Source organism: Peromyscus leucopus, chromosome 17 (assembly GCF_004664715.2).
Source record: "Peromyscus leucopus breed LL Stock chromosome 17, UCI_PerLeu_2.1, whole genome shotgun sequence".
Lineage (NCBI taxonomy): Eukaryota > Metazoa > Chordata > Mammalia > Rodentia > Cricetidae > Peromyscus > Peromyscus leucopus.
This window is the reverse complement of record NC_051077.1, coordinates 39344175-39416263: the sequence shown is the minus strand read 5'-3', so window position 1 is coordinate 39416263 and position 72089 is coordinate 39344175.

The window sequence follows — 72089 nt, the reverse complement described above, 5'->3', positions numbered from 1 at the left end:
CCTCCCTCCATGCACCTACAGCTTTCTATTTTATTTCCCTTTCCTAGGATGAGCTATATATCCCTCTCTAGTCTCTTAATCTATACCTATCCTCTGTGGTTCTATGGATTGTTGCTTGGTTATTGTTACCTACCAGGTAATATTCACATAGAAGCAAATGCTATATTTGTCTTTCTGGGTCTGGGTTACCTCACTGAGAATGATTTCTTTCTAGTTCCATCCATTTACCTGTGAATTTTATGATTTAATTTTTTAAAAGACTGAATAGTACTCTGTTGTAAAAATGTGCCAGACTCTCCTTATCCCTTCATCCATTGATGGACATCTAGCTTGCTTCCAGTGTCTGTCTATTATGAATAGAGCAACAATGGACATGGTTCAGAAAGGGTCTCTGTGGCAAGATGAACATCCTTTGGATATCTGTCCAACAGTGGCATAGCTCGATCAATCTTCCTAGGAACTGCCACACTGATTCATAGTGGCTGTACAAGTTTGCACTCACACCAACAATGGATGAGTGTTCCTCTTACTCTACATCCTTTCCAGCATGAACTGTCACTTGTGTTATTGATCTTAACCATTCTAACTGGATTAAGATGAAATCTCAAAGTAATTTTGATTTGCATTTCTCTGATCATTAAGGATGTTGAAATTTTAAGTTTTTCAATCATTTGATTTTAATATTTTGAGAATTCTATGTTTAGATCTGTATCCTATTTCTGCTCTAGTTGCCAGCATGAACTTGGGAGAGTGGATCCTAAAGTGGACTTTAGGTGGACTAAAGTCTCATTCAATAGCCATTTTTTTGCCAGGGCATCAGACAATTTATATTCTGAGGTTTAGGTAAAGTCATATGAGCAAAGTTCACTTGAGTTCAAGCTGTATATAGTCACAAGGGCAAGATCACATACATTTAGGCTGCATACAGTTAGGAGTATAATTCCAGCTTGGAAACATCATTCTGAATAACAATGAGTTAGATGACAGGTAATCTAAAGTAAACCTACTCCTATTTATTACACCTCAGAGGAGCACAAAGCACATTCCAAGAACAAATCTATTTTATGAAGAAACAGAGGTTACGAGACTTTTGCCTTGTTTCCTCACAAGTTCTCAAAAATTCCTCATACGGCTTCATTCATTGACCATGTTCCAACAGTAACCCACATTTTTTTAACTTTATTTTTATTTATTCTTTGTGTCTTTCACATCATCCCTCCCCATCCCATCTATCTCCCCCACTCCCAGAAGAAAACAAGATAAAATTTAAGAGAAAAAAGGAAAAAAATAATTTGGAGGACAGAAAATCTCATCATGGAAGTTGCAATGTGACATAGTAAGTCATGCAGTAAACCCTTTTATCCACACATTTTTACATGCAGGTGTTCATCACAAAGAATCATTGGTCTGATTTGAGGACCCTGGTCTTTGCTACACCATCATTTTTAAATTGTTTTATGTGTTTTTTTCACATCTAGCTTTTTGAGTTCTTTACATATTTTGGATATTAGCCCTCTATTAGATGTGTAGCCATTCTGTAGGCTGCTACTTGGTCTAAGTTAACAGTGTCCTTTGCTGTGCAGAAGCTTCTCAGTTTCATGAGGTCCCTTTTATTAACTGTTGATCTTAGTGCCTGTGCTAATGATGTTCTGTTCAGAAAGTCTTCTCCTGTGCCAATAATTTGAAGGCTAGTCCCCATTTTCTCTTCTATCAGATTCAGTCTGTCTGATTTCATGCTGAAGTCTTTGCTCTATTTGGAGTTGAGTTTTATAGAGGATGATAAATATAGATCTATTTGAATTCTTCTACATTCATCCATCCAGTTTGACCAGCAATATTTGGTGAAGATACAGTTTTTCTTCAATGTGTACTTCTCATTTCTTTATCTTAAACCAGGCATCCATAGACATATAGATTTATGTTTAGATGTCACAAGTGACAGTTCATGTTGGAGAGGATGTAGAGTAAGGGGAGCACTCATCTATGGCTGGTAAGAGTGCAAATTTGTACAAGTACTATAAAAATCAGTGTGATTGTTCCTGGGAAAATGGATTCAGCTATACACTGTTGGGCAGATACCCAATGGATGCTTTATCCTACCACAGAGACTCTTTCTGAACCATGTTCAGTGCTGGTCTATTCACAATAGACAGATATTCAAAGCAACCTAGATGTCCAACAATGGATAAAGGAATAAGGAAAATTCAGTTTGATACCATTGATCAACATGTCTGCTTTGCGACAATACCATACTTTACTTTAATTCCTATAGCTCCATAGTACAATTTGAAATTGGGCATAGTGAGATATCTCCATCAGTTATTTTATTATTCAGAATTGTTTTAAATATTCTGCTCTGGGCTTATAATTGCTGTTGTTTCTGTGTGTGTTCATGTGTATGTGTGTCTGTGTGTAGTTTCATATAAAGCTGAAAACTCCTTAAAAGATCAATGAATAATTATGTTGGGATTTTGATGTGAATTGAGTTGTATCTCTAGATTCAACTTATTGATCCATGAGCAGGAAAGATCTTTTCATCTTCTAGAATCTTCTTCAATTTCTTTCTCCAATGTCTTAAAGTTTTTATCATACAAGTCTTTCACTTGCTTGGCTAAGATATTTTATATGATTTGAGGCTATTATAAAAGTGTTGTTTCCCTGATTTTATCCTCAGTCCATTTGTCATTTGTATATAGGTGGGCTACAGATTTTTGTGAAGTAGTTTGTATCCAACTACTTTGCTAAAAGTGTTCATTGATGGTAGGAGTTTCATGTTGGAAATTTGGGGTCACTTTTGTATACTAGCAAATCATCTGCAAATAAAGATGTTTTTCCTTACTGATTTGTACCCCTTGACCATCTGCACTTGTCTTATTGTTCTATCAAAGACTTCAAGGACTATATTGAACAGGTATGGAGAAAGTGGACAGCTTTGTCTTATTCCCAATTTTAGTGGATTTGCTTTGATTTTCTCTCCATTTAAGTTGATGTTGGCTATAAACTTACTGTAAACTGTCTTGATTATTTTCAGGTATGTCCCTTGTGTCTCTAACCTCTCTGTGGCCTTATCATTAAGGGGTGTTAAATTTTGTCAAAGACCTTTTCTGCATCTAATGAGATAATTATGTGTTTTTGTCTTTCAGTTTATTTATATGGTGCATGACATTCAATTATGTACATAGACTGAACCATCCCTGCATATATGGAGTGATCTTGATAGATGATCAAGCGTGTTCTTTGTTGGCAAGAGGTTTTCATTCTTAGTTTCTGTCAGGCTCTCTAGATCTTAGGAGTGTATGGTGGCTGTGTGTTGCCTGGTAGGAAACTCTTCTGAGATCCTGATAGGTGTGCACTGAGGGTACTGGATAAAATATGTTCTCAGGTATTGGGAGCTGATACTTAGGAATGGTGATGGCTAGAAGGGGGTGTTGAAGGGGGCCACAGTTAGGAGCAAAGCAGGTCTTCCATAAGGATCTGCTTAGTCCCTTGGGAATGGGGGCAAAGAGTGAGGAACAGTAACAGAAGGTAGTCTGTTACAGAGGTCTGGATGAGGCTGGGTGGTTGGATATGGAGGGAGTGTGAAGTTTGCTTACTTTTTTTTTTTTAAACTGGCCTGCTTGCTTCTCTGGCTGACTAAGTTGCTGGCCTCTCAGGGAATCCCTAATGAAGTTGGAGGTTAAGATAGCAGGGTGAGTAGGGAGGAAGTTTGGAGGAGAAGATGTGCATGATCCCTTACAGATGAGGGCAGAGGGGAGGAGGGGGAAGCCACAACAGGTGTTGCATTCCAGCAAGGGGGTGGAGGCTGAGACTGGGAGATTGAATTTGGAGAAAAGGAGGAAAAGGCGAAGATCTGCAATTAGGCTACATGCTTCTCTGGACAGAGTGGCCTATGTGTTCTCAGGGAATGCCGCTAGAGTTGCTGATTAGGATAAAGCAATGAGCTGGGGAAGGAAACTTGGAGGAAGTCTAAGTTGATTCATTAGAGATGGAGACAGAGAGAAAGCAAGGCTGCAACAGGTGGTCTACTACAGAGTTGAGGGTAAGATTGGAAGGTTGGACTTGGAAGAATGGAGGGAGAGATGAAGATCTACAGGTAGCTTTCATGCTTCCCTGGCCTGAGTATATAATTATTATTATTATTATTATTATTAATTACTATTATTATCAGATGCTTTGGGAACTGTTGTACTAAGTGAGTTCCTTGGCCTAGAACTACCTTTTTTTGTAATCTCAATAACTGACAAGCCAGTTGATATATCATATCAAACATAACCTTTCTTGAATTACTAAAGTGAGGATAGTCAGCATGGTGTTTGAACCCCAAATAGAGTTATTTATTAATGTTAAAATTGATAAATAATAATCATACATATTTGGGATGCTGTGTTGTGCTTCATACATGCACACCCTAATTAATGATTCAATATCTTCTTTGTAGTATGCAAATTCAAAATCCTCCCTTGTTTTCATGGAAAGATACATCCAACAGCTTTAAAGATATTTTTGATTGCTGAGCCATTTGGAAACATATAACATGGTTCATTATAATCACTGTCTGTGTAATATTCACAGAGCTTATTTCTCCTAACAAAATGTAAGTTTATACTCATTAGCCAGCTGATTTCATCCTTCTTACTTTCACCAGCCTTTGTTAAGCATGTTTCTACTTCCTGTTTCTAGGGATTTGGTTATTTAAGCTAGGGATGGAGGAGAAATCACATAATCTATGTCTCTGGGCCTAGTTTGTTTCAGCTTGCACTATGCTCTCCAGATTTCTGTATGTTTCAATGACTGACAGAATTTCAATGTTTTTATTATTGATGAATATCACTCCATTGTGAATTTGTACTGTATTTTCTCATTCATATGCAGATAGACACCTAGGCTGACTCTGTATTTGCCCACTGAGAATAGTGCTACAATGAATATGGAAACACAGATCCCTTTTCAACATGATTTCAAATCTTTTGGGTCTATTTCCAGCAGTGAAATTCCTGAATCATATAGTACTCTTTAAAAACACAAATAAAACAGACAAAAACCTCCACACTGTTTTTCACGGTTGCCCCACTAACTTCCATTCCCTCAAGCAGTGTAAAAGCCACAATTTTTCATATCCTTGCTTGTAGCTGAAACTTTTCCTGTGTCCCGCCCAGTTCACAGCCACTCAGACCCGAGTAAACACACAGGGGCTTATATTAATTAAAACTGCTCGGCCATTAGCTCAGGCTTACCACTGACCAAATTTTACACTTAAACTCAGCCCATTTCTGTTAATCTGTGTGTCACCACATGTTCTGTGGCTTTACCTATATGCCATTACATGCTGCTCCCTGGACTATGGGCTGGTGTCTCCTGACTCAGCCTTCCTCTTCTCAGAATTCTCCTTGTCTGCTTATCCCACCTATACTTCTTGCTTGGTTAGTGGCCAATCAGGATTTTATTTATCAACCAATCAGAGCAACATATTTTCACAGCATACAGAAAGACATTACCATCACTTGCTGATTCTGGTATCTTCTGCCTTTTTCTGAGAATGGTTTTAACCAAAGCACAATGACTTCTCACTGTGGTTTCCACTTAGAACTCTCCCATAATGAGTGACCCTGAGCACTTATCCTTACACATTGACTACTCTGCTTTTAAGAGGTTCCTATTAAGACATTGAGTAAGTTCTTTTAAATCCAATTATATTTATTGTTGAGTTGAATTCCTTGAATATTGTGGACATTAGCATCTTTTAAAATTTGTAGTTTGCAATTTTTTCCCAGTCTCCATGCTGTCTCTTTGTCTTGCTGCTTCTTTGTTATGCCACAACTATGTAGTTTGATGTAATCCCATTTGTCTGTTTTGTAATTTAGTTTCTTTTCTGAGAATTCCATACATGAATACTATATTTACATCATTACCAATTTTCCTGCTTTATCCTCCAACTCCCTTCATGTCTCTGCCTCTTGGATTCAGGGCCTCTTCTTCTTTAATAAATATTGATACATATATATTCACTTATATAAACACACACTCTATGAGTCTATTTATTGTTGTTCCTATGTGTGTGTGTTTAGTCTTGACCACTTGGAATGTTGTAATGTTTCCTTTGTTTCTTCTAACAGTTTCAAAGTTTGAAAATGTATTTAAGATTATTGTTCTGTACTTTTTTATTTGTTTTCCCCTCATATATTACATGCCAACTGCAGTTTCCCCTCCCTCTTCTCCTCCCAGTCTCTCCCTCAACCTTCACATCCCCTCTCCCCTAGATCCACGCCTCCTCTTTCTCTTCAGAAGAGGGCAGGCCTCCCAGGGATATCAACCAAACATAGCATATTAAGTTATAATAAAACTAGCACATCCCTCAGGTTTAGGCTGGAAAAGGCAACCCAGTAGGAAGAAAAGAGTCTCAAAAGTAGGCAAAAGAGTCAGAGACACCCCCCACTCCCATTGTTAGTAGTACCACAGAACTCTAAGATATACAACCATAACATATGCAGAGGAACTAGGTCAGACTCATACAGGCTTCCTGATTGTTGTTTTCAGTCTCTGTGAGCCACTATGGGCCTTAGTTGATTCTGTGAGTCATTTTCTTGTGATTTCTTGATCCCTCTGGATCCTACTCTCTTCTTCCTCCCAGTCTTCTGCAGGATTCCCCAAGATCTGCCTAATGATTTGTTGTGGTTTTCTGCATCTGTTCCCATCAGTTTCTGGGAGAAGCCTCTCTGGTCTGGTTTAATAAGATGGCTGCTTTAGACTCCATATCCTCCATTACTAGGAGTCTTCACTAGGGTCACCCTCATGGTGTCCTGGGAGTTTTCATTGCATTAGATTTCTACCTCATCTCCAAATGCCCTCCAATTCCAGTATTCTCTCTTCCAATTCCTCCCCCCACCCAACACCTAATCCCTCCTATTCTCAACCCCACCTGCTCCCAGTCTACTGGAGAAATCTATTCTTTTTCCCCTTCCCAGGGAGATCCATGCATCCTTCTTTGATCCCTTCTTGTTACTTAGCCTCTAATCCATTTTTATATGCTTTTGGTATATGAAGGGTTGTTGATATGCTCTGCATATGGACAGTATTTTCATAACATTTAGCAAAAAGTATTTGTTCAGATATAGATTCTTGTTTCTGCTGCCAAAAATTATTTGGTCTTAGGAATATACGTGTATTTATGTGTTTTCTATTCTGCTGCACTGATACAGGTGCTTTTTTTGAGCTAAATAATTGCCATACCAACTCCAGTGTCATCCGTGTGACATGAACAATTATGTCAATAATAGCGGACAGGAGATACGTGTCCCACGGGACTAAGCTCCCTGGAGGTCCCTGGCAGCGTGCCCGTGTTATGCCTCCTTCTTGAAGGAGACGTGCTTCACAGATCATGAGCTCTCTGGCTATGGGTTCTGTATAACTGCCTTTCTGATAATGTTCTAATTAATCTATAAAACACAGCCAAAATTAATGAATGCTTGGGTTGTGAACTGTGGAGGAAAGGGGAAGCTGGACATGGACCTTATTTAGATATAGCAGAATGAACTATTCCTTAAAGACCTCAAGCCTCAAGCTGCTAGATAATAGAAAGTATAATAGTTCAGGCACTTCTAGGGAATGAACACTCACCCACTAGGAATCCTTTAGGAATCCCAACTAAAGTGATTTATGGCAGAAAACATTATCTCATAGGAGGCAGATGGTGGGTCCCTCTGTTGAAGAAGTTCAGCATGGAAAACTTAAGGACTACAGCAGAACCCATTCCCTTTACAGGTGTAAAAGTACAAGAGTCCATATTCCAGCAGGTAAAAAGGTTTTTTATTAGAAGAGATATATGGTAAAGAACTGAAGAAAGACTTAGGGAGGATCTGCAGCATCCAAATTGGCTAAATGGGTCATGAGAACCAGAAAAGTAAAAATGAATAATAAACTAGCGAGCAGCTGAGATAAAGATGAAGGACACAGCTGCAAGAAGCCTACACAAGTCTAGGAACTGTACTAAGTTTAAAAAACACAGACTGCTCTTTGGGTCACAAAGTTCTTGTGAGTGAAAGGATATGTCTAGCGCCGATTAGTAACTGTGTGCTTGATGTTTTTTAAAGATGATGTAATTGAATTATTGCCAAGCTCTTGTTGTTCCTTGTATGACTTGATAGTTTTCTTTTCTGTATATAAACTACTGATTTGCATAAGTAAAATTACAGCAGATTCAAACCACTTTTGAGTGTGTTTGTTGTCTGTCTGTCAGTCGCCGAATCCTTGCCTTCCTGACTACCCAAGCCCTGATTCTCCTACGGTCATGGTACTCCCGGTGGGCCAGTCTGTGGCAAATAATATCTTCACACCATGCTGTATATTTTTATACATTGACATTATATTTTGAAATCATAGTGTGAAGCCTTCAGTTTTTTAAGATTTATTTATTTTTGTTTTTAATTATGTATGTGAGTGTCTATGTTGGGGGGGGGATGTACATGTGAGTATAGGTGTCTTCCAAGGCTAGAAGTGTCAAATCCCCTCAGAGTTGGAGTTACAGGTAGTTGTAAGCAAACAGATGTGCTAGGAACTCAGGTCTTCTGAAAGAGCAGTTAAGTGCTCTTGACCACTAAGCCATCTGTCCAGCCCCTAATGCCTTCAGTTTTACCTTTTGACTCTAGATGGCCTTGTTCTCCTATTGGTCACAATCATGTACAAATTATTCACATTTCAGTGAGAATTCTTTTTATATTTCAACCCTCAATTTCTAATCTAAGACACAGTATTTGGGTGTTGTTTTTATTCCTTAAGGTACAGGGAACACAAACCCTTATATAACAGCTAATTTGAGGAAACAGTCTTTTTAAAAGCTTTTTTTCATAATCAGAAATTATTAAAAATCTATTCAAATATAAAAATGCAGTAAGTAAATAACTAAATATCAAAATTTATTTGAGAAAATTTGAAAACCATACAACTTTTAAGATGATTTTATTAACAAAATAAATATTAAATTATTGATCTTCTATAGAACATTAAAAATCTGAACCCTGTAACAATCATGTATACAGCTCAGAGATACTGAGGAATTATAAGTAAATCAGAATACTTTCACTTTTACTCTACAAACTGAGAGAAAGAGAATTAACTCTGGTGTATTTGTGTGTGTGTGTGTGTGTGTGTGTGTGTGTCCCAAACTGAAACTCTTGTGCATTTTTATTATTACAAAATAACGGTTTATTTAGAAATTCATCTCTCTGCATTTTAAAATCATGTTGACAGACATACTCTATCAATAATTAATCTCATTAGTTTCAGAGTTACGCTTCTGTAAGGGTGCTAAACGAACACAAGACTATTGCTTTTGTATTTTTTATGTGCTTTTCTTCCTGTTTTATTGCCTCTTGATATTTCTCTCAAATCATAACATTTATTTTAGATGTTATATGTGTTTCTTTTATAGGTATTGAAAATATTGCATCTCAGATTACACTTTTTTCTATTATGAGTGATCTCTTGATATTGTTTAAAACTATTTTTCCACGCAAATATTTTTTTTTCTTTTTTAAAAAACATGTAGGCATTTCTTGTTCAGATTTTTCAGTGACACAGATGTTACCTGGGCCATGTTCATGTATAGGTTCACAGACTATTTCATAATATGTTTCTTCTAATACTTGCATTAACTTTTTTATTCACTTAAATCAATGATCCTGAAATTGTTTATTTTCTAAGCCAAAGATCAAATTTCAGGTATTTTAAATACATATATGTTTCACACTTTTTATCTAATTTTTATTTGATTAATACATAGTTAAGCAGTATTTCTGGAGAGCTATACTTATAAACATACTTACTAATATAGTTATTTCAATTCGTAACAATAGATAAGAAACACATGAAAATTTAGCAAAGATGTTGGTTTTATTTCTTTGCCTATACATCTAACAATGTCACCTAAAAATTCAAATCTGTAAAATTGTTCTATTTTAACACATTTTTATGATTATTATTATTAGATCTTTAATCTCTTCCGAAAGCTTCAATGTGTGGAGACAAAGTCCCCAGTGCAGCAACATACAAAGGTTGCAGAGAAGATCTTTGTTATGGAAAATCCCTCTCTCCTGTGCTTCCTTGAGAAAATGGGGTGAACACTTACTTACCTTTGCTCTGCCTTCTGCCATGATATTTTGCTTCACTACAGGCCCAAGAAAAATTAGAACAAGTTACCAAGGCCAGAAACCTGATGCCAAAATAAATCTTATAGCCTAAGTTGTTTATCTTAGATATATTACCATAGCAACAGAAGTAAAGCTGCCCAGGCTAACTGTTTATGATTTTTTAAATTCATATGCCAATATTTATAGTATTTAGACTTGTCTAAAGATATTTTAAAACACTAGTTTACAACTTAACACAAAGTACTCCTAGAATAAGAATAGATTTTTTTCCTTTGATTTCTTATTCCCAGTTTCACAAGATAATTATGTTCAATGACTTCAATAATTATATTCAATGACTTTCAGGAGTTTTTCATTGAATATAATATATGCTATTTCAAAATCATTCAGGCTGCATACTTTTCACCTTCTAGTTAATCTGACTTCAAAAAGTATTATAAAGTGTTACAAACTGTAAGAGTCTCTAAACTATATATACTACATTAAAGCAAAAAAGTAATATTAGATATTACAGTCATTCAAAAACAGTGTCAAATCAAACAAATAAGTATACAGAAAATTTACATTTTGGGAAGTCAGAAAAACAAAATAATGCATTCACTTAAAATAATTTTAGATAATGACTACTCTTCTTTCAGAGATGAAATAACATCTAGAAATTGTATTTCTTTTTACATACTACTTATACCTTTATTTTTAAATCATCTCAACTCAATCAAGAGAATACAGTTTAAAATCTGACAGTGACTTGAGAGAAACATTTTGTGAGCTATAACCATCAGTCAGAAAATGTTTGTATGGAAAGTTCTATTCAAACAGCTATACAACATTTGAATATTTTCTTTAATATGTTTCTTTTTAACATAGTTTAAGGGTATTGCTTTTAATATCAGCAAGGATAAAGAAGTTTGGATGTTGAAAAAATAGCAAAGATTAGAACAAACTTCTTATATTTTTATATTATAGTCTATTATATTTATAAGTCTGTATATTCCCCAAACCAATTTTCCTGTAATGTCATTCCATGAAACAATATTTGGATTGTTTCTTTATCATTTCACGATGTAATAATGTTTGCCTTAGACAATAACAGTCTGGATTAAATCTTAAACTTATCTCTAATTGCCACAAAAGACTATAGGAAGGGAATTTGATTCATAAAAGATATTTATATTGAACAACTCAGAGGGGATTTTCTAGGGTTTCTGACACCATGACTAATATGATTTGTGACTTAGAAATCCATGCAGCTTTATAGCTACTTGGGCAAATCTCATAGCATTGCTGATGATTTCACTTTCTCATATTGTTACCCTGAAGTATTAAATATTGAAAAAAAATTCAGAAAACCACAGCTTGCAATAAAATTTTGTTAGAAACATTATTCCTCTTTACCCTAAAGGATTTTTTTATATATTAAATAATGGAAAAAAACCTAAAGTGAAGAATGATTACTGACTTTTCACATAAGTAATCTTATATTGAGATAGTCTATTTATACATTTATTCACTTATTTAGTGGTTAGAGAGTGCCTCTCATATACTGAAAGCTTGACCTACCAAACAACTAAGAAGAAATGTCCTTGCTCTGTTGAGATTACCATCACCAATTCTTCAAACCTAATAAATAATGAAAACCTTAGATACAATCTAAGAAGAAACTTAAAATACAATAAAATGATGAAGTATAACTTAAATTAATAGTTCAGAAAAGTTTTATAAGTAAACAATTTTTACCCAAAGTATTTGTGTAAATACACAAAGCATATATACAGATACTAACAATACGGAGATCCACAAAGATACCCCCGCAAAAGACTGCTGGCAATGGTCGCGAGAGGGCAGGAACTGACCTACTCTGGTGATGGGATGGCCAGACACCCAGATAGTGGTGCCATAAACCCCATCCAAGGCTGGGCCCCTGGTGGAGCACTGGGAGTCTAATTAGTGAGAAAGAAGAGGGTTTATGTGAGCGAGAATTGTTGAAGCCAAGGTTGGATAAAGCACAGGGACAAATAACCAAATAAATGGAAGCACAAGATCTATGAACCAAAAGCTGAGGGGCCCCCAACTGGATCAGGCCCCCTGAATGCGTGAGACAGTCATTTGGCTTGATCTGTTTGGGAGGCAGCTGTGCATTGGTGCCAGGTCCTGGGCTCGTTGCATGAGTTGGCTGTTTGAATCCTGGGACTTATGCAGGGACACTTGGCTCGGTCTGGGAGGGGGGTAATGGACCTGCCTGGACTGAGTCTACCAGGTCGACCCCGGTCCTCGGGGAGACCTTGATCTGGAGGAGGTGGGAATGGGGGGTGGGCTGGGGGGAGGGGTGGGCGAGAGGGGGAGAACAGGGGAATCTGTGGCTATTATGTTGAACTGAATGGTGTTGTAAAATAATAATAATAAAAAAAGGAATTGAGCCGGGCAGTGGTGGCGCACGCCTTTAATCCCAGCACTCGGGAGGCAGAGCCAGGCGGATCTCTGTGAGTTCAAGGCCAGCCTGGGCTACCAAGTGAGTTCCAGGAAAGGCACAAAGCTACACAGAGAAACCCTGTCTCGAAAAACCAAAAAAAAAAAAAAAAAAAAAAAAAAAAAAAAGGAATTGAAAAAAAATATTATTTACACACACAAAAAGAACTTTTTTTTTTTTTTCAGGAAAAAAGGGTTTATTTGGCTTAGTCTGGAGGTTCCTGGCTATGAGTTGACAGAGCCATTGTCCTAGGGCCTGTGATGAAGCAGAGCATCATGGACAGGAAGATACAATAGGATGAGCTTTTCACTTTACAGCTGTCAAAATGCAAAGAGAAAGATCAGTGTCCCAAAGCCTCTTCAAGGAACCACCTAGTTCCTTCTAATAAAACCCCTCATAAATGTTCCACCATCTTCTGAATGGGCAGGAGGGCATAGTGCTGCCTCCATTCCTGTTGGGCCACTTTCCAGTCATGCAGGCTTATCCTGCTCCCAAGGACACAGCTCAGAGACCTGAAGGACAGAGTTAAGGACTAGCCTGAAATTAGTCATGATGAAGAAAAAGATGAGCAAGGAGAACCAAGGCTCTGCTTCAAATACCTGGGCCTGGTACATCACTTGGTGTATCCTCATTATCCCCCCTGCCAAGAGAAGTGACCCACTGTTTCTTCAGGATGTGAGGTTGAGCCAGGGAGATGCTGGAGCTAGTGACTGCTCACCTACAGGACATGACCATCCTTAGTCCCCATCCTGACCACCTGCTGAAGGGCCTTCTCCTCCTGATCTGTCAGGACAGTGTCCAGTGTGCCCTTGTCCAACACAACCTGGAATGTGACATCAGGAAACTCCATCTGAGTCATGGCCATCTTCAAGAAACTCATGTTCAGCCATCAGCTGACACTGCTCTTTCATTTGCTTGATGACAACCTCACTGATGTCAATATTCACTATATCCTGATAGCCTACACCATATAGCTGTTTGCTCAGCTTGGAGTTGCCCCATCCAATCACCAGCAGCATTTCCCTGGGAGAAGTGTGTATGGGGGAGGGGGTACATGAATGAATGTGTTTGCACATGTACATGTGTATATGTGCTCCTGTGACTGCGTGTGAAGGTTAGAGGTCAACTTTGTGTATCTTCTAGGCTTTCCACCTTATTTATTATGACAAGGTCTCTGTCTAAAGTTGAAGCTCATGCCTTCAGCCAGATTGGCTGGCCAGTAACCTACATGTCTCTACTCCTCTACTCACAAGTCTATTTCCCTATAAATGTCTGTACTCCCCAACTCTCCAGCATGTAAGTTACAAATGGTCACTGCTTCATCAAGTTTCTACACAGATGCTGGGAATACAAATCCAGATCTTCGTGATTCTGCAGTAAACAATGACTCGTTATGCAATCTCTTGATCCTACATACAGATATGCTATGGATTAGTGAAAAAAAGGTTGCAGACAGAAATGAAGGAAGGAAGGAAGGAAGGAAGGGAGGGAGGGAGGGAGGGAGGAAGGAAGGAAGGAAGGAAGGAAGGAAGGAAGGAAGGAAGGAAGGAAGGAAGGAAAATATGCATAATACAAAGTGCCTAAAGTCAAAGAACTGCCTGAGCGTCAGTGCAGCTGTAGAACAGTGAAGTTAAGCTAGGCCAGTAGGCATGAATACAAGGTAAGATGTCAATGATATAGAGCCTCATTGGCTACTTCAGGGATGTTTTGTTTCATGCTGATATAATACAATGGGAATACTTCAAAGCCTCTTAAACAGCGAGCAGTAGATATTCCTTCTAACCACAGTATGTTAAGTTGTTGGGGTAAGCATGAGAAATGATTATGAAAGCAGGGAGAAGACAGAAGGTTGCTGTGATATGACATGCAAAGATTGCCATAGCTTGGCCAGGAGGGAGTACTTTTTAACATAGAAAGGAAAAAGAGAAGCAAGAATACTGAAATAAAGACAAACTTTGATTATGGATAGGTGGGAGGCAACAAAAAAATGTTTTGGGAATGGATAGAGGTTGGAAAAGTCCATGGAGGATAATTTACAAGGAGCCATGATAAATATATTGCATACCTGCTTAATCTGAGGTTGTTGTGGGAAATCTGGTAGAGATGATGTGGAAGAAATAAAATGCCCAACTATTTTCTGTGGGGCATCTGATCAAGTACAGACCCAATTATAGTCCACAAAGAGAATTTAGGTAAGGAACCCCAAATCTATTTCTTTAAAAGGAATTCCTTATACTTCTTATGGATATTTCCTTGATCAATCATGAAATAAATAATTACAGATGACAGAAAAGGGATGTTTAATAGGTACACGTGGAATCATTTATTTCAAAACAAAGTTAAAAACTTAAGAATCAATAGGCACAAATGGTAAGCAATGAGACTAGAGAAACAAAATGGGCCAAACTATGTCATGCCTTTGAAACTGCAAAAAGAACTTGGAGCTTTTTTCTTTAAATCATAAGAATTTATTTGAGGGTCATATGAATATATAATAGACTTTCAGTATAAATGATATGAATATTGCAGAAGAGGGAGCGTAAAGATTATGAGTCAGTGCACCAGGGAATTGGCTGTGAGATTGTGTCTCCTAGTGAAGTCAGAAACTACACCAACAAAGTCTCATCAGCATTACTGCCAAAACATGAGCTGAATGAGGACAACACCAACATGCATGTAAAAATGGATGGGAGAAAGCCTGGGAAGCCTTAAGCATACCTAAAGAACTACAGGCAAATGAGGAAAGCTGAGAGCATAACAGATAGTCTTTCCTAATGAATAACACACCATTTTTGGCCATTGCTAAATGATCAGACCTCAAAACATATGTACAAGTAACATTATATAACAAGCAGGTTATGTTTAGGACTATACACATATACATATATGCATATGATAACAATGAAAGAAAAAGCCATGAATTTGAAGAAGAGTGGAGAGAGTCATTTGGGAGGTAAGAAAGAGAAGTCAGAAACATAATTATATTATAATCTCAGAAATTTAAAATGGTATTATTTGTCTATTTTAGAAAAACAATTGGTTGCATTCTAGATATGTGTTTTCAAAAATGGACAGAATATGGATGATTCAATTAATTGTTGAGTTGTCCTAGTGAGAAACTAGAGTAATAAGGAGTAGGATGGATATGGTAAAGATGAAAAGAAATAGTTTAACAAAATAAAGGAAACATTCAGGACTTGGTGATTAAGAGGTATATTAAAGAGGGGGAAATGTCAGGGTTCTCTTAGCAAGTCCTGTTCTGGAATGCCCAAACGTATCAGGTATGGAGATGGAACCCCTTAAAGAGAAAAGATACACTGCAGGAGAACCTGGCTGTGGGGCTCTTGTAGATAGGGAGGGGAATCAAGTGTATTGCCACTAACAGATGAGTTTAAAAGAGATATTAATGCTAAACAGGCCTGAATGAGATGAGCTGCTGATATACAAACATTATATACAAAGTAAGTTGTTCCCCAGGCTAAAAAAATACTTACTTGTGGATAATAACCTTTCTTTATATTAGGATGAGTAATGGAGTTTGGATCCCAATCACCCACATGAGCATGATGGCCGTTCTGTAATTCCAGCACTCACACACAGACCCCTGGAGTAAACTTACCATACAGATTAGCCTCATCAGCTAGTTTTGAGTTCAATTTAGAGACCTTGTCTCAGTGAACATGGTGGAAAATGAAGGGGACTCCTGACATCAACAGTGGATTTCTACACACACACACACACACACAGAGATACACGACCATGAGTTCACACCTGTGTACATATATGTAAACACACACATGCACATGAGAAAATAAATAAATAAGCATTTCTTTTATTAAGAAATGGGGTTGTTTATAGGATAAACACACATGTACATCCTATTTTAAACTGTTTTTCATATTTGGGTTAAAAGTATATATGTTAATAATATTTCCCAAGACGTCAATGTTGTGGAATAATCCTTTTGTACACTGTGAATATGTATCACTCTTATTGTTTTAATAAAGAGCCAACTTGCCAATAGTTAGGCAGGAAGAGATTAGGCTCAAGAGCCAAACTGAAAGAATGCTGGGAAAAAGAAAGGCAGAGTCACAAACTAGATGCAAAGGAACCAGGAGATGAACATGCCATACTGAAGAAAAGGCACTGTCATGTGGTAGAGCATTGAAAAGAAAGGTGAGTTAATTTAAGTTGTAAGCGCTAGTTAGTAAAAAGCCTAAGCTATCAGCAAAATATTTTTTAGTAATAATAAGTCTCTGTGTGGTTATTTGGGAGCTGACTGGTGGGACAGAAAAGTCTGCCTACACATCAAGGCATTTATAAAGGTGCAACAGGTTTTTCAGGATCTTGGAATTAATCACTTTTAATTGATTTAATTTGTTATTCAGAATTTATGAAAAATAAATTAAAATGAAAAAGTCAGAGTGATCTTCTGCCTCATGAGAATCCTGAGAAAAACCAAGGATGGAAAAAAGAAAGTAGGAAAACAAACTGGAAATTGGAAGGTAAGAAAGTTTTCTCCCATGGATCCTGCTATGCTTTAACAGAATGTCTTATGAGGAATCTTAGGGTAACATGGACCGATTCCTGTGTGAACAGCCAATAAATGTGCATTCCACTGAAAGAGCCAGTTTGAACCCACAGAACAGTCCATAAAGCTTAGGGAAAGGGATGCATGCTCCCTGTAAAGCTGACAGTGACCTAAATTGCAGATTTCAGAGATAAAGGAAAAGAATCTATTTTTTAAAGGTCAGTTCCAGAAGGAAAAAAATCGAAAGAGTATCTGTCTCTACTCTCCCTTTTAAGTCACAGAAAAGTTCCAGTGAGATTAAATGACAGACCTACAGACACAAACTGAACTGAGTACAGATTTAAATTCACACAATGAAAAACTTTTGAGGATTCTCAAGATAACTCTTCTACAGTGTCAGACCAATCCAAACCTAATAATATTTGAATACACATTACTAAGGAATTGAAGAACAGATTGTTATTAGCTTCTATCGTTATTACTGTGTCAATTGTTGGTTCAGGGAAATGACTGGAGAAAATATTTTTACTGTTCACTAGGTGGTTAAAGACAGATTTGGGATGGAGGAGGAATGGAAAGAGCACAAAAGCTATCAAAATGTGAACTGGTTATGATGGGTATCCTTGGTTGTCAACTTGACTACTTCTGTAATTAACTAAAACCCAAATGACTGGGCACATTTGTGAGCGATTGTTTTTAATTAAATCATTTGAAGTGGGAAGACCCACTTCTAACAGGGACCGTTGAGGTGGGAAGGTCTGCCTTTAATCTGGACCACACCTTCTTCTAGAAGCCTATGTAAAGGACATGGGTAAAGGAAGATCTCTCTCCCACTCTTTCTCTTTCTTTCTTCTTGGTTCTTCTTGCTCTCACTAGCAAGAAAAGTCCTTCAGTGGCATTAGAGCCTCCTTCTTTCTGAGTACAGTGTTCACTGAACACCAGCTGAGACATCCAGCCTCAGCAACTGAACAACTACTGGATTCTTGAAACTTCAGTTCATAGGCAGCCATTGTTGGGTTACCTAGACCACAGTCTGTAAGCCATCTTAATAAAACTCCTTTCTATATATATATAGAGAGATTCATTCCATAAGTACTGTTACTCGAGGGAACCTTGATTAATATCCTGTTTTCTTAATTGGGGAACTGAAAAGTTGACAATTTTAAAAAAATGAAAATTCAAAGAATTAGAAGAAATATCTTAGAGATTCTTTTCTGCAGCTTATATCAGACAGGACTGAAATGGTGTTTGGGATTGTCTTCAAAGAATGTACAAAATAAGATCACTCTCAGTCTGAAGTTGCAATGATTTTTAGGAACATGTCTTTATATCTTAGGAATGGCACAGATCTAGTTTTGTTTATTAAGTCTTAAATACTGACTGGTGTTCTTATCCATGGTGATAAAATGACAATGAAAAAGTGATTTCTGTAATTCTTATGCACACACATTTGTTTGAAATTTAGTAGAAAAGGGCATTTTTTCCATTTGTCTCTTTTTGCCATTCTTTTCTTTCCTCTCATTATTTCACAATCCTACAATATTACTAACCCCCAAGCAGCAGATGAAACTGTGCCATTGGCCTTTAGAAATTGTTTTATAAACACTTTCTATTCCTAAAGGCATCTTTAGAACTTGTTTCTGCAAACATCTCAGAAAGCTCATAAGGAAATGCAACCAATATGATAACTTGAGCTTTGTAAAACCATCCTTATTGCTTAACTTGATTCTGTACTCGATCATTTCAAAAATAAGGTATAAGTATAAAGGGCATGGACTTACCAACTTTGATGATGTTGAAACCAATCTACATTGGGTTCTGAACACAAATCTGTCTAAAGGACGCATGAAAGCAGAAGTCAAATTGCAATGCTCAAAAGAATATTAGGAAAGTAAATCCATGTAGCTCAAGGACTGCATCTTACCCATTTGGTAATCACTATTCTTCTCAAAGTGGAGGGACATATTAGCATTAAGTAAAGAATTATCAGTTTTAATATTATATGAGCATCTTAGAATTCACCAGAATCCTGTTAGTCTAAGAAGATAGGCATGGGAATTATTTTTCTCTTTGATCTTGTGATCCTCCATGCCCTTTCTCCACACCTAGCTGTTGTCATACACTGCCCACATCTTCCAAACTTCACCAAGACTAGAGGAGAGTGGGAGGATAGACCAAGGGAAGGTTGGAAAAGAAATGGCATAAGTCTCATTTCTTACTTCTGGTTCTGTGCTCTAGAAATCTCAAATTATCCATCTTGTAGTCAAATTTCTGTCATTTGCTTTAAAAATCATCACACTAACCTAACAAAACAATTGAGCTCTCATCATTCTGCATTCTTATTTTCTTTAAATATTCCATAATGGTTTATATCTGCACAAGTTCTTATTTGGAGAGCTTGGTCTCCAGGTCTGTGGAACCTTGGAGAAGGTGAGGCTGGTTTGAGTGAAGCAGATCTGAAGGGGTGGACCTCTGGAGTTTATAATTGCTGTGGTTCCAAGTTGATTCTCTCCTTCAAAGATAGCAGCAGTGTGAACGGCTTCACCATATCCTCTTCCTGCCTAAGAGCCATGCCAACTGCCATACCCACCAGGATGGATGGACATTCCTCTGAAATCTTGGGCCCAAATGAGCATTACATCTTCTAAGTGGTTTCTAGCAGATATTTTGGTCACAGTGATAGAAAAATAACTCATACATATGCTGAAATGTTGTTTGAGTCCTTCCTCCTCTTCCCCAAGTGTTTACAAACGTATATTTGCCAAAATTTTAGATGATAAAATGAAAGTGATTGGAATTACGTGGGATTTTTTAATGTCATTCCTATTTTATCTTTATCTTCAAATATTGTTTTTTCAATTAGATAGTGCTGCTTTTGCTTTCAATATTCTCTAGTTTAAATGACACATTAACAGACCAGGAAAACAACATTGCAGTAATTATAACACCACAAGATTAGAAACACTGTGAAAGAAGTAAGTCTGAGTAGCTAGTTGGGCAAATAAATAAGATTGTAATCGATACACTTACTTACCCTAGGCTTCCCAGCCGTGCTTTGCTTACAATGCGTGTCAGATGAGAGACTGTAGTCACAGTATTCTAACAAGCATCGTGACATTTCACATAAAATACACCTAAAGTTGATCCCAAATTAAGATTCAGTATAGATAGAAAAGAAGGGAGAGAGTGATTTTTTCCTCTCTCCACAGCTATCAGCTGACTGCGTCCCTCCTGTAAGTCGGGTCTCCTTGTCTGTGCGAGGATTTTAGCTGGGTTGATATTTGCAGGTTTGGGCAGCACTAATGGAATTAATGGCTTATCGATAGTAAAGAATAAAGGAGAAATGAAGTTGGGGGGATCATTTGGGGGACTGTGGAGGAATTAGAGGAGGAAAGTGAGTAGTGGAGCATGAACATATTTCATTGTGTGCATGTATGAAGTTCTCGAGACTGAAGATACTAATTTCATAGAGAAAGCACATTTGCAAGCTTGTGTTTTTAGATAACCAGCCATTTATCAACATAACTAGCTCCTTGTTTTAAAATTTGTTTTATTTATTTTTTCTTAATTTTCTTGCTTGCCTGCTTGGTTAGGCTAACATGAAAAACTAAAGAAATTATAGAGCAGAGACTAAAATCCATTTATATGCCCAAGAATATTTCCAGAATTTCTAAAGGATTGGAGTGTAAGTAAAGAAAATTGTATTTGTGCTCCTTGGAAGTATCTGCAGTGGTACAGTAAAAGAAAATGAGCCATCCTATTATACAAAGTCAAAAGAAATTAAATTTAAAAAGAATAAGTGCTTTGTGGACAGGAGTTTCTTCTCATTATTTTAGTAAGAGATCTCATTTTCCTGATAACAGCAATGGAAATGTGAGCATGGAGTTAGATACCATTTCATATATTTTTACCTAATAGGAACACAGGTAATTTCAGATGTGCTGCTAGGTGATTGCAAATGTGCTTATTTTCTGTGTCTCCTCTGAATTGTCAAGAGAACAGTATGTTCCATCATTTTGTTTGCTGCAGGGAGAAAATATATCTTGTGGATGTTTTGTTTGCAAAATTCTAAGGAAATGAGACAGCAAGATTTTATTAACAAAAGATCAGATTGTATCAAATGTACCCCCAAATTAATAAGCGTATAAGCCATTAACTAACATCCCACATGAAGTACATTAATACTTTCTTCCAGCTCCCAAATTCTGCAGGTATACTGTGATTGGTCTTAAATGTGATCCTACAGCTCAGGCTGTTTCCCTAGTAACCTGTCCACAAAATCCTTATTTTCCTACATTACTTTCTTAGAGTTTAACAGTCGCCTTTGAGAATTCACACCTTGTCCTATTTTTACAAATGTAAGACACATTTAGAGTATTAATATACCTGAAGTACTCTCTTTAGAATTTCCTTTATTTTCAAGGAAGACAATATTCCTTCTGATCATTGTTAGCTCTAAAATGAAAGGATGTTCTCTGATTCTTAGCACAATGGTTGCTTTTCTAGAATCTCCAAGAACTTCAGACTTAGAAATAACAGACCTGAAATCACTTATAGTTACTGCCTGTTGTGGTTTGACTCTGAATTTCTCCACAGGATCATGGTTTGGATGCATGCTCCTCAACTGGTAGAAATGTTTTGGAAAGTTGCAGATCCTTTATGTGGTACAAACTAGCTTGTAAGAAAGGCCATTAGTAGTAAAAGGTGGTACTTAGCCCCTGGTTCCATTGTTCTCTTCTTCCTGACCCACAGTGGTAAGAAGACACTTCCAAAATTCCCACCCCCTTGAACTCCTTCATGCTTTCCCTACCATGATGGACTGAACTTTCCAAAACCGTGAGCCAAAACAAATTCTTCCTTAAGTTGCTTTTTTTGTTGTTGTTGTTGAGCAACTGTAGTAATAGTAATGTAAATAACCAAGACACTGACCCATTTCCATCCCAGTGCAGACACTGGTTAATAAAAACATTCTTCAAACAGATAAACAAATAATCAAACAACAACAACAAAGTTCTCTTTTGCAATCCTGATGTGAAACACCAGGGAAAGTTTAAATGGGACAAAACAGTCTAGTAATCATTACATTCTGTATTAATCAGGGTATTCCATAGGAACAGAACTGATAGAATGAATATGCAAAAGGAGATGTACGACTTCAGCTTACACAATAGGAGCTGGATAGTCCAACAATGGTCACCACCATGCTGGAGAGGCTGGGGTTCTGATAGGTACTCAGTTCATGAAGTTGGGTGCCTCAGCTGTCCCAATCTGTCACTGAAGGCCTGTGTAATAACTGGAGAGTCACTGGTAAGAAGCAAAAAAGCAAAGCTGGACAGGCAAACAGCATTACTTTTTCAACGAATATCTTTATAACTGCTCTGCCTGTCCATTTTAAAAGGATCTTCATACATCAACTCATCTTTCTTCGAAATATCCTCACAAGACCTGCCCAGAAGCATGGTTTTTAGTTCATTCCAAACTCAATCAAGTTGAAAATCAAGATTAACCAGCACAAATATTAAAGAATATATTTGAACTGTAGGTCAAGACAAACCTAAAGAGAATATATCCTCAGAAAACTCTGTGATAGATACATTGAGATTTAACAACTCTTTTAAGCAAATTATGAACTTCAATCACTGTGATTTTTAATAAAAAGGCACTTCTATAAGCAATTGTTAACAACTGCCTTTTCAACAGAGCACTATAACTAAATTTCTTTTTTTACATTTTTTTAATTTTAATTTTTCATTTTACATACCAACAACAGATCCCTCTCTCATCCCTCCTCCTCCTCCTCCTCCACCACCACCACTACCACCACCACCCATCTCCCCCTACCCATCCCTCATCCCCACATCCAACAGGATAAGTTCTCCCATGAGGGGACACCTAAGCCAGGGACATTCAGTTGAGGCAGGACCAAGCCCCTCCACTCTGCATCAAGAGTAAGCAAGGTGTCCAACCATAAGTAATGGGATCCAGAAAGCCAGCTCATGCACCAGGGATAGACCCTGATCACATTGCCAGGGGCCACTCAAATAGACTCAGCTACACAACTGTCTCTCATATGCAGGTGGTCCAGTCCAGTTCCATACAGGTTCCACAACTGTCAGTCCAAAGTTCTTGAGTTCCTTTGAGTTTGGTTCAGTTGTCTCTGTAGATTTCCCCATCATAATCTTGACCCCCTCTTCCCTCTCTTCGACTGGACTCCTGGAGCTCGGCCTGGTGCTTGCTTGTGGATCTCTGCATTCCCCTCCATCTGTTACTCGATGAAGGCTCTATAATGACAGTTAGGGTATTCACCAATCTGATTACCAGGGTAGGCCAGTTCAGGCACCCTCACCACTGTTGCTAGTAGTCTAATCTGGGGTCATCCTTGTGGATTCCTGGGAATTTCCCTGGCACTCAGTTTCTCCTTTACCCCATAATGTCTCCCTCTATCAAGATATTTCTTTCATTGCTCTCCCACTCCACCCCTCTCCTAGCTTGACCATTCCATTCCCTCATGTTCTCATCCTTCATCCCCTCCCCTCTATTGCCCCCCAATCTTCAGTTTACTCATGGTGATATCCTCTGTTTCTTCTTCCCAAAGTGATCCATGCATCCCTCTTAGGGTCCTCCTTGTTTGTTTCCTAGCTTCCTTGGAGCCGTGGGTTGAAGTCTGATTATCCTCTGCTTTCCCTCTTGAAACTAAATTTCTTTTGAAGACTTTAGTTTTGAGTTGTACATAAAGTGTGTGTGTGTGTGTGTGTGTGTGTGTGTGTGTGTGTGTGTGTGTGTGTACTTATGAGCATAAGTGCCCACAAAGTCCAGAGAGGGCATCAGATCCCTTGGAGCTGGAGTTAAAGGCAGTTGTGGGCTGTCCAGTGAGGATAGTTAGAACTAAGCTCTGGTCCTCTATAAGAACAACAAACCCCCAAACTTCTCTGAGTCACCTCCCAGCTCTTAGATCTGTATTTTTATATGAAGTGTTTTTCTTACTTTCTATCTTTTCCTTTCCTCAAAGACATCCCTGCCCCCACCCCACCCTGTTCAAAAGTGACTGGTGAGACAGTGCTCATTCAGAAAAAGGACCACAGACCTTCTCATATGTCATAAACAATCTATCATATTGTTTTTCCCTTGACCTAATTGGAATGTGAGCATGGTTGCCTAGGAGTAGAGAGCAAGGCCATTCAAAATAAAATTTATGTTAGGTGGAAGCATTCTCTGGCTCTCTTTGAACAAAGCCATTTCATGGTTCCGGCCCTGAACTCATTCATTTGTTTTCTGTACTCGTTCTCAGGTTATTACTTTGTTCCTCAGTTCATGCATCACCCAGTCATATGTTTTATGTCTCAAAGTCTTGGCCAATTTATTTGAGTAAATTGAAGGCTCACAAATCTAAAGAGTTTTGAAGTTAATTACATTTTACATTGCTTTGTTGCAGAGGTTGAAATATGGTTGTCCTTCATGGCACAAGCCTCCCATTTAAAATAGGAAGTGGTTCTGTACTTTGGTTGCAGAGCAAGGAGGAAGCAGACTGTCAGCACAAATTGGTGGCAACATTTGTTTTTATCTAGCATTTTATGAGATTTGTAGGCTTCGATATCCCAAGTTTTCTAATACCAATGTACCAGCATTTATATATTTCATAATCCTCTATTCTATTCTTCTTCCTTCATTGTTTCGGTTAAGGCTCCTAGAGAGAAGGAGCATCTCGAATGTTCCATTTTCTGTAAAGTTCCTGGCCATGTAAACATGAGGATTTGAGTTCAGATACTCAGAACCAGCTTAAAAGCCCAACCGTGGAAGAATGTGTGTACAATTCCAGCACTGGGTGGGGGATGATGCAGGCACAGACAGACAGATCTCTGGAGCTCAGTGGCCAGCTAGTCTAACCAATCACTGATCTCCAGGTGCAGTGACAGAATTTGTTTCAAAAAGTAAGGTGCAGAACAATTGCAAAATGACACAGGACCTCCACACACATGCACATGCAAGTGAACACAAACAGAGACACACATCACACACACATACACAAAATGCTTACTCTTTGGTAGCTGGAAGAAGGGATGAAAAGGAGTATAGAATCCAACATCTTTCAACCATATGGACACAGGTAGTTCTGTCAACACAGGGCAGTACTGTCTAAGATCTCTCCCCATCTTCAGTGGCACACAGTGAGTACCATTGCCAACAAAGGCAGCCTAGAGTGTCCTGGTGCCAACAGCTACATCAGTTCCCTCATTAGCTGCACCAAGACAGAATCCTCACTCTCATCAATGCTGAGAGCACTTGAGCAAGTGACAGGCAGGCAGAGGTTTCTGCCGGATGAAATATAATGGAAAGAGACAGCCTCAAAGGTACCTCTTGAACAAATGATGCCTTGTTTATAGCATGAGGAAAAAGTTATCCATGCCTCTGACAAAATGTCACTTAGTCTCAAATTGGAGTGAGAGAAATAAAATCACATTAACTTTCTGCCAACGAGGAGATGGATATAGAAAAGTCTGTCAATCTTACTATCACCAAGTTTATAGAAATCCCCAGAAATCAGCCAGACCTGTGGCTAGAACAAACATAGCTGGCATTTCTTGTCTGATGCTATGTGCTTGGACAGAAAAACAACAGGTGTGACACCTAACTTCTCTTAGAAGTCTGGGAGACTCTCAAAATTTCATGTTATAAGAGAAAAAAAATGTTGTTTCAATGACTTATATGGTAGGATTAGTCCTTCAAAAGCCCTCAGAGATAAAAGAAGAGTGAAAGTTTGGTGTTTAGATGTGCTATTTGGATGGACTCACATGGTGTGAGGGACAAAGGTCTCTATTAATCATGAGGGTTGATTCAAAGAAGCAGATGAGGTAAGTAAATATGTATCAGAAGACTTATAGTCAGTCGTCAGCTTTCATACTAAATCTTAAAGGCTTCATTTAACTGAAGGAAAGTTACTTCTTTTGAAAACATCTCAGCAAAGGAAAGCAGTACCCTTCCTTATATTTTCTTTGCTTTATGGCAAATTATTTGTCATCTGAAGTCTTGGTTTTCATCTTCTGCAAAGCTTTCAACTCTATGAAATATATCTAACACACCAGTATGGATGAACTATGACGAACACTACATCAGCTAAGCACCTTATGGTCTAGAGTAGTGGTTATCAACCTTCCTGATGCTGCCACCCTTTAATACAGTTCCTCATGCATTGGTGACCTCCAATGATGAAATTATTTCATCACAACTTCATAGCTGTAATTCTGCTACTAAATCGTAATTTGTTGTGGATTTGTTATGAATCATAATGGAAATATCTGAGATGTAGCATGTCTGATATGTGATCCTCAAAGGAGTTGAGAAGCACTGTTCTAAAGCCTTTGACCACTATCCACATAACACTATTTTATTAATAAACAAGTCACATAAATTCATATCTTAATATCAAAGCTAAGTACAAGCCAAAGACCCAGGAACTTTAATAAATGAATGCTAGAATAGATAAAGAACAACAAAATTGCCAAAAGATAGGATGAAGGGCTATGAAATTCTGCACTGCAGATTTGACTCAGCCCCTGAACTTATGAACTCAGCATCTTTAGTTCCCTACACTGAGCCTGCACAAGACTTGTTCTGTAAGCAAGCCATCACGCATGGATGAGACTCTCAAGGCATTACCATTAACCACTGGAATTATTAATAGATTATTATTAATTATTATTAATAGATTAATTATTAATAGATATTAATAATTAATGATTATTAATAGATTCTGGGAGAAGAAGAGTCAGTATTTTCAGCTGTGTATCCATTGCTGATCCTACCAGGTTCCAATATATAGCTCCCAGTCCATGGTCTTACAGACAGTATTAAAAGCACTGAGCCCACAAATCAAAACTAATAAGCAAGAATGTGAGAAAGAGATTTTTTCCCTTGTGTTAAACATAGATTCTCATACATAATAATCTGAATACAGATCATCCTCCCTCTACTCCTCCCAGTTCCTCCCCATCTCTTCTCCCATCCACTTCCTGTCTATCATTAGAAAAGACTAGGCTTCTGAGATATAGCAACCAAACACAACAAAATAAAATATAATGAGATAAAGCAAAAACCATCATATCAAGGGTGGACAAAACAATACAACAGAAAAAGCAATGAGCCTCAAGAGACAGGTGAGGAAGTAGGCTTCAGCAATAGAGAAGTGAAAGAGGGAAGGAATAAATGTTCGGTATACATTATACACATGTGATATCATCAAAGAACAAATTTAATGAAAAGGGACACACAGCAAACTAAAGTAAGTACTGCAGTAAATACAAAACAGCAAAGACCTACTCAGTATCTAAATCCAGCTTGTATCTTGACTTACACAAACCTATTCTGTACCTGAATAAAAGTTCATTTCTGTTTTGCTTTTATTTGAACAATTGTGGAGTTTGGTTTAAAACCAGGAAGGTGAAATCTCAAAGGCAGTAAGTGAGTAAACTTATTTCAATAGTTTACCACAGCCAGCTTGCTTGATGCTGTATTTCTGTTTGTAGGTTTTGGCAATATGTAAATGGCCAGGTAGCCTATGTCACCTGTGAAATTACTCTTACACATTAATTCTATCATATGTCTCTTCTCTAGCATCTATTCTTGTCTTTTCTTACTAAATAAAATGTTCTGTAATAAGTAAAGTATATTTATCTGCAAATATGAATTATCTCTGTGCTATTCAGTGACCTTAAAAGATACAGTTGATTACAGATGTTGGGTTGCCATAGAAAATGGAAATTGTGTTGAACTTCTTTGGAACTTGATTAATTTTAAACATTCTATAATATTGCTCATTGTTAAGGAAATAATTTGTAACCATGGTAACAGTATGACCAAAAGTACAGAAAAAATATATACATGGTATGGAGGGAGCATATATAGCAGGAAAGTGAAAGTTACTCATATCAAAGAATTTATTGTGAACAATAAATAGGAGTAAGGAAATCATGTCTCTTTGATTGAAAAGCAATTCAAGACAGAGTTTTGTTAAGATACATAGCCTCTTGTCTTGTTCCATAGAACTGAGAGACACTTGAGGGTACAGCCAATTCGAGAATTTAAATCATGTGCAGTAGTAGGACAATTATATCTCTCTCTCTTTTTAACTGAAAATAGCTTTCATTTCATATACTATATCCTGATTATGGTTTCCCCTGTACCCCTCCCAGTTCCTCCATACCTCTACTCCCAGCGGGATCTGTTCCCTTTCTACTGTTCATAGAAAATAAACAGGCTTCTAAGGTGTAATAATAAAATAAAATAAGATAAACCAAAAACAAACAGATCAGAATAAGACAGAACAAAACCAATCAATCAATTGTGGAAAAGAGGCAAAAAAAAAAAAAAAGAAAAATTCCATAAGAAACAGATATAGAAGCAAAGACCAAATTGTTGGCACACTCAGGAATCCCATAAAAAGGCAAAATAAGAAGTCAAAATATATATCCAAGGGACCTGTGGGATAAAAATAACTAATTAATTAATTTAAATAAAGAGAAAACAGGAAGGAAGGAAGGAAGGGAGGGAGGGAGGGAGGGAGCGAGGGAGGGAGGGAGGAAGGAAGGAAGGAAATAGAGCCCTGACACAACATTATGCGACAAGGAACCTCCAAAGAGTCCATGAGTTTTTTTCTGTTGGTCATCTACCACTGGACATACAACCTACCCTTATGAGTAGTTTGTTGGCACGGCGAGACTCCCTTAGAGAAAACTAAGTTTTCACTTGCAAGTGGTTATCAAATGGAGATAGCTTCTGGATTAGGGGTGGGAGCGGGTGTCCACTTCTCCTTTCAGCTCTAGGAGCCCATCTGCTGCAGACCCATACAGGCCTTGTACATGTTATCTCAGTCTCTGTTGGTTTACATATACTTCGATCCTGTTGTGTTTAGAAGGCTTTGTTTCCTTGGTTCCTCCCTGCCCTCTGGCTCTTAAGCTCTTTCTGACTCCTCTTCTGCAGGGTTACCTGAGCGCTGAGAGGAAGAATCTGACATCCCTTTTAGAGATGAATATTTCTTGATCTCTCGCTCAGTGCATAATATCTGGCTATGGGCCTCTGGATTTATTCCCACCTGTGGTAGGAGGAAGTTTCTCTGATAACGGCTGAGCAAGGCACTGATCTGATTCTAACAGCATGTCATTAGGAGTCATTTTATTACTACATTTCATTAGTAGAACAGTAGTACTGAGTTTGACCCCAGATCCCTGCGTTATGCAGTCTCAGGCTCTTAGTCATCCAAGAAGTCAGGTATGGGCTCCATCTTGGGGAGTTGGTCTTAAGTCAAACCATATAATGGTTGGTTATGGTTACTTCTACAAGTTTTGTGCCAACATGCATTAGCTTATCTTTCAGGCAGGAGACAAGTGTAGAGCAACAGTTTTGTAACTACGGTCTTGTATTTACCTTTCTTTGTTGGTAGCTTGCAGAGAACCATGCAGTACCAAAAACTCTAGCCCATAGGAGTGAGGGCTCTATGTAGGCAACACCTTGACTTCTCAATGTTCAACGAATTGTATAGATAACACGTTCAGCAATAGGGCCTTGCCATCAGCTTTTGGACAGCAACATAAAGCCTTGGCAACAGCCTGGGTTGCTTGGGGTTTCCCATGGGACCCCTATAGCCAACAACTCTATTAGATGTAATCCATTCCCAGTACGGAAACTTTATTTAGTAACAAGAGATGGCCAGCGGGGGCTCTATTTTTTCTGTTATTTGACAAATTCATTTAGATTGCCTACATTTCTGTATATATTGGGGGGGGGTGAAGCTTCTACTGCATTAGGTTTCTACAAAATCTCCCAAATGACCCTTTGTAGGAAGGTGGGGGTTTATGTTCCAAAGAGGATATGTAGAGTCTACAGGGAGGAGGAGACAGACACTATCTGAGAGTAAATCAGGTTGGCTGCCAGCACAAAGACTTCTACACCTTTTATATTCCATAGCTACACATAGGATTAAATGAGAGACAAGGGGTATGTGAGCTGGGGTGTGACTTGATATCAGGGGTTGAAAAATCTAGCCTTGACCTTGACAATGAGCAGCAGTCATATTTAATGGAAGGGCTATGCTGTGGATATCGCTCTGCATAAATAAAAAGCTGATTGGCCAGTAGCCAGGCAGGAAGTATAGGTGGGACAAGCAGAGAAGAGAGTTCTGGGAAGTGGAAGGCTGAGGCAGAGAGATGCTGCCAGCCACCTCCATGACAAGCGAGACGTAAGGTACCAGTAAGCCATGAGCCACGTGGCGAAGTATAGATTTATAGAAATGGGTTAATTTAAGATAAAAGAACTAAATAACAAGAAGCCTGTTGTGGCCATACAGTTTGTAAGCAATATAAGTTTCTATGTGTTTACTTGGTTGGGTCTGAGTGGCTGCGGGAATGGCTGGCAGATGAGAGAGATTTTTCCTGACTGTGGGCCAGGCAGGAAAACTCTAGCTACAGGGCTATAAGCCCTCTTGCTAGAAACTTTTCTGAAGCCTCCAGGGGAGTGGAAGCCCATATCTAAATGTGTGACTTTGGGAAAAGAACTTCTGGGGATCAGACACTATACTACAATTTCTTAGTCTTACTCTATGGGCTGGTTCCCCGCATAGCGGTCCCAAGATGGAAGGTCCTTATGTCTTACTCTTTCCCCATTATACTGAACCATTCTGATTTCTCTATATTATTAACTGAACTCCTTCCCTTAATGGCTGCAGGCTCTGGATCTGAATTGTAGGTATTTCATCCTTGGGATCAAATATACCTAATAAATCTCTAACTTTCCTGTTCTTGGTGTAATTAGGAGGACACAATGGAATTCCTAGTTCCATGGTGGCAAAAATTTTTTTCCAAAGAATTGTTTTGTTTAGAGAAGCTACCATTGTACACATTTTTATCCTTTACCAAAGACCACACAAACATTCCCAAAAGAAAAGACATTAATAGTGAGAATCATTAAAAATGAAAGTAAAAAGTGCTGGAGAAGTGTGGTCTACAATGTTGAAATGCTGGAACTTTGTCAAGCAGCAATGGTCGCCATGTGGCCCATGCCAACTCCTCCCACCACCACCACCACCACCCCCACTCTCCACATGATCTTTTGTTCTAGTATCCCCACTTGTTAATCCATAACTATTTATTCTATTCCCTTTTCCTAGGGAGATCTATCTGTCTCTCCTAGTCCCTCCTCTGTGTTTCTATGGATTGTAGCTTGGTTATCATTGACTTAATAGCTGATATCCAAATATAAATGAATACACACCATACTTGTCTTCTAGGTCTGGGTTACCTCACTCAGGATGATTTTTTTCTAGCTCCATCCATTTACCTGCAAATTTCATTTTTTTAACAGATCAATAATAATCCATTGTGTAAATGTACCACATTTTCTTTATCCATTCTTCTGTTGAGGTTCATCTAGGTTATTTAAAATTTCTCGCTATTATGAATAGAACAGCAATGAACATGGGTGAGCAAGTATCTCTGTGGTAGGATGGAGCATCTCAAGAGCTGTATAACTATAACTATCAAGGTACATTAATTCCCATCTTTCTAAGGAACTGGCATACTAATTTCCAGAGAATGTATAAGTTTATAGCACACTAGCAATGAGTTAGTGTTCCCTATTCTACATCCTTGCCAGCATGAGCTGTCACTTGTTTGATTGATCTTAGCCCCTCTGACAGATGTAAGATGAAAATCTCAAAGTAGGTTTAATTTGAATTTCCCTGCTGAATAAAGATGCTGGGCATTTCTTTAAGCATTTCTTAGTCATTTGAGTTTCCTCTTTTGAGATTTCTCTGTCTAGATTTGTACCTCATTTTTAATTTGGGTATTTTTTTCTTGATGTCCAGTATTTTTAGTTCCTTATATACTGGATATTAACCCTTAATCAGATGTACAGTTAGTTTAAAAAATAAACTTTCTTTTCCCATTCTTTAACCTGTTGCTTTGTTCAGATCAAAGTGTCTTTGCCAGGCAGAGGATTTTCAGTTTCATGAAGTCCCATTTATTAATTGTTTATCTTAGTGCCTGTGCTAACAGTGTTCTGTTCAGAAAGTCTTTTCCTGTGCCAATGAGTTCAAGCCTATTCCCCACTTTCTCTTCTATCAAGTACAGTTTTCTGGTTTTATGATGAGGACCTTGACTCATTTGGAGTTGAGTTTTGTTTAGGGTGATATGTGTAAATCTATTTTGATTCTTCCACATGTAACCATCCAGTTTGAACAGCAATATTTGTTAAAGATACTGTCTTTTTTTTAGTGAGTATTTCTGGATGCTTTGTCAAAAAAAGAAAAAACAAAACAAAACAAACAAACAAAAAATAAAAACCAGGTTCCCAAGGTGTGTGTAGCATATGTCTGGGTTTTCAATTCATTTCCATTGATAAACATGCTAGCATTTGTGCCAATACTATACTGTTTTTATTACTATAACTCTGTAGTACAACCTGAAATCCAGGGTGGTGATACACCAGAAGTTGTTTTACTATAATTTAGAATTGTTTTTACTCTCCTGTCCTTTTAGTATTTCTATACAAAGCTGAGATTATTCTTTCAAGATCTGTAAAGAATTGTATTGGAGTTTTGATGAGAATTGTGTTGAATCTGCAGATTGCTTTTGGTATGATGGCCATTTTTATCATATTAATCTTGCTGATCCATGAGAATGCAAGATGCCTCCATATTCTGATATATCTTCAATTTCTTTCTTCATTGTCTTAAAGTTTTTTCTCAATCACATCTTTCACTTGCTTGTTAGGGTTACCCCAAGATATTTTATATTTTGAGGCTATTTTGACAGGTGTTGTTTCCTTGATTTATTTCTCACTTCATTTTTCACTTGTATATAGGAGGGCTACTGATTTTTGTAAGGTAATTTTGTATCCTGCAACACTGTTGACAGTGCTTATCAGCTGTAGAAGCTTACCTGTGTAATTTTGAGGGTCACTTATGTATATTAACAAATTATTTTCAAATAAAGATACTTTGACTTGTACCTTTCCAGTTTGTATCTTCTTGATCTTCTTCAGTTGTCTTGTTGCTCAGCTAAGACTTCAAGTATAGGTATTAAATAGAAATGGAGAGAGTGGACAACCTTGTCTTGCTCCTGATTTCAGCAGAATTTCTTCGAATTTCTTTCCACTTAAGTTGATGTTGATTATGGGCTTGTTGTAACTCACCTCTAGTTTTTTTAGATATATCTTTTGTATCCCTAATAGCTCCAGTGCTTTTATAATGAGGAAGGTGTATAAAGCTTTAATCCATGGTGGTCAGATAGGTTTCAAGGAGTTATTTTAATTTTCTTGTATCTGTTGAGACTTTCTTTGTGTCTGAATATGTGGTCAATTTTGGAGAAAATTCCATGAGGTGCTGAGAAGTAGGTATATCCTTTTGTGTTTAAGGCATACTATCAAGGTCCTAATAAGAAATCTCTTCAATTTTTTCATGTAGACACTTAGAGTCATAAACTTGCCTCTTAGAACCACCTTCATTATGTCCCATAGATTTGGGAATATTGCATTTTCCTTTTCATTCAATTCTAGAAAGTCTGTAATTTCTGTCTTGTCAATTTTTCATTCAGTAGTGAGTTGTTCAGTTCCCACAATTTGTAAGATTCCTGTTGTTTCTCTTGTTAATATCAAGCTTTTACTCATGTTGATGAGATAGGATGATGGGTGTTATTTCAGCTTTCTTGTATCTATTGAGACTTGCTTTGTATTCAAGCATGTGGTCAGTTTTGCCACAAGCTCATGACACGACGAGAAGAAGGCATATTCACTTGTGTTTGAGTGAAATGTTCTGTAGATATCTGTTAGGTCCATTTTGAGTATGATATGATATGATATGATATGAGTATACATATGATATGATAACTTCAGAATTTCTCTGTTTAGCTTTTGTCTGTTCATTGGCAACAGTGTGGTATTGAAATCTCCCACCATCCATGTGTTAGTGTCAATATGTGATTTAAGCTGTAATAGTCTTTCTTTCTTCCTTTTTTGGGGGAGTTTTCTCAAGACAGGGCCTCTCTGACCAGACCTGGCTGTCCTGGAACTCTCTCTGTAGACCAGGCTGGCCTTGAACTCGGAGAGATTTGCCTACCTCTGCCTCCTGAGTGCTGGGATAAAAGGTGTGTGCCACCATGCCTGGCTATGGTAGTCTTTCTTTTATGAACTCGGTTGCTCTTGTTCTTTGTGCATAGCTGTTAAGAATTGCAATGTCCTTCTATTTCCTTTGATGAGAATGTAGTGTTTTTATCCTGTTTCTTCTGATTATTTTTGTTTGAAGCCTTTTTTTGTCAAGTATTAAAATGCTACACCAGCTTGCTTCTTTCATCCATTTGCTTGGAATATATTTTGCATTCTTTCCCCCCCTGAGGTGATATCTACCCTTATGTTAAAGTGTGTTTTTTTAGATATTGCAGAAGGATTGATCCTTATTTAACATTAATTTTGTTAATCTGTATCTTGGAGACCACTGATGTTGAAAGATATCAATGAGAGGTGTTTGTTGTTTCTTGTTATTTAATTTTTGTTGTGGTGTGCATGTGTGTGTGTGTGTGTGTGTGTGTGTGTGTGTGTGTGTGTGTGTTTCCTTGTATTATCTTGGCTGTGGTTAACCTCTTTAGGTTGGAATTTTCCTTCAAGCACCTTCTGTAGGACAGATTTGTAGATAGGTATTGCTTAAGTTTGGCTTTATTATGGAATGTCTTATTTTCTCCTTGTATCGTATTTGAAAGTTTTGCTGGGTATAGTAGTCTGGGTTGGGATCTGTGGTCTCTAAGAATCTGTAGAATCTTGGTTCAGGCCTTCTGACTTTTAGAATCTTCCTCGGAAGTCAGGCGTTATTCTGATAGCTCTGCCTTTATATGTTACTTGATCTTTTTTCTTTGCAGCTTTTAATATTCTTTATTTGTTCAGTATTTTAGTGTTTTGATTATTACAAGCCAAGGGGACTTTCTTTTCTGGTTCAGTCAATTTGGTGTTCTGTATTCTTCTTTTATCTTGATAGGTATCTTCTTCTTTAGGTAGAGAAATTTTCTTCTATTATTTTGTCAAAATTATTTTCTGTGTCTTTGACCTGAGTTTCTTCTCCTTCTTCTATTCCTATTATTTGTTGATTTGATCTTTCATTGTGTTCCACATTCCCTTGATGTTTCTTGCCTGGACTGTTTTCTTCTTTCCATTCCTCTGTTTGTTTGTATTTTCATAGATTTCATTAGTGAACTTATTCATATCCTCTTTCTATACCTTTAACATATCTATGAAGGCTACTTTGAAGTCCTTGACTTGTTCTTCAGGTAGAGTATATTGCCTTTCTCAATTAACATGGTAGTAGTCTTGCTATACTCTAGTGGAGACATATTTTGCTTGCTGTTATTAATTGTATTTTTATGCAGGCATCTAAGAATCTGGGTTTGGCATGATTGCAATTCTAGGTGCTAGTATCTGGCCTTGTCTTTGTTAGGTGAGTGTGGTGATATTTTATTTGTGCTGAAATGTGGTAATGTTTTATTTGTATGTTAATAAATAAAGTTTGCCTGGAGATCAGAGGACATAGCCAGCCATTTTTAAGTAAACATAGAAGTCAGGCAGTGGTAGCACACACTTAATCTGATCGCCTGCCAGGCAGGGTCTCTCTGTGTTCAAGGACATACTAGGGAACAGCCAAGCATGGTGGCATACACATTTAATCTCAGTGCCTACCATAGAGACCTGGAGGTCTGTACAGAAGGCAGTGACAAGGAAGTGAGGTAGCTGGGCTAAGAGTCAATGTGAGGGCAGAACAACAAGGGAATAAAGGTGCAAGTTAGACAGGAAGTAGCTATCTTGGGAAGCTACAGCGGCGTGGTGAGTTAAGGCTAGCTGATGTCTCTCACTATTTCCCTGATCTCTAAGGCCTTCATACCTATATTTGGCTCTGTGTTTCTTATTTAATAAGACCATTTACAAATTCATCTACAGGTGTTTAGTTCATTGGTTTCTGTTGCCCTCTTTGGTTCTTAGGAGAATTTGGTCACTGTATGTGGCCTGGTAAGGAATTCTCCTGATAGGTGTGTTCACTTGAAGTTCTGGTTAGAATGTGTTTCTGGGTATGGTGAACTGACACTTGAGAATGGGGATAGACTATAGAAAATGCCTGCTGAAGAGGGAGAGTGAGGATTGCCTATGTGATTCCCTGGTAGGACTGGCTGATAGGTTCCCCACTTGCAGACTTCCTTATTTTTGCAACACATGGACCTAATTGAGACTTGTAAGCTCCCTTTGGCTTTTTATTATCCAGGTTTTCCAGGACTACAACCTCAGTTTTGGACTGAGACCTACCTCATGCTGAGGGCTCATGCTTATAATATAGGATACCAGATGGCTCAGAATGAAGAACTGGTATTTATGAACTAGAACAGCTGAAGTAGATGGTGTGATTATTATAATCAATCATTCTAAGACACAGGAGAAATTTTACATGCAGCTTCTAACCTCAGGTTCCTCTGCATTCATTTATTAATATTCCAAAAATCACACACTTACCAGCTATTCTTTATATATAATATACAAAATGATGTGTTGACTTTTAAAACAATGAACAATAATTAAATAAAGCTAATTATCCTATCTATCACGTTAAGCACTTGACATGTTTTTGTCATAAGAATATTTGAGATTTATCTTACCAAAACCTAATGTGCAGTTCTCTGTAATTAATAATAATTATCATGTCATGCATAAAAACTAAAAAAAATTAAGCATATTCTTTATTTGTAAAGAGAATTTGCAAACATTCTGTCTTCCCTCATTTTTGCAAAAATTTTGGCATTTAATCTTCAAATGTTGAATAGGGTTAGGTGTTGAAGCCTGTAGTTCCTAGATTTTTCAATGGTAAAAATGTTTACTTACTTTTCATTCTATATCTTTGCTTTTACTGATACCTTCAGATATTCTGTTTCATTTTTTTCTCATTTTTCTTAGTTCTTTGAGAGTTTCATAACCTATATTTTAATCATATTCATCCCCTCTCCCAGCTCTGCCCAGATCTACTCCCCTTTAACACTCACCAAACTTTATATCTCTTTTCCTCTTTAACCTTATCAAGACTCATATGTGCTGCCTATATAGTCTTGGATGAGTGGCCTTCTAGTGGAGTATTGTCAGCCTACCTGGGTCCATAACCTTCAAGCAAACTGACTATCAATCTCCCAGCAACTGTCACTTGTCAATAGCTTCTCAGTTAGGGTGGGACATCATGCCTGTTTTCCTCTCCATCCTGGGATATTGTCTGGCTTGAGCTTTCACAGGCTTCATGCATGCTGTCCTATCTGCTGTGAGTCCATGTGTGGCCCCCATGCTGTATCCAGGAACATTCTTTACCTATAGTTATTCGCTGCCTCTGGTGCTAACGAGCACTCTTCCAACTGAGCTAAACCCAAAGCTGGAACTGGATCTCTTCTTTATAGACTGTCTCTGCTTCTTCTGCAACTGTATGTTTCTCCTCAGTACCATTCTCAGGGAAAAATAACAGAGACCTCCTTCAGAAATTCCCTGTGAACCCTGATATTCATTGATTGACCCTGATATCCTATGTGGTGGTTTGAATAAGAGTGGCACCCATATACACATATATTCTTAGTCATAAGGGAGTGGAACATTTTGAGAAGGATTAGGAGGTATGACCTTTTTGGAGAAAGTGTGTCATTGAGGTAGGTTTTGATGTTTCTAAACCTAACAGCAAATCCCAACACAATTCTTCACAGAATTGGAAAGAACAATACTCAACTTCATATAGAAAAACAAAAAACCCAGGATACCTAAAATAATCTTGTACAATAAAGCAACCTCTGGAGAGATCATGATCCCTGACCTCAAGCTCTACCATAGAGCTACAGTAATAAAAACAGCTTAATACTGGCATAAAAACTGACATGTGGACCAATGGAATCAAATTGAAGACCCTGACATTAATCCGCACACCCATGAACATATGATTTTCGATAAAGCCAAAACTGTACCATGGAAAAAAGAAAGCATCCTTAGCAAATGGTGCTGGCATAACTGGATATCAACATGTAGAAGATTGCAAATAGATCCATATCTGTTGCCATGCACAAAACTCAGGTCCAAGTGGATCAAAGACTTCAACATAAATCCAGTTACATTGAACCTGCTAGAAGAGAAAGTAGGAAATAGTCTTGAATGCATTGGCACAGGAGACTACATCCTAAATATAATACCAGTAGCACAAACACTGAGAGAAACAATTAATAAATAGGACCTCCTAAAACAGAGAAGCTTTTGTAGAGCAAAGGACAAGGTCAATAAGACAAAATGATAGTCTACAGAATGGGAAAAAATCTTCACCAATCATACATCTGACAGAGGACTGATCTACAAAATATATAAAGAACTCAAAAAACTAGACATCAAAATATCGAACAATCCAATTAAAATATGGGCTACAGAACTAAACAGAGAATTCTCAACAGAAGAATCTCAAATGGCCGAAAGACATTTAAGGAATTGCTCAACATTTTTAGTCATCAGGGAAGTGCAAATCAAAATGACTCTGAGATACCATCTTACACCTGTCAGAATGGCTAAGATCAAAAACACTGATGACAGTTTATGTTGGAGAGGATGTGGAGCAAGGGGAACACTCCTCCACTGTTGGTGGGAGTGAAAACTTGTACACCACTTTGGAAATTAGTATGGCAGTTTATCAGAAAATTAAGAATCAACCTCCCTCAAGACCCAGGTATACTACTCGTGGGCATATACCCAAGGAATGCTCAATAATACCACAAGGACACATGCTCAACTATGTGCATAGCAGCATTATTCATATTAGGCAGAACTTGGAAACTACTTAGATGCCCCTCAACTGAAGAATAAAGAAAATGTCGCACATACATACAATAGAGTACTGCTCAGCAATAAAAAGACAATGATATCATGAAATTTGCAGGCAAATGAATGAAACTAAAAAATATCCTGAGTGAGGTAACCCAGTCTCAGAAGGACAAACCTGGTATGTACACACTCATAAGTGGAAACTAGATGTAAAGCAAAGGATAACCAGACTGCAAAACACAGCTCTAGGGAGACTAACTAGCAAGAAGGACCCTGGGAGGGATGCATGGATCACCCAGCAAAGGAGAAATAGATGACATCTACATGAGAAAACTGGAGATGAGGGGGGTAATGGAGGGCAAAGGATGGGAGATGAGAACATAGGGGAATGAGAGGTTCCAGCTGGAACAGGGATAGAGTGGGAGAGTAAGGAAAGAGATACTATGATAAATGAGGACATCATGGGAATAGGGAGAAACAGAGTGCTAGGGGAGTTCCCAGGAATCCACAATGATAACCCCACCTTAGACTACTGGAAATAGTTGAGGGGTGCCTGAACTGGCCTACTCTGGTGATCAGATGGGTGCATATCCTAACTGTCATCATAGAGCCTTCATCCAGTGACTGGTGGAAGCAGATGCAGAGATCCACCTCCAGGTGCCAGGCCGAGCTCTGGGAGTCCAATTGATGAAAGAGAGGAAGGATTCTATGAGCAAGGAACATTGAAATTGTTATGGGAAAACGTACAGAGACAGCCAACCAAACTACTGGAAACTCATGAACTGTGGACCAATAGCTGTGGAGCCTCCATGGGACTGGATTAGGCCTTCTGGATAGGTGAGACAGTTGTTTAGCTTGAACTGTTTAGGGAGTCCCGAGACAATGGGATCAGGATCCATCCCTCATGCATGAGCCAGCTCTTTGGAGCACAGTGACTATGGTGGAACACCTTACACAGCCTTGGTGCAGGGAGGAAGGGCTTGGACCTGCCTCAACTGAATGTACCAGGCTCTGCTGACTCCCCATGGGAGACCTTGCCTTGGAGGAGGAAGGAATGGGGTTGAGTTGGAGGGGAATGCTGGAGGGGCAGGAGGATGGAGGAGAGGGGGAATCTGTGGTTGATATATAAAATGCATAGAAAATTTAATAAAAATAAATAACAACAAACAAACAAAAAAACCAAAAATGAACATCAGGTCAAGCATGTCTTGCTCTCCTTCTCTCTGCTTATAGGTCAGGTTATAGCTCTCAGCTACTGTTCTAGTTAGTGACTGCATGCTGCCATGCTCTCTGGCTTGATGACAACAGACTAACCTTCTGAAACTGTACGTAATCCCCTCATGAAACACTTTCTCTTGTATGAGCTGCCTTGGTCATGGTGTCTCTTCCCAGGTGTAGAACAGTGACTAGGACAGAAGTTGGTCCTAGAGACTGGGGTATTGTTGTGACAGACCTGTCCATGAGGTTTGGCTATGAGTCTTTGCATCTGTTTCCCTCAGTTGCTAGGTGAAGCCTTGGCAGAGATTTCAAGACAGCCTGATATTGACTATGTCACATGATTACTACTGGTCACACTTTCACAGATCTGCAATGAAAAGGAGCAAGGATAAAATGTGTAGTTTGAGGAGAGGAGAAAAGGAGAGCTAGGGAGTATAATGGAGTTAAATCTAGTGCTCCAGGAGATAAAAAGTTTTGTTTTGTTTTTTAAAAAAAGCTTGAAGGTAAATGAAATAAATGGAGTGGTGACCTCAGGGCAAGACCTTACCCAGTTAAGTTTCCAACTTATAAAAAGAATTTTTGAAAAGATAAAGCAGTAAAGGAAACCATTAACAAAAAGTTGATACAAATGTAACTGAATGAGGGTGCCATGTTGTAGACCCATGAAGCAGCAGAACTTGCTGGTTTCAGCCACAGAGTTCTGGCTTGAAAGTAAAGGATATAAGAGGTTATGGAATCTGCCTTTTCTGCTAAGGATGGCCGCTGTGGCCAGGTGTGTGTCAGGGGTGTCCATGCATGGAGGCCATTGTATAAGGCTGTAAAGGTGAAGCCTGGATTTCAATGGAGACCTGAAAATGTTGGATATACCAGGGTCATGGCATACCAGCCAAGAAGAGCTGAAAACCTGATGTATAACCTACTGAAGAGAGTTAAATATGTTGCAGTCAACAAGCTGAAACAAATTGGAGATTTGAAGACCGCTTTGACATCAGACATGGAGATGCAGCATTTGGAGTCTGCCATGTTGGTTTCTGGTCTTGCTTTGGTCCACCATTTCCTCATTATGCTCCAGTTTTCCACTTTTGCAATGGCAATGTATATTCTATCCCATGTACATTGGAAGTTTGTGATCTGATTTTTTATTTTGATTTTAAAGAGAGTTACAATTGAGAGATGGCCACAAGTCCCAGAAAAGACTTTGAACTTTGGACTTTCAAAGAGCATTGAGACTAGAATAGACTATGGGGACTTCTGAAGTTAGACTAAATGCATTTTTACATTATATGACTACAAGCCTATGGGGGGCAGGGATTGGAATGCGGTAATTTGAATATGAATGGCCACATAGGCTCATGTGCTTAGTCAGCAGGTTACGGCACTCTGAGAAAGATTGGGAGGTGTAGCCTTGTTGGAGTAGATATGGGGTTGTTGGAGGAAGTATGTCAATGAAGGTGGGCTTTGGGGTTTCAAAAGCCAATGCCAGGCTGAGCATGTCTTAATCTTCCTCTCTTTGTCTATGGAAGAGGATACAGCTCTCAGCTACTGCACCAGCATCTGCCTACATTCCACCATGCTCCCTGCCATGATGATAATGGACTAAACCTCTGACGCTGTAAGTGAGCTCCTAATGAAATGTTTTCTTTTAAAGAGTTACCTTGGTCGTGCGGTGTCTTCACAGCTAAAAGAGTGATGAAGATATCATCTAATCATCATCATTCCAGAAAGGAAGCAGTGTGGTTTGATGTTCTGTAAAGTGAAGAGATGTTCATCTCCCTAAATTAGATGACTCAGATGTGAGGACTGATGTAATTCTACAGTAGGGAATTACTAACAGCCACAGTATACTTGGCAAATCCATTAGTAGCATTCTGTGCACCAAGAGACTCTTTTGTAATTCAGTCACATTGAAAACACAGTTTACTCAGGAACACCACCTGAGCAGAACTTACAGTAATGTGTTTTCTTTTCCGAGGAATCCTTGTGTTTTGTTCCACCCACGGAGGCAAACTGTATGCAGGGGATGTCAAATTTCATTTCTATGTTGCTACAAACCTTTTCAGCGCCTCCAGGGACATGTAGCATTATTTTTCATTTAGTAATTTGACAGGCAGAAAAAAAGTTTTTCTTCCATATGTCTTTTCCTAATGTAGCAGCCCGTGTGTTTACGCTTGTTTGTTTCACACATGCACAACAGAATTGGACAAATAAACACGGCTAGCATCATTTTCTAGGAGAGTTTCACAATTCATGTTCTGTGGTGCTCATTGTGAGATAAACAAGGGAACAGCGTAACTACCCTAATCTGGCAAGTTGAAAACACTAGTGGCAAGTTTGCAGAACAATAGCATGAGTGCCATATAATAAATACTTTCCATGTGCTGGTGACTCTTCCTCAAAGAAAGACACCCTGTTTTGTGGCCACAAGTTCCTTTTGGGAAGGCATTATAGCGTAAATATTAACAGCTCTTGCCTTCAGACTCCTGCCTTGAGTTCCAGCCAGCCTCATCACTTTCTTTCTTAGTAGGCTGTAACTTGTAAGCCAAAGTAAACCTTTTCTCTCCTAAGATTTTTTTTTTTTCTGGCCAATCAGTGTTTTATTTATTGACCAATCAGAGCAATTTGACATACAGACCATCCCACAGCAATATACATTTTACAAGATTTTCAAATATTCATTAAGTAAAATAAACAGATGAGAATTTCATACATTATAACTTTTCTGCAAATGGATATTTATCTTACAAAAATATATCAAGTACATATTCTAAACTACATTTCCCATTGTACTTTCAACATAACTTAACCTGGATAAAGTTATTTGTATTTAGTTCAAAGAAATCTCTAATTAAAAAAAACAAAAACAAAAACAAAAACAAAAAACTCGAGATTCTTTGTTTCCTTATTTTCCATGGGGATATTGTGAAAATTTTTATAGGATTGAATTTACTCATATTTATAAATTGTATGTTGTACTGTGGTGTTTAAGTTTAGTTTGAATTCTGTGGTATTAGTTTGTATCTAGAGATGTAATTGAGTACTCTAAAAACCACCCAGAATTATATAGGTTAGCAAATAACTTCTACTGTAGACAAGTATTAATAAACTTATTGAATTCCCATGATTAGAGCAAAAGAAAGGGGCACATTCTTGATTGATGATTGATGTTGACTTTTCCACTGTGGATAGTGCCAACATTGGCAGGTGGACCACATTTGGATAAGAACAAAGACTGAGCAAACAATTGTAGAGGCCATACAAGATGGCTATCTACTGGCATTTCCTTCCTAAGATTTTTTTTAAGTCATGATGCTTATTACAGTGAAAGAGAAGTAACTTGGGACACTGACTGTAGATATTGGTCTATCACTACAGTGTTTTTTTTTTTTAAAGACTTCCACATTCATCTTAAAATACATTTATTTAAGCATCAATGATGGTGATTACTTCTGGAATTTACAGTAAGACATAGTTATGAATAAACGACTAGCTAATACATAATAAATCTACATACATTTAGGAATCTCCACAAGCATTTGTATAACTTTCTGTATGTTGAACAGAGAAAGTTACTCAAATCACTTTCATTCAATATAAAGCAATAATTTTTAATTTAACTTATCAAAAACAAACTAGTAGAACAACTTCTAGCCATGTGAACTAATAAATGCAGTGCCATTATACCAATTCATATTGTCTGTTGTCAAAATTTCAAGCAAAACCACATTAAACACTAAACATTTTAGGAACAGGATTACATCTATTTCTCCTGTAAATGTTCTAATTTTTTTTTGTTATCTATTGGTTATGTTTTACTTTGATTTGATTTTTAATTTTTTTGTAAATTTAAATTTACTTTTAAAATTATAGCTCTCTCTCTCTCTCTCTCTCTCTCTCTCTCTCTCTCTCTCTCTCTCTCTCTCTGTGTGTGTGTGTGTGTGCATGTATGTTGGATATGTGTTTGTGGAGGCCAGAGGCATAGGTTTCCTCCTGAAGTTACCAGTGATTGTGAGTTACCCAATGTATATGCAGGAAACTGAGTTTGGGTTCTTTGTGAAAGCAGAGTATGCTTTTAACTGCTGAGACATCTCTCCAGCTCTGCAAGATTGTGTTCTATTGAGAGATTCCCGTCCCCCACACACCAAGGAGAATATTTAAAATCTCTGGTGACACTCTCTAGTTCACTGCGATTTTTTTTTTTTTTTTAATTCATTAAGAAGAGAACTTAGGAATCTCTGTTGATTTGTTGCCAGGTGTTGGCATCTCTAGAGAAGAGTTACTCACTTATCATCATTTTACTTCTGTATATGACAGAAGGATTTGGATGTTATTTATTTGCATAAGCTCATTTTCTATTATTTTAGCTTCTGAAAAAGTGTCATTATTAATATCGTTCACTTAGGAACTGTGCTCCTCCCAAGCATAAAAACAAAACAGCAGACTTCAGATCTGTCAGATCTTTTCTGGTTTTAATGGTCAATTCAATTATGTTTCTTTCAGGGTTTATCTTAACCTTCAGAGGCAGAAATGCCTTCTCTCCTTCTATAATGTTTGACAATGCTGTCACACCTCAAAACTTGTTCTTCACTGTTTGACATCCATGAAAAGTAAATCTTGAGAATCGGAAAAATCAACAAATATGAAAGGAAAATTAATTTACAATTTCTCTTTCATAGTTGTAAGTATAGAAATTTAGAGGGGTTTTTTTGCATTATTATAATAAAGGATAATGAAAGATTCAGCCACATTCATAATCAACTTACCAATTAACATTTTACATCAAACCTGTATTTCCTGATATCTCTTTTTCTCCATTTACTTTACAGTACCAGAATATGACTTCTATTACACCTGTTTAGGTGACCTGTTTTTCAAGTGGATCCCTTTATTGAGGTGGATGTGTGATACGGATGTTAAGGATTTACTTGGTGATTCAATTATATGTTATAATTTAAAAAGATTCCATTTAAACATCTGTCAGAGTAGAGCCAAAGATGTCTGTACACCATGACTTTTGGGGATCTACAAATGTTTAGGGATTAACACAAATGGTCTCCCACTATGATTTGTATCACTCAGTGGATTAACTATGTATCCAAAGAACAATCCTGTGTTGGATCAACCTCTTCTCCAATGAAATGCAGTACTTTGTGAGATGGCTCAGAGGGTAAAGGCACTTGCCATGAATGCCCTGACACATACAGTATGGGCTTACCTCTGCATACATACAATAATAGTGAATGTAAGGGGAAAAAATAGAATCACAGTGCTCAGACCTATGTCTTAAATTAAAAAAATGACTTGGGGAAAAAATAATAGACTAATTACAATATGATATTTTTGGAGAAGGTTAAGATGACAGGGGAGAATGATAGGTAAGAACTTACATGCACAATGTTATGCTGTAGACACCAGGACTTCTTTTCAGTTCTTTGTGAACTTGGAAAAATTATTTATTCTGTAAAAGTTTTAGAAAAGTTAATTCAGAAACACTGAGTAGAAAAAAATGAGACACACATTTTGAAATTCTCCCTAAGATTTAACAACATAATTAATCTTAACTGCAAATAGTTTGCATTCAGCAGAGACTTTTGTCTCTCTGAACTATAATTATAATATTTTCTCATTTTTCCATTAGGGTAGACATGGAAAACATATGGTGATATTTTATTTGTACTGAAATGTGATTTTATTTGTATGTTAATAAATAAAGTTGCCTTGGGGTCAGAGCTAATAGCAAGCCATAGCAGAAGCTGGGTGATGGTGGTGCACGCCTTTAATCCCAGCACTTGGGAGGCAGAGCTAGGTGGATCTCTGTGTGTTCAAGAATACAGCCAGCATGGAGACACACACCTTTAATCTCAATACCAACCATAGAAGACCTGGAGGTCTGTATAGACAGGCAGTGACAAGGAGGTCATGTGGTTGGGTTTACAACCAATGAGAAGCCAGAGCAGAAAGTCAATAAAAAGGACAAACACACAAGAAGTAGCTCTCTTGCGAAGAGGTAGGACAGCAGCAGCAGTGAAGGGTAAGGTTTTTAGTTCTTAGCTATCGCTCTGACCTCTCTGGCTTTTAACTCTGTATTTGGCTCTGTGTTTCTTATTTAATAAGACCATTCATCTACAAAAACACAAGGGATGTTGTAAGCTGGCAGATAACTAACAGTCATAACAAGTTATTTTTTTATTGATGCAAAAACCATTTGCACAGCCCCAAAAACCATGATGCATGTGTCCCAGGTAACTTAAAATAAGTATAATTTTGTAAGATTTTAAATAATGCAGACATGTTAATATGAAATTTTTACATAGAACTGCTTTCTTTGGAAAATCACCTTTCTATAATGCCAATTTCTTTTAAATATTTTAAACTGATACTATTACCAAGATATTGGAGTATTATATGGTATTTAAATACATGCTACAGTCCATAGTTTTCAAAGATGTAATTTGCATTTCTGATACATAATATATATATAATATGTTTATATATACATATAAAATTATGTATGTGTATGTAGGTATGTATATATAATTTCATTGTGCTGGGAGCATTCAACATCCCTTAGTTATGGAATTTTAGAAGTTATTCCTCCTATCTAAATACATTTTGTGTCCATTAAAGTGCCTCTCTCCATCTCCTGTGTCCCACACCATCCCCAACTTAGGACAACTACTCTATTCTCTGGTGAGATAAATACTTTATGCTTCAGTATGAGTCTAGTCTTGCTATCATATACTGTGTGTCACGTTGATTGGATGTGAATATGAACTTCCTAGAGTTAGGGATGTTCTGTCCTTCCCTCATTGTCCTCAACTATGAAATATAGATAGTAATCCTATTATATAGAATTCTGTTATAATTGTTTAGCATAATGTCCATCATAAAGCAAATGTGTTTAAATAACTTGAAAGAAAATATCTTGTTGAATTTGCTCTTATTTGTTGTTAACACTGAATGCAATATGTTCTTTGTGAATTTAGAGTGGAATTCTGTTTACCATGCATTGCTTTCTGCGTGTTTGAAACTGTTCTTTGTTTAAATGTTAAAGTTCTGTCAAACAAATCACATGGACAGTTTCATGAACAGGTAACAGCATACATGACTTCTATTCATCTCACAAGTAGATGACATGAAGCCAAATTTTAGACTGTACTGTTTTATAACACAAGAAACAATGCCCTTCTAATGTTTGTTATTCTTTCTCCTGAAATATAAATTTTTGAAAATGAATATCTTTAATGATTATCATTTAAATAACCAGAAGGCTATCTTGGTGTAAAATATCGCTGTCATGGCATATTTTATAAGTTGTTCTGTTTTTATCAACATGATGTGTCAGATAATGAGTTTTATTGTGATATTTTATGTATGTGTTTTATACACTTTGATCAAACTGAGACTCACCACTAATTCCAATATTTCTTCATCTACTGTTTTCTATTGTATCAGTTCTTCATTGTGCAAAATGTTGGGTTGTTTTAGATTTTCATATATTCATGTCATGTACTTTGCACATAGTCATTTTTATTACTCTCTCTAGATCTCTCTTACCATTCATCTGCTTTCTCTGACCACATAAATTTCCCTTCTGCTTTCATATCGTTTATTATTATGGAGGAAGGATATGATATTTGTCTTTGTTATCTTAGCTTATTTTACTTGTCTTGGTGATCTCTGCTTTCATCAATTTCTCTGCAAAAATCAAAAGCTCATTCCCCTTTATGGCTGAATAAAACTCCACTGTTTACATTATCATATCTTTTGTCTGTTTATCCCCTGCCATGGATTTATCCATAATTGGTATTGGTAATGCTGCCATAAAAACGTGGTCATGAAGTATGTGCAATATATCCTGACTTTGATTCCATCCCTTAAATACTTTGATTCCATCCCTTAAATACTAAGGAGTGATACAACTGAGTCACATGATAGCTCCATTGTAGATGAACCTCCATTCTGATTTTCAGAGAGACTGAACCAGTTATATTAATACTAGCAGCATATAAAGGCTTTTTTTCTCCAGCATCCTTGACAATATTTGTTCTTTTTGTTCTCAGGTAATTGCCATTCTGACTGGTTGGCATGCATTCTCATGGCACTATTGATTGTTCTTTTCCTTTTGCTAAAGACGTCGAACATTTATTTATGCATATATTGATATTTGAACTTTACTTCTTTTTGTTTGTTTATATGTTTATTTTGTATGTGTCTGTGTGTGTTTGTGCATGTATGGGGGCGGGGAGATGCATGGAGGTCAGAGGACAACTCTCAGGAGTCAGTTCTCTTTCTTTTTATATATAAATATGGGCCCAGGGATTGAACTCAGGTCATCAGTCTTGGTCCAAGTGCTTTTACCTGCTGAGTGATCATCTTACTACCTTGAACTTTTATTTTTTTTAAAGTCAACTGGAGCAGGAATCTTAAAAGTTCTTATTGATAAAATCAAACCCGAGGCCAGTTATTGGGGTGAATACTGGAAGGTCAGAGAGACAGAACAAGCCACAGCTATCTCACTTCGCCGGATCCTCAGCTTGTCTTGTCTCCTCAGACTGGAGGCCTCTGAGTCCTCATCCGGAATGGGTCTCACTGAACTGCTGCTCGAAAGCCTGAAGCTTAACCAGCCACATGCTTAACCAGCCAAATGCTTCTAGTTTCTGGTCCTCCCGCCTTATATATCTTTCTGCTTTCTACCACCACTCTCTGGGATTAAAGGCTGGCTTTCTGGGATTAAAGGTGTGTCACCATGCTTGGCTTTTTCCAATGTGGCCTTGAACTCACAGAGATCCAGAGGGATTTCTATCTCTGGAATGCTGGGATTAAAGATGTGTGCTATCACTGCCTAACTAGTGGCTTTTCTGTTCTCTGACCCCAGATAAATTTATTAAGGTACACAATATTTTGGGGAACACAATACCACCACAGTCAACTGCTCAATTTGCCTGACCATTTATTGGTTAGAGTACGTAAAGTATGAGTGAGAAACATTTGGTTCACAGTTGGTAGTCCTGTTTCAGGAGATTTAGGTGGTCCAGTCTTGATGGAGGAAGTATGTCACATGAGTAGTCTTTGAGATCATATAACTTCACCCTACTTCTAGTTGACTGACTTTGCTTAATGCTTTTGTTTGAAGATGTGAGATTTCAGCTTCCTGCTCCGTCATGTTTGCTGATTGCTACCATGCTTCTCTGCCAAGACAAGCTCTGGTCCCTGTGGAACTATATCACAAATAGATTCATTTCTTCAGTTACCGTTTATCATAGCATCTTATAATGGCAACAGAAAAGTAACTAATATAGATTACTTCTTCTTAAAATCCTTTAAGGACAAGTGAGTATGCATATATGTATATAATAACAATTAATGGAAAAAATATGGATTTTAAAGAGAGCAAGGAGGAGTTTTTGGGCGGGTTTGGAGGGAGAAAAGGGAAGGGGAAGATGACATGATTATACTATAATATCAAAAAATAAGTGAAATAATTAAAGAAAGCATCACGGTTAAAATGACTGACTTGTGGGGCATGAACTTGGAGCTTAGTATAGGGATACATGCAATAAAATTGTACAGAATTGACTCTTTTTTTTTTTTGGTTTTTCGAGACAGGGTTTCTTGTGTAGCTTTGCGCCTTTCCTGGAACTCACTTGGTAGCCCAGGCTGGTCTTGAACTCACAGAGATGCGCCTGCCTCTGCCTCCCGAGTGCTAGGATTAAAGGCGTGCGCCACCACCGCCCGGCTAGAATTGACTCTTTTTTGAGACTTAAGAAAACAGTGAATATAATAAAGATGCTCTTTCATATAATTTCCTCTTTACTAAGTAGTTTGGTGGTCTGTATTTACCTTGGATCAGTCTGGAGATAATTTTCTTATGTTTGTTGCTCCAGCTTGGGTTATATGATTAAAATTTTGTGATATCTTCTATAGAATTTAAGAGAATTTAACTTTCATTTATACCTTTCTATATTATTAATAAAGAAGTTTTCTTAAAAGTTAAGCTCTTTAAAAATTCTGTATATTAATTATCAGAAGAATATCTGAGAAAGCTTTTCTTCTGTACTATCAGCTGTCTCTTTACTCAGCACATCCTCCCTTTGCTGGGCAGAAGCTTCTGAATTTGATGCAGCGTTAATGCCATCTATCAGTTTTATTCAGAAAGTCACAAATTTTCCAGCAGGGTTCTTGTGATGACCATTTCGCTTTCCAGAACCAAATCTCTTAGCATAGATATTTCAAGATAACTCAGTGTTTTTCCCCCCCACTTTACCTTCTATTTTCTTATGGAAACTTCTGTTCACTAAGAGGGATTTTTGTTTGCATTCATTTCAATTTTTTGTATTCTAAAATATTCTTTTTTTCCTTTTTTCCTGTCTTTATATTTTATTGTTGGCACTGTACTCTTTAATTTGTTTCAAGAATGGGGATAATTGCTTTCATAAATGGTTTCGATGGTGTCTACTTCAATTTTGTGAGGTATTTCTTGTAATCTGTCATTATAGTTGTCTTTTTTTATTCAGTTTTAGTACTGCTTTATGTTATCACCAGTGATTTTCAGTTCAAATGTAGATAATTTGTGTATTATTTGTTGAATCACTAGATATTAAGTCTTTTGTTTTAATTTGCTCATTTTTATCCACCCACAGTTGGGGGTGGGGTGGGATATTGTCTCTTTGAAGCCAGATGTAGGCAGAAGTACAAGTTTGTAACTTGGCTACAGTTGACTCTCACAGAAGACTAGAAACTTGAGACTGAAGCATCAGGATTAATATCAAAGAAACTGGTTGGCGGAGAAAGACTGGAAGCCCTTCCCAACCTGGGCTTCACCAAACAAACAGAGCATGTGCAAGATAAGCTCCCTGTTTATATAATAGGAAGAGGTGGTGCTATGTAAATGTCCTATAAGGCTTCTTGTTCCTAAAGGCCCAACCCTCTTGGAGTGTTTTTCCTTCCCTCACTCCCAAATCCTATTCTCAAGAGTGTTTTTCTCCTTTTCAATAAACTGTTCTTTTTTTTTTTTTCTTCTATTTCTAACCATGAGTCCCTGATATAATTACTTGCCCCAGGACACAGGAGATAGGATGTATGAATACATGCTCCAGCAACTCAGATCTACAGTAATAACATGACAATTAAAGAACAAGCACCCGTTATCTATGAGTGAGGATAAGAGCTATGGCTTCCTACTAGGCTTCTGTATCTACCTAACTGTGTCCTGGAAGCACCAAGTTAATTTGTTTTCTAGTGCTGCTTTGGGAGCTTACACTATAATTGCCACTGAACACTAGAGAACATCCTGTCTCTTCACTAGGCCTCCTCTGGTATGTCCAGCATTCAGAGGATGGCATAACTTGTCCCTGTCTGGTTGAAGAAAACAACTGTATGGTTCTTCATAAGGTGACCACTCATAGACGCTGGTGTCTTGTTATTCTCTGTTATGCATTAAGTGGTAAGTGTCTGAACATAGTCTCATGTGTTTGAACATCTGGTTTCCAGACATTGGCACTCTTTGGGGACAGTGTGGAGCACTAGGGGGCTAAGCCTATATAGAAGAGACAGGTCACTGGGATCAGGCCTTTAAAGGTTTGAAAGTTGGAAACTGGCCCCACGTAGGATCCAGTTGTCTGCTTCCTACTCTAGTTTCTGTGTAAGTTCTGTAGCAAACTCTCATTGCCAAGTGGTCTCTAGCAGAAACACATTCTTCACTTTAAAAAAAAAAAATATATGAATTCAAAAAGTTTCTATCTGGTTGTATGTTCTTACATGCCATGAAAATAAAGGATTTCTTTGGGGATTCAGAGTCAAAATTTGTAAAAGTTCAAAAACAAAAGCAAATACATAGTTGGGGGATCAAAATTATTGCTAAATTAGTTATGTACAGATGTTAAGAAAGAGAGAGAATACGGATGTGGAACACTTCATGGAGTGGAAAAATTTGTGGTTCAAGTTAAGAAATTGTCCTTGGAATAGCGAGTCCTTGAATATCAAGGAGGAGGAGGTGGCGGAAGCTGCTGGGTACAAGTGGTGATGAGACTACGGAGTTAATTAGAATGGTGGTGTCTGGGATGATCAGCTGTGTAAACGTGGGTAGATTTGACAGGTATGTAAGACACATGCACTCAGTTTATTCAGGTAGAATAACAGGGTAACAATTTAATATTTCCACGTAGCACACATCACCAGGAAAAATATGTTTAAAGGAAGTCCAACTAAACAATAGTGTTTAGTTCTATGTCAAAGTATGGAAAATAAGGTGTACAGTCAAGATGCTAGCAGAATAATAACCAACACATGAGGTACAAGCTTATATCTGAATTTTGGGGGTCTTTTTTATTTGTTTTTAGATTTTTATAACTTTTGCTTTATTTTTATGTGTTTGTTTATTTATAGTCATTTATTAATTTTATTATTTAATTTTTATTTTAGGGTTTTTTTTTTCAAGACAAGGTTTCTCTATGTAGTCCTGGCTGTCCTTGAACTCACTCTGTAGACCAGGCTGACCTCAAACTCAGAGATCTACCTGTTTCTGCCTCCTGAGTGCTGGGATTAATGGCATGCTGTAACACAAATTGCTAAACAGTCTTATTAATTAAAAAAAAATAGAGCCAGATTGGAGTAAAAGCTGAAAGATCAAAGAAGTAGAATAAGCCACCGCCAATCTTGCCTCACCACCTCCTCAGCCCATCCTGTTTCCATGAATCCTCAGACTGAAAGCCTCTGAGTCCTCACCCCTGAGGGTCTCAGTTGAACTGCTGCTTAGTACATGTCTTCTTATGCCTTATATATTGTTCTCTACCCAGCCACATCACTTCCTGGGATTAAAGGCATGTATCCTTCCCAAGCAAAGACATGAGATCTCAAGTACTGGGATTAAAGGTGTGTGCCACCACTGCCTGGCTCTGTTCCCCGTGTGGCCTCAAACTCAAAGAGATCCAGACAGGTCTCTGCTTTCTGAGTGATAGGATTAAAGATGTGTGCCACCACAGTCTGGCCTCTATATCTAATCTAGTGGCTGGCTCGGTCCTTTGATCCCAGATAAATTTATTAGGGTACACAATATACCACAATAGCATGCACCACCACTGTCCAGTTCTTTATTTAGGTTTTTCAAACAATATATTTTGACCACATTCTTTCCCTTCCTAGATACCCACCTCTTCCCTAGCCAACCAACTTCATATTCACCCCTTTTCAAAAAAACACTCCTCCCCTCACAACCTGCCAATCCAAAACAAACAAACAAAATATGCACATTATATATGCACAATCATACACATAAATATGCACAAAACAATATGGAGGCCTGCTGATGTGTGGCTCGTTTACTACCATAGTTCTTATCAAAGGAGGTGCTTGATAAAAGAAAGGGACACCCCAGTCCTTGGCCTAGCTAGCTCTATTTTCTCCTCTGCCTCTACATCTGTCTGTTTAATTTTCTCTGGAATCACTCTCTCCAGCAGTCATCTTGGAGGCTAAGAACAAGTCTTACTGATAGATACCTTTATGACAATGGACTGAAGCTACCCCCAAGACCAAGGCTTGCTGGAGAAATCACCCCTCAGATGAGGAGTGATAGTGAAGCTATATCCTGGGGCAGGCCTTGCCATCTTATGGGAACCAGGTTCCTCTGAAATAACAATGAATTCATCAAACCTTCTTACAAATGCAGACCTGAGACAATGGCCAACTTGATGAAGACTGATGAATGATGAATCCTCCTCTACTTAAATCCAAAATTCATGTTAGCTTTCCATACATGAACTTAGAATCAGTGAGCACTTTCTATGGCCCTCTTTTCAATGTGCTACATTGAATACATTCCCTTTCTCTAGTTTGTACCATTCGTGTCGTGTGTGTGTGTGTGTGTGTGTGTGTGTGTGTGTGTGTGTGTGTGTGTGTGTGTGTGTGTGTGTGTGTGTGTGTCTATGATATGGTATGTGTATGATGTTTGAGCAGCGTGTATGTGACATTTGGAGGATAGTAGAGTATGTTCTCTGTTGCTTACACTTTGCTTTCTGAGACAATCCTTCTGGCCCCACTTTCACAGAGTAACCAGAATCTTACATACAGGGATTGAGCTGTAGATGTATCAATTGCAGTTGGACATCCTGTGGCCAGTTTCTCTCTTTATTTTGACTAGTTGTGGATTTCTGTACTCATCTCTCTGTCAGCTGGGGAGAAATATAATATGAGAATACGTTTTTCTGTGTGTCTAAAGGTTAGCATTTAGAATGTAGTTAGAGGTTATATTGGTTTTAAAAAGTATAAATATTATGTTGTCTGAACATGGTTCAAGAATGGAGTCCTATGAGAAGAATTCAGAGTGCTTGTGAGAAAACTCCAAGAAAAGAAGATGAGAATCTTATGACTTCAGTTTCTTTAACACAGAATTGTTCTTTGAATATGTTTTCATGCTCTTTACAGGTATAGTGGATAGGAATGAACTTACTTCAGACTACTCATTAATGCTTGCTGAAGTTATATAATTAAATGTTTAAAGCAATGCTACTCAATCTGTGGCTCTAGACTCCTTTGGGAGATGAGTGAGACTTTCACAGGGGTTGCATATCAGATATCCTGCATATCACATATCTACATTACAGTTTATAAGAGTAGCAGAATTAGAGTTATGAAGTAGCAGCAAAAGTAATTTTATGGTTGGGGTCACCACAATTGAAGAACTGTATTAAGGGATCACAGCATCAGGAAGTGTTGAGAACCACTGGTTTAAAATATCTTTTATATACCTCTATGGAAAAATATGTTTTTGCCTTGTATGGCTTATCTTTGTGATTGTACACTTTACTCATGTGATTCTCCTTAACCCTCATTATACATTGTCTGATGCTTTGAATAAAATTGGCTATTGCATGAGACTTTATTCTGCCTCATTTATTGAATTCATTCTCTCAGGCTCCATTGCCTCTAGCACAGTAAACACTAAGTCCTTCTCTAAGGTCAATGACCTCACCAGTCTTGGATAGTTGTCTGGGTTTATAGTACCAAATATAAATTCCTTCCTAATGAGTGGGCCCTACATCAAATTAGACAGCTCTTGAGTACTTTCAAGGGCCACTATTTCACCTTTAGAGAGATCTTGCCAGACTGGTCACTGTTGTGGTTCACAGGTTTTACAGCTGAGCAGGCCCGCTGATTGTTTCTGCCTTGGCACCTTGCACAGCACCTTTGGATACTTTAGAGCTGGTCCTCAGGGAGGAGGGTTTAAGATCACTCCCAGATTGACATCTCTAAGTCCTGTGTCTAATGTACTTAGTATCCGACATTAACGTTCTGGGAGGCAACCAAGGGCAAAGGCAGTGGCCTATATTGTTTGGGGATGTCTTGGACTTGAAACTTTAAGGAAGGTTTCTTATTCCTAGAAGTGGGATTTTTGTTAAATAGTCTATACTCTTGAAGGGTTGGGAACATTACCACTCCAAATAGTGCAACTTCATTAAAATACATGTGTGTGTACATATAGTTATATATGTACATAATATGCATTATATATTTTTATTTTTCAATTTATAATATAATTACACCACTTCTTATCTTCTTCGCTCCAAATGAGAGAGAACATGTGGTGTTTGTCTTTCAGGGTCTGGGTTACCTTACTCAGTATATTTTCTAGTTCTGTCCATTTACCTGTAAAATACATGATTTCAGTTTTCTTATAGATTAGAAGAATTCCATTATGTATATTTTTTGTACCATTCATCTTTGGAGGGACATTTAACTTGTTTGCAATTCATACTTACTGGGAATAAAGTGGCAATGAATATTCCTCAGTTTCTGGCAGATCTTTGTCTACATGTGGGGCCAAATATAATATATAAGAATATATTCTTCCATATAAGCATGTCCATTGGTGTTATCCTTGTTCAAGTCTTGTTAAGGGAACTATAATATTGAGGCATTGTGGGTGAAGCTCCCTGTTATTTCTAAAGGATCCAATCTCACAGAAGCTTTCCTGGCCCTCTGTCTCTTTTCTCCTCATTTTCTGTGATCATAGCCCATTTTTAAATTGCATTATTCATTTTCTTAATTATTTGACTTTGACTTCTTTGTATATTCTGGATATTAATCCTCTGTTGGATATGAGCCTGCAAAGGTTCTCTAAGGCTCTCTGGGCTTTGTTTTCACTTGACTGGTTGTTTCCTGTTTAGTTTTTTTTTTTTTTTCAGATTATGATACAATGATCTCTTCCATCCCCTTCTTCCCATCAAACCCTCCCACATACCCCTCCTTGCTCTTTTTCAATTTCATGGACTCTGTTTTCTTTGTTATTAATGTACATATGCAAGTGTCAGAAGACTTTTGAGTTTTATGAAGTCTTACTTTCAATTTCTATCCCTAATTTTTGAGCAAATACAGTTTCGTATTTGGAAAGTCCTTTACTATATCTGTATTTTACAGAGCACTGCCTATGTTTTCTTTTAGAGGTTTCAGAATTTTACGCTTCACATTGAAGCCCTTGAATGTTTTGGAGTTAATTTTTGTGCCTGATAATACACATACACACACACACACACACACACACACACACACACACACACACACACGCACTTTCACACACATACACACATGTGCATACAATTTTATTTTTCTGTATGTGGACATCTAGGTTTCCCAGTACTGTTTTTAGAAAATGTTCTCTTGTCTCTAGTGTGTTTTTTTGGCATCTTTATCAATCAGATGGACATAGTTAAATGCACTCATGCTTCCATTTTCTGTTTTGTTCCATTTATCTTCATGTCTTGTTTTGTGCTAGTGCTATTTTGTTTTTATGACTTTATCTCTGTGATATCCACTGAAACCATAAATCAAATTCCTCCAATGTTGCTCTTTTTCTCAGGATTTTTTTTTTTTTTTTGGTTTTTCGAGACAGGGTTTCTCTGTGTAGCTTTGTGCCTTTCCTGGATCTCGCTCTTGTAGACCAGGCTAGCCTCGAACTCACAAGTGCTGGGATTAAAGGTATGTGCCACCACTTCCCAGCACCTCAGGATTTGTTCAGCTATCCAGAGTCTTAATGATTCATGCATGATTCCTTATGACTTGTAGGATGCTTTTTTTTACCTATTTCTGTGAAAAAAGTATCATGGATATTTTAATTGGGGTCACATTGAATTTGTCAATTGCTTTTGGTAGGACTGTCATTTTTGCAATATTTATTCTGCCAGTCTTAGGGTTTCTTTCTTGCTTCTAGTGACTTTTTAAATCTCTTTCTTCATGGATTTAAAGATTGCATGTAGCAGATGTCTTTTGCCTCCTTGCTTTATTTGTAGATATTGTGTTCATTACTGTTTTGAGACTATGGTGAATAGGAATGTTTCCATCATTTCTTTCTCAATGTCTTGTTACTGTTATATAGAAAGGCGACTCATTTCTGTGAGTGGATTTTATATGCTGTCACTTTTCTAAAATTGTTGATCATTTATAGAAGGTTTCTGGTGGAATTTTGGGTACCTGCTATATATATATTATCTGCAAAAAATTACAATTTGATCTCTTATTTTACTAGTTGTATCCCTTTAATTAACACATACTTTTCATGGTCCTCAATACATATTTATATGCAACAAATCACTACTAGCCCTGTTTTTATCTAAGTATATCAAACTCCAATTTCCAAATTTTTCCTTATACCTCATTTATTTTGTTTTGTTTTGTTTTTCGAGACAGGGTTTCTCTGTGTAGCTTTGCACCTTTCCTGGAACTCACTTGGTAGTCCAGGCTGGCCTTGAACTCACAGAGATCCACCTGGCTCTGCCACCCAAGTGCTGGGATTAAAGGCATGCGTCACCAGCGCCCAGTTCAAAAATTTTAATATCTAATGTGTATATATATATATATATATATATATATATATATATATATATCCTAGTTAATCTAATTTTAATAAAACAGTAACAAGATTGGAATTAGAAATGGTAGTATTTTAAGTTTATAGGCAATATGAAAAAAACATTTATATTATGTTTTACTCATGAATTTGATGTTTTACAATATTTGCATAGGTTAAACAGAATGGAATAATTCAAACTGGTCTGGAAAGGGAGAGAGGAAAAATGTTTAAGAAAAATCAAAATTCCTTCAGAAATGAAAAGAAAAACTTAGAAGCCCAAGGTGGGGCGTAAAACTGGCTCAAGGTATGATTCAATAGAGTAGACTGAATTTTATTTTTAGCACTGGTTAAGTAGCATTGAACTCTGGTGGTAAAAGCTACTGTAGCAAGCAACAGATTGGCAATTATTAAACATCAATGAAAGACAAGTGGGTTTATTATATAGTTGCTTAGAGGTATGCAATCATGACAGGGTTCCCCTAGTATGTATTTAGATATCTCAATAGAAAAGTAAGTATACCTATTATCTTGACAAAGGAAGTTTGTCATACAATAACTTTAAAAGTGTCATATTCATTTCTATTTCAAGATTAATTTTTAGGTTATAATAATCAATGAAAATGCATAGAAATGGCTCACATTTTCCTCTTGATCTTTAATATATCTTTACATAAAATAAATTGTTACTTGCTTTATTTTCATTTAATCCTGTCACCAAAAAGCATCAAATATCACATACTTGAAGTACAGTCTAGTCTATAAGACAGGAGAAGAATTTCATATAAAACAAGAAGTTATAACAGCATTAGATGCAGGCACATTAAAAAAGAATTTTATTCATCCTATTATTTCAACGTCTTGGGACAGATTGAATAGAAAGGAAATATTTTTATCTAGGAAAATAATGGGTGTGTATGAGAGAAAAGCTCAGACCAAACAGTGTCTCAGAAATTGGAAATTGAAAAAAGAACTTTGAGAGAAAAGAACGTAATGTTATGGCTCTGAGACAAAGGCATTAACAACTGCCATTTTACCTTAGATACTTACTAACTCCTAAAGTAAAAAATGCAAAGATATTTAATACAAATAAGAATAGTAGCATATATATCATATAAAATGCAAATGCCAAGACCCTCAATAATACAGATGTTTAGATTAGATGTCTGCTACCAGTACAGTATTGGTTAGTAATTCTTGTTTATCGCTTTGATTTTTGAATGACACATTAATAAAGTCATATAATATAGTAAAATGGTTTTGCACTTTGGGAAGGCATTAGTGAATTATACACTTAAATAATTTAATGGGCTGAAGCACATGATTAAGGCAGATTGCTCAATGTATGCTTATACTTTGTAAATCTGTAAAGTCCCACCCTATGTTGTATATCAAATCTCTTTATGTTTATTTAGCTAGTGAGTGTGTCTACAGACTTTATCAGATTATTGAAGCAAAAAAATTATATGGTAACAAATTAAAAATTGTTAGCATGACCAAAAAAAATTAAATGGAGTAAAAGAAGCACGGAGGACATAACATTCAGTAATGAAGTATCATATGCTACAGAAGATAACATAAAATAAGAGTTTCCAGAATTAGGAGACATCATCTCTGAAGGCTGACCCTTTCTTCATGCTTACTTTTATTTTGATTTTTTCCTTGGGCTTTTTCCTTTACAATCTTTTTTGTTACTAGAAGCATCCTCCTTTCATAAGACCATGAACAATTTCATCTCAATGAATATTTCTTTATTTTGTTTTATTTTTGTTCGTGTTCTTTTGATATAGAATATCATGTAGCCTAGGGTCACCTTAAACTTGCTATGTAGCCCAGGCTGAACTTTAGCTCCTGATTCTCCTGCCTTTACCTCCCCAAATCTATTTATACATTTTAATGGAAAACAACTTATTCATCACCAATTTTTTAAAAAATATCTCATCAATATGAAAGTTCAGCAGAAAAGAAGCCTTCCATACCAAGAATCCTTGCATACCATACACATATATCAGATGTTTCATTATGATCTGATTAACAAAGTTAATTATAAGCCACTACACTAGTGTTCATTTCATAGTTCCATGGCTTATGTTATTATCACTATTGCACTAACCTCACAAACAATCATATACCAAGTAAAAGCAGTGGTTCATTTATTATTTTGTATTGACCATGTCTTACTGATATCATCACTCTGTTTACTACACATGTGAGAAACCAACAGAGTACATGGTGATATACTTTTTAACCTTTATAAACTCATATTCAACACTGTGTTGCCATCAATCTGTGATCATAGCCTGAATTGCCTCTTCAACTTTCAACATCTTCTCTTTTGTCTATAAAAAAGTCAATATATAAAAATCTTGGGATGACAAGATTGATCAAGGGTAAAGCCCCTGACTCCAAGCTTTATGACTTGAGTCAAATTCTTGAAACCTACAGAAAACAGACTCCTGGGAGTCATTCTCTGACTTCTTTTACATGCACACTGTAGCACATGCTTCCCACAAAAATATCAATTAATGTAAAAAAAAAAAAATGTTAAGTCAGCAATGTTGTGGATATCGCTCTGTATGAATAAAACACTGATTGGCCATTAGCCAGACAGGAAGTATAGGCAGGACTAACAGAGGAGAATTGAAGGAACAGGAAGGCAGAGGGAGAGACCTGTGAGCCACCGCCATGACAAGCAAGATGCAAGGTACCGGTAAGCCACGAGCCACGTGGCAACTTATAGATTAATAGAAATGGGTTAATTTAAGATAGAAGAAGTAGATAACAAGAAGCCTGCCATGGCCATACAGTTTATAAGTAATATAAGTGTCTGAGTGATTATTTTATACATGGGTTGTGGGACTGTGGGGGCTTGGTGGGACCTGGAGAGAAGCTTTCCAGCTACAAATGGCACCCAACGGCTCAAGTTTCCACCTTAAACCTTTTATCTATATCAGTAAAAATTTCAGTGAGAAAGGAATTAGGCCAAATACCCCATTCACAATAACTTCAAGAAATCTAGGGGTAAACCTAACCAAGGAGGTCAAATACATGTTGGAGAGAAGAAAATGAAGACACTGGAAAAGAAATTGAAGAAGACACCAAACAATGATGGAGAAAAACTTCTGTGTTCTGGGACTGGCAGAATTAATTTTGTGGAAATGTTATGTTACCAAAAGTGATCTACAGTTACAATAAGGTACCCCACCAAAATTCCAATAATATAACTTACAGAGCTAAGCAAAATCACCCCCAAACCTTATGTGGAAAGAAAACAGAATGGATAAACAAAACAGTCCTAAGCAGAAAGAGCACAACTGTATATATCATATCACCTGACTCCAAGCATTACTACAGGGACACAGTGACAAAGACAACCTGATATTAGCATAAAACAGACATATAGACTAATGGAAGACAAGAGCAGACCAAAAATGACTCTCACAGCTATGGACACCTAATTTTCAACATATCTGTTAAGCTAGAAAAAGTGTTTTCAATAAATGGTGCTGACAAACTATATATTCACTGGCAGAATAATGAGATTTGAAGCATATCTCTCAACTTTCACAAAATCAATGCATGGTAGATCAAAGGCCTTGATTAAAAACCTACTACGACTCTGACATTGCTAGGAAAACACTTCAGGATATATGTGTGGATAAGAATTTTCTGAAAAGAATCTCAATTTCTTCACAAGAAATAGCCCTGAGCATTCACATCACATAAAATTAAAAGATTCTGTGCAATAAAAGAAATGATCGGGCTGGAGAGATGGCTCAGAGGTTAAGAGCACTGACTATTCTTCCAGAGGTCCTGAGTTCAATTCCCAGCAACCACATGGTGGCTCCCAACCATCTGTAATGAGATCTGGCACCCTCTTCTGTATACATAATAAATAAATAAATCTTTAAAAAAATAAAAAATAAAAGTACAGCAGCTTGTTTAAAAAAAAAAAAAAAGAAAAGAAATGATCAACCAAGTTAACAGATAGTCTCCAGAATGGGAGAAACTGAGCTAGACTGCTGACATGGAATTAATATCTAGAACATATAATGGAGTATAAGAATTAAATATACAAAACCAAAAGAACAAAATGGATCAATGAGCAGTTCTCAAAATAAGAAATACAAAAATCCCTTTTCCCTTTTTTTGAAAATAGTTTTTTCCCCTCATATAATACATCCTGATTAAAATTTCCCTCCTGTAAGGAGTCTTTCTCTGTCCTGCCAGTCAGCTCTCAAATAATGACCCAGAGACTTCTTATTAATTATGAAAGCTTGGCCTTAGCTTAGGCTTGTTTCTAACTAGCTCTTATAAGTTAAATTAACCCATTTCTACTAATCTACATGCTGCCACATGGCTTGTGGCTTTTACTTCTCCTCCTGCATGTCCTGCTTCTTCTGCATTAGGCTGATGACTCCCACTTTCTTCTTTCCAGAGCTCTCTCTGTCCAGAAGTCCTGCCTACACCTCTTGCCTAGCTATTGGACTTTAGCTTTTTATTAAACCAATCACAGCAACATTACACAGTGTAATCAAATATCTTGTAACACTCTCCCTCTATTCTTCCCAGTTCCTCCCCACCTCTTCTTCCATCCAGATCCACTTCTTTTCTGTCTCTCCTTAGATAACAAACAGGGATTATGACATAATATGATATGATACGATACGATGTGACAAAATACTAGCACATTAGAGTTGGACAAGACAAACAGAATGAAGAGTCCAAGAGAAGGCACAAGAATCAGAGACCCACTCATTCACACACTCAGGAATCCAATAAAAGCACAAAACTAGAAGCCATAATATGTATTCAGAGTACCTGGTGGAGACCCGTCCAGGTCCTGTGTTAACTAATTCAGTCTCCACAAGCTCACATGAGCTTTGCTCAGTTGATTTAGGTGACTTTGTTTCCTTGATATCCTCCATACCCTCTGGCTCTCACTCTTGCTGCCTCCACTCCCATGGAGTTCCATGAGCCCTAAGGGGAGGGATTTGATACAGCCATCCCATTTAGGGCTGAGTGTTCCAAGGTCCTCACTCTGCATAAGGTCTGGCTGTGAATCTCTGTATTTTTTCTCATCTGCTGCAGGAGAAAGATTCTCTGAAGATGAAAAAGTCAATATTCTTTTAAACATCTAATGTTCATAGCTACCAGGAAAATGCAAATTACAACTAAACTGAGATTCCACCTCATCCCACTCATAATGGCTATCATTAAGAAAGTGAGTAACTTCATGATATTTCCCCCACTTCCTATCAGCATGTCTATAGATATTGTTATGGCTCAGATCTTGTTTAAGCAGATATTTCTAAGAGACATTTTCACAATAGACTTCTTAAATTTCTGGCTCCTGCAATCTATCTGCTCCCGCATGTGATGGTCCCTGAACATTTGGCATATGATTTTTTTTTTAAGATTTGTCCCTTGGGGCTCCCTACAGTCTACTGATCTCTGATTGTGTCTGGTTGTGGATTTCTGTAATGGTCTTCATGGAAGTAGGGAAATGATAAAATTACCTTTTAATAAAAATATATTAAATTTAAAAGGGAAATGAATGAAGATAAATGCTGGCATTGATATGGGAAAAGAGGAGCTATTTATTCATTATTGGTGAGAAGGTAAACCATGGAAGTCTGTGTGAGGTCTGTATGAATAGAACTATACTAATTTGGGGTATATGTTCTAAGACCTATATATTCTACCACAGAAATATGTGTGAATCCATGTTTATTGCTACTTTATTCATAATAGCAAAGAAATGCAATCAGCCGAAATGCCCATTATTGAATGTAAAATGAAAATATGATATACTTACATAATGGAATTTTATTCAGCTTTAAAGACAAATGAATTTTTCAGGAAAATTAATGGAATCATATATATATATATAAAAAATCATATATATATATATAAAATCATATATATATATAATTATTGAGTGAGATAAGCCAGGCTCAAAAAGACAAGAACTACATGTTCTTTTTATATGCATATGCTAGCATATAATTTATATGTTATATACATTTATGTGTAAATTAAGGTAGGTAGAAGCCCAGTCATTAGAAAGAGGTCCTTGAGAATAGAAACAGATTTTTCACGGAAGAGAATGGGGAAGAGAATGGAACATATACAATATGATTAAGAACAGATGAATGGGGGTTTGAAGAATACAAAGAATGAGAAGAACAGGGAGAAGGAGGACTTGAAAGAATAGGGTTGGGAGAAAAATGAAAATAAAATATACAAAAATATCACAAAATTTACTGCACCACATGCTAATTTGGAAATACAATAAAAATGTCTTTTATTCATAGTTGAAGCCCACTGAAAAATTATAAAGGACTTCAGCACATTCCCAAGTTCTATCACTTTCAAGTTCCTATATCATACCTGTCATCTCTGCAGCAGATGGAGACTTTATCAGTTAGGAAACCATTGCCTCAAATCCTCAACACAATCTAGATGAATGTTTTTTCCCCTTCCTGCAGCATGATGTTAACACTTGTAGGAAAATAAATCATAGTCTACTTAGGAGCAAGCTCAACAGGAAGAAACACACAATTAGGATGTAAAAACCTTATGCTTTAGCCCAAAGTATGATATATTGAACAGATTTTTTTTCTGGAGTACTCCAGTGGTTTTAATAAGATGAGGTTTGTTATCCACATTGCTTTTTTTTAGCTATTTTCTAAATTTTTCTATTACATAAGAACCTTAGTTGACAACATTTTTTGAGGGTTGCTTTTAATAAACCTTAATAATAATACCTTGGGTTTAAAATATGTTTCTTCCACAAATAGACCAAGCTACACAACTGTCACACATTTGTAGAGGGCCTAGGTCGGTACCATGCAGGCTCCCTAGCTGTCAGTCCAGAGTCTATGAACTCCTATGAGTCCAAGTTAGTTGTTTCTGTTATCCCTTTGTGATGACTAGACCCTTTGACTCATACAATCTTTCCTCCCCTCTTCAGTGGAGCTTGCAGAGCTCGGCCCAGCACTTGGCTGAGTATCTCTTCATCTGTTTCCATCAGTCACTGGATGAAGGCTCTTGGATGAAATTGGGGTAGTTAACAATGTGATTATAAGATATAGCCAGTTCGGACTACCTATCCACTAGGAGTCTTAGCTGGAGTCATACTCATAGATTTGTGGGAGATTTCCCTTACACCATGTTTCTGTCTGACCCTGAAATGCACCCCCATCAAGATGGCTCTTTCATTACTCTTCCCCTCCTTCCACACTGTCAACCTGCCTAACCTGATCCCTCATGTTCCCATCCCTGCTGGCCCCCAGTCTACCCAGGAGATCTCTTCTATTTCCCCTTCACAGGGAAATCCATGTGTCCCTGTAACCCCTTTGAACCCTCCATGTTACCTAGACTCCCTTAGCCTGTGGATTATAGCATGGTTATTCTTTACTTTAGAGCTAATATCCACTTATGAATGAGTGCATACCATGTTTGTCTTTCTGGGTCTGGGTTACCTCACTCAGGATAATATTTTCCATCCATTTCCTTGTGTCACTGTTTTTAACAGCTGAATAATGCTCCATTGTGCAAACGTACCTCATTTTCTTTATTCATTCTTTGGTTGAGGGGCATCGAGGTTCTGAACAGAAACAGAGAAGGAGTGGATGGGGAGGGTTGGGAGGAGAGGAGAGAGGGGAAACTGCACTCTTGATGTAAAGTAAATGAATTGATTTAATTAATAAAAATGTTGGACTTTGTAAAATCTATAAAAATAAAATTAAATCTGATATTCAAAAACAGTTTTTTCATTTAATTTTTAAGAAATATTTTATTTCAAGTATGTGAGTATTTTTGCCTGTGTGTATGCATGTATTTACGTGCACCATGTGTAAATCTGATGCTACAGAGGTTCTAAGACAGTGATGGAACCCTCTAAGCCCAGCCACATGACTTCCTCATCACTGCCTGTCTATACAGACCTCCAGGTCTCTATGGTTGGTACTGGGATTAAAGGCTCATGTCACCATGCTTGGCTGTGTCCTTGGCCACACATAGACTCTGCTTTCCATGTGATCGGATTAAGAGCGTGTGCTGCCACTGCCGGACTTCTACTTATGGCTCACTATGTGACTTCGATATGTGGCCTCTGATCCCCAGCAAATTTTATTAACATACAAATAAAATTATATTTTAGCACAATTAAAATATCACCACATTCTGTGTGTGTGTGTGTGTGTGTGTGTGTGTGTGTGTGTGTGTGTGTGCAGATACCCACAGAGGTCAGAAGAAGTCATTGGACCCACTGATACCATAGTTACATGGAATTATGAGCCTCAGGATTTGGATACTGGTAATGAAACTCAGGTCCTCTACAAGAGCAGGAAGTTTTCTTAACCACTGAGCCATCTCTTCAGCCCCAAGACCTATTGAAAGAATATGACACTTTAAAATAATCTTATGTAGAATGTTGCAGTAGTACAGGGACTTCAGAGTAGATGACCACACACTATCTTTGATAAATCCTGATTTCCTGATTTCTTTTTTTTGACAATTCTCCCAGATTTGTTCATCTTTATTCTCTGATTATCACCTTCTTTCTCACTATTATTTATACTCTGCTTTTTAAAAGTTTGTGCATGCTAATGTAAAACTAAAACAGTCTAGAGGCTCTAAACCAAAGAAAAAGAGTACAATACAGCATAAATTAAAGGCCACATGCCTATCAAAGATCTGTATATGTACTAAAGACATATGCGTTCATATAAACACCAATCCTAATGCCTGTAGAGTTCACCTTTTCAATTATACATGAAGACATGAATTGTTAGATTCTCTTTCTTTGTGGTAACATCTCTATTAATGAATTATTTGCAACATTCATCCAAGCAGTCAAAAGTGTTACTTGAATTCTCATATAAAGGGAGAGATAGTCCTAGGAATCTGCAGGGGCACATGTGCCAGGGAAGCAGGCAGGTTGACTGCAGATCTATACTTCACCGTTCTCTCTTCAAAGTCTAGTTCCCTGGCCTTCCCCTCAGCTCTGTAGCAGACCACAGACCTGATGAAGCCTCCCCTCCTTCATTGCCCCCATCTCCAGGGGATCACACAAATTCTTTCCCCAACCTTCCTGCTCAATCATCCAGTTGTTTCAGTCCTCAAACCCAGCAGACACTCTGAGAACCAATTAGCCACAGTGGCCAGACAAGGAGGTAGGCTAATTGCAAGTCTTCATCTCTCCCTCCTTTCCTCCAATCCAGTTTCCTGGTCTTACCTCTAGCTCTATAGCAGATCACCGGCTGTGACCTTGTGTGGTGGTATTGTGTTTCCCAAGATATTTTGCACCCTAATAAACTTATCTGGGGTCAGAGACAGAACAGCCACTAGATACAAAGGCTAGAAAATGGTGGCACACACCTTTAATCCCAGAAAGCGAGCCTTTAATCCCAGGGAGTGGTGGTAGAAAGCAAAAAGGTATATAAGGCGTGAGAACCAGAAACTAGAAGCATTTGGCTGGTTAAGCATTCAGGTTTTGGAGCAGCACAGTTCAGCTGAAATTCATTCTGGATTAGGACTCAGAGGTTTCCAGTCTGAGGAAACGGGACCAGCCGAGAAGTTGGCCAGGTGAGGTTAGCTGTGGCTTGTTCTGTCTCTCTGATCTTCCAGTGTTCAGCGCAATAACTGGCCTCAGGTTTGATTTTATTAATAAGAACTTTTAAGATTCCTGCTACAACCTTGCCTTTCTTTCTGTCCTCATCTGCAATGGATCAGACAGATGTTCTTCAACCTTCCTCCTCACTCATCTGGTTCCCAAAGCCACAAACTCCAGTGGACATTCCCTGGAAACCCTTCAGCAAAACCTGACAGAGAAATGAGTAGGCTGGTGAAGCAGGTAAGCTAGATTCAAATATTTACTCTCTCTACTCTCCTCCATATCTGTTTCCCCAGTCTCATCCCCAGCTCTGCAACAAACTACCAGTTGTGGCCTGTCCTCACTCTCTGCCTCCTTTATCAAGGGATTAAACAGATCCTAGCAGAACATCCTGCCTTCCTACCTCGTCTGGACACCCTTAGTGTCGCCCTATGGGCCCAACCCATTCCTCAGACACCAAGGAAATCTATACTTTAAAAACTTGTATTCCACCAAATCAGAAAACATAAAAGAAATGGATAATTTTTTTCAAAGATGTCACTTATCAAAGTTAAATTAAGATTAGATAAGAAATTTACTGACTTTCAACTCCTTGTGAAATAGAAGCAGTAATTAAGTCAACCGACTAAAAAAATCCCAGGGCCAAATGGTTTTAGTGCAAAATACTACCAGACTTTCAAAGAAGAGTTAATGCCAAGACTCCTCGAATTATTCCACAAAACAGAAACAGAAGAAACACTGCCTAATTCTTTTTATAAGATCACCATTACTCTGATACTCAGTCTCCACAAAGACCCAACAAAGAAAAAGAATTACAGAACAACTTCCCTTATGAACACAGATGTAAATTTTTTTCAATAAAATACTTACAAATTGAATCAGAGGATGCATTAAAAAGATCATAAAGCATTATCAGGTTGGCTTCATTCCAGAGATTCAGGTATGGTTCAACATCACAAATTGATAAATGTAATCCACCATATAAACAAACTGAAAGATAAAAATCATAGCATCTCATTAGATGTTTAAAAGGCCTCTGACAAAATCCAATCCAACACTCCTTTATAAGAAAAGTCCTAGAGAAATTAGGGATACAAGAGACATAGCTCAATATAACAAAGATAATTTATAGCAAGCCCATAGTCAACATAAATCCAAATGAAGAGAAACCCAAAGCATGTTCAGTAAAATCAGGAACAAGAAAAGGTTGTCCACTTTTTCCATGCCTATTAATATAATACTTAGTCTTATCTAGAGCAACGAGACAACTTGAAGGAGATCAAGCTGATACAAACTGAAATGGAAGAAGTCAAAGTATCGTTATTTGTAGATGATGTGATAGTATACATATGTGACCCAAACATTTCTGCTGGGAAACTCCTACTGTTGATAAGAACTTTCAGCAAAGTAGCAGTATATAAAGTAACACACAAAAGTCAGTAGCAACCTTATATACAGATGACCAATGAACTGAGAAAGAAATTAGGGAAACAACAACTTTCAAAATAGACTCAAAAATATAAACTCTCTTTGGGTAACTAACCAAGCCAGTAGAAGACTTAAATACTCTAAAAAAACTGTAATACAGTAATACATTGAGGAAATTGAAGAACATATCAGAAGATGGAAAGATCTTTCCTGACCATGGATTGGTAGGGTTAATATAGTAATATCAATCATCCTACTAAAAGCAATCTACAGATCCAATGCAATCACTATCAAAATTCCAACACAATTCTTCAAAGATCTTCAAAGGACAATTATAGTTCATGTGGAAACACACACACACACACACACACACACACACACACACCATGATAGCTAAAACACTTCTGAATAATAAAAGAGCTGCTTGAGGTCTTACCATCTCTGATTTCAAGTTGCATTACAGAGCTATAATAATAAAAAGACCATGGTATTGGCACAAAAACAGACCTGTTGACTAATGGAATTGAGCTGAAGGCCTAGACATGAACCCACAAATGTATGGACACCTGATTTTGATAATGAAACAAAACATCCACACTTGAAAAAAACAAAACAAAACAGATCTTCAACAAATTGTGCTGCTCAATTTGGACATCTGCATGTAGAATTCAAGTAGATCCATACTTATTACCCTGAACAAACCTCAAATCCAAATGGATCAAAGACCTCAACATAAAACTAGGTAAAATGAAATTGATAGAAAAGTAAGTAGGGAATAGCCTTGAACTCATTGACAAAGGAAGAGACATTCTGAACAGAACATTGCTATCATAGGAACTAAGATCAACTTTTAATAAACGAAACCTCATGAAATGGAAAAGCTTCTTACTGCAAAGAACACCATCATTCAGACAAAGTGGCAACCTACAGAATGGGAAAATAATTGTTTTTTTTTTTTTTAACAACAACAACATTTGAACAACTAAAGAAACTGAACACCAAGAAAACAAATGCCAGAATGTAGCTAGAGTTTTCCTGCCTTGTCCACAGTCAGGACAAATCCTTGTCACCCGCCAGTCCCAAAGCCGCTCAGACCCAACCAAGCAAACACAGAGATTTATATTGCTTACAAACTGTATGGCCGTAGCAGGCTTCTTGGTAACTGCTCTTATAGCTTAAATTAATCCATTTCCACAAATCTATACCCTGCCACATGGCTCGTGGCTTACCGGCATCTTTTCATGCTGCTTGTCAGGATGGCGGCTGGCAGTGACCCTTCTGCCTCCCTGTTCTTTTATTTCTCATCTCTGTTAGTCCTGCCTATACTTCCTGCCTAGCCACCGGCCAATCAGGTTTTATTTATTGACCAATCAGAGCAATTTGTCATACAGACCATCCCACAGCACAACCAAGCGCAAACCATCTCAGACACCTGCACTCAGGCCCGTGGTCCTAATCATCCTCTATGAGGACCTGCTGAGTAAAACCATGAGGAAACCGAAAACGGGCTCCCACAGGACATACAGAACATCCCACAGCACCAGAATTAATAATATGTTATAGATCTAAACAATTCTTGAAAGAAGAAACTCAAATGACAGAGAAACACTTAAAGAAATGTTCAACATCCTTAGTCACCACGGAAATGCAAATCAAGACCACTTTGAGATTCCATCTCACATCTGTCAGAATATCTAAGATCAACACAACAAGTGAATAGACTACAGCTGCTTGCACATGAGGAATTGTGAGTAAGGGACCACTCATTTTGTTCTGTATGCGTGCAGCTTTTGTTAATTTTTTTTTTTTTTTTTTTTTTTTTTTTTTTTTTTTTTTTTTTTTTTTTTTTTTTTTTTTTTTTTTTTTTTTTTTTTTTTTTTTTTTTGAGGATAGTTTTATAAAAAGAAAAAAGAAACACATCATTTGTTGCTGGTGGGAGTGCAATCGTGGCAGCCACTATTGAAATCAATGTGATAGTTCCTCAACAGATGGGAAAAAATCCTCCTCAAAATCTAGGGCATATACCCAAAGGACACTCATCGTACCACAGAGATACTTCCTCAACCATGTTCATTGGTGCTCTATTCGTAGTAGCCAGAATGTGTGGTTAAATTTATTTATCAGATTGACGGGATGAGAAGATTTACACACATCTGTGAGGGTTCAATACAAGTGGGGTAGGTGGGCCCAACCTTGAATGCTCAGATAAAATCACAAGTATAGTGAGAACGGAACACGCTAGTATTATTAGCAGAGGTTTCTTGCTTTCCGCACATATGTGAGCTCCTCCTTGGAATTGTGTTCATATAAGGACAAAAGTAAGTGAGTGATGTTACTGCTAAGACATGCTCTCCTTGTGGTAAACAATACAGTAATGGAACTCCTCTGTGGACAATACAAGTAGTGGTGGTCACTGAATCTTAGCAGCACTTCAGAGAGGTGAAGCACTGTTCAAACTAAGGGTGTGTTGTTGGGGGGGCGGTCTTGCATGTGGCATGATGTGTTCATGCCAAGGCATGTTCTCAAAAGTTAGTTCAGTTCTCTTCTGTACCTTCTGGGATCTGAGAGGCCAGTTCTGGCCATCAGGTCTGGCATGGTGCCTGCCACTGGCCTCTGTGAGTTTCCCATCCAATCTATTAGCTTTGCTCTCAGTCCCAATCTCTCTCCCTCTCCCTTAGGAAGCTTTAATAAACCTTATATCTCACATGCTGGGCAATTTCTTTGGTGTTCTGGTAACCTACTCCACTGCCATAACACACCGAGGCTGTTCACCTGTCACATGTAGCATGCAGCTCTCTTGAAACAATGTATAATAATGTATTCTTTCCCATATCGAATCATGTTTGACCTTTTGAAGACTGTAGAACATTTTCATGTTTTATTTCTATTCTCTGTCCCTTCTATTGAGTAGTATTTTTGTTTTGTATTTACAGTAACCCTATTAATCAATAGCAGTGGTTCTCAATCTTCTTAATGCTATGACCCTTTAATATAGATCCTCATAT